The sequence below is a fragment of the Castanea sativa genome, chromosome 6, assembly GCF_040712315.1.
Source record: "Castanea sativa cultivar Marrone di Chiusa Pesio chromosome 6, ASM4071231v1".
NCBI classification, from domain to species: Eukaryota; Viridiplantae; Streptophyta; class Magnoliopsida; order Fagales; family Fagaceae; genus Castanea; species Castanea sativa.
This window is the reverse complement of record NC_134018.1, coordinates 747,231-819,057: the sequence shown is the minus strand read 5'-3', so window position 1 is coordinate 819,057 and position 71,827 is coordinate 747,231. Positions and strand designations below refer to the sequence as shown.

Sequence of the window (71,827 nt, the reverse complement as noted above, 5' to 3'; positions counted from 1 at the left end):
CAACACTAAATTGATGTTTGCAAAAGTAGATCACTAATTTAAAGCTGCCACAAGACAGTATACATTTATTTAGAATTGTCAAAGACTAAGGTAGTATTAACTGTATAGATGCATAATATGGATTATGAAAACATGTAGCATGGTAAGAGGAGTCTTGGCAATAATTTAGATTGAATTTAGTAGCAGTAGCCAAAATTAGGCTACAGTTAATTACTAAAGCATTCATTGGTTTGTTGTAGTTCACCCTTCAATAGTGTACAAATAAACATTCTCTTTGTTTGTGTTTGTGACTAATCTAACATTAGAGACTTTTTAATTGAACTATTTTTCCTTTGTTATTTTCTGCTCTATATTTATTCTTCAAACATATTTATTCCTTTCTTATATTTTGCTCTATGGGTATTTATTGTAAAATATAGGTTAATGCACTTTTTTATTTAGTTAAAAAAATTTATTTTGTTATTGTGCTTTTGATGTTTTGATACTTTTGTTGTAAGTGAATGGACAAGTGCTTGCATTGCGAGTGTCCTAGCCAATGTATTCAAATAATTTTTATTTCTTTGGTTACATCTTTCATAGTTTATGAATGATGTTTGTTTTAATTATTCGAATTAAGCTCTTCTTAATTGGAGGCTTGGAGTGACTAAACTTATTGGGAATTTCTATTGAGACCTTGCATTGAAAATAAGAACATTGGCTTGATCCCTTCGTGACATTCAAGGTTTGGTCTTATCAAAATGAAAATTTTTCTAAGCAAGGAATGCTTTAGTTTCCCCACCTATCAACTAAAATCCAGCTGAATTTAATTAAGTTACTATCTTTGATGTTAGGGTGTGCTGTCAATTAGGGGTTTCATTGTACATTTTTTTCTTTTTTTGCAAACTGATTATTATTTATTTATTTATTTTTGAGAATCTGTAAACTGATTATTAATGTACCTTCAAGCAAATTAAATATATATAATTATTATTGAATTATTCCGTGCATCGCACGGGTTAGTGACTAGTTATTATTATTATTATTATTATTATTATTATAATACGTGGATAAGAAAAGTAAGAGCCATACTCAAATAAGTAAAAAAATATTAGGTTCAAGAGCAAATCAAAATAGACTAAGAGGACATTTGGATTGCGCGTTTGCGCGTCCACGTCCACGCCTGGTCTTTTTTTTTTTTTTTTTCAAGCGCTTCTGTCACTGTTCATTGGCCATGAACAGTGATTTTAGGCTAATGAACAATAATTTTTGGTATGAACAGTACTTTTTACACATTTAAAAATTGTTTTACTACACTATTTTCAGTTTTCAGCAATAAGTTCTATCCAAACAGACCCTAAAGCTCAAAAAAACTTCACGCGTTTGGTAAAGTTGTACTTGAATTTTCTTCTTTCTGATTTTTTTATAGTTGAAATACAGGAATGGATTTTCCATTTGTCTTCCTATAGGACAGAATTATATAAAAATAATAATTTCTTTGATTTGTATTAGTAGAACGCGAACATAATAATAATAGAAATTAGTTTCTTACCTTTCTAGTTCTGGACATTATATTGACACAACTAGTCCTATCATTAATACAAGTACAACTTTGAATAGGGGAATTGTTGTTGTATACCGACAGTGCACGCACCAAACACACAGCTAGCACTTGAAAATTGTACATGGCTTCAAAATAAGACTTTAGTTAAAAATCTAAAATTGTAAAATCATATCTTGAAAATACAATTTTGTAATTTAACTGAAATCGTGTTTTAAACTACCAATTTCAATTGACGTGGCACATACACCATACTGTACAGATGCGTATACTGGTGTGGAATTAACCGCCTTTCTTTGAACAATCTTCCAAACATGTTAACAGAAAGTTATACTCTTCTAAACGCCAAATTAGACTATGACTTTTTCTTTCTTTTCTCCCATAGGGCACTTGTCTCTCTGGCAAATAAATCATCTTTACAAATTTAAGCTGTAAATTCAATTTCTGTCAGATGGGTTCTTCACAAAAAGAGAGAACTTAATTCTTTTGGAGACCATGGGAGAAGGAGAAGCTGCAGATGATCAAACCCCATTTTTCCAAACTCAATCAGCAGAGCATCTTCTCAAGAGAACTGGTTTGGTTTCAGTTCACCCTTTCATTAACCCTTCTTTTGTTTATTTTCAATTAATTTTGACTATCACAAAGTCCGCGCTTCGAAAGAGCAAAGATTCAAGGGCCTCAACTTCTCATTTTTATTAATCTTTGCTTCTCAGGATTATCAAAATTATCTTGAGTTGCAAATCCATTAATTCTTTTCTTTTTTCATCAAAATAGTTTTCGTGATCCATGAAATAATGAGAGAATCATAGCATGTTATAGGAAATAAAGTCGCAAGTAGACGGCAATTTTTGTGCATCTACCCGCCAAATTTTCTTTCATTCTTTCATTTCTTCTAAACAATAATACTACTTTCAGGCTTCAGCATGAAAATGCATCATTTATCTAATACTCTAACATGTTGTATTATCTAAAGAATTTAACTACAGAATGACATGCTTAAATGCATGCCAGTATTTACAAAATGACGTACCATATTTATTGAGAAGAATAAAATATAACTTACATCATGAAGCCTCCGAAAGAAGAAATAGGACAACAATTTTTTAACTATAACACTTAATCTCCTATGGTTATGTTTTAAGCGGAAACTATTTGATCTCCCTCAATATTTTGACAGTTATATATCACATGTGCGTATCTTAAACACTATTTTCAAGGGCTATAATAATAGCATTTCTCTGTGCCATTTTCTTCAGATTATATGGATATACTGCACCAGCACCACCAGCCCTCAACCATGTCTTCTTCAACTTCATCACGTGCACTTGGCAGTCCTTGGATGCGGTTTTGTCATTGTGGAAAAATTGCACCAGTGAAAACATCATGGACTGGTGAAAACATAGGGAGGAGGTTTTGGGCGTGTGAAAAACATGGGGTATTGTGCTAATCTAAAAGCATAGAATTTCTCATCATCTTTTGCATAACCATTTCTCATCATATTACTGACGCTATTTTTATTAGCGCTAATTACAATATGCTACCTTCACAATTTTTGGAATTTTGTGTGTCCAAACTTATTGATTGAATCTGAAAAAAATCTCTCTCTTTGTTATTTAAGTATTAATTATGTTTAATCTATTTCTTGCTGCAAGGTTGATGATACTTGTGGATACTTTGTTTGGCTTGACCCTCCTACATGTGCACGTGGTAGAGAATTGGTGCCGTGGCTTAGAGAGAAGATAGATAGCTTAGAGAAGGAGGTGGCAGCAGCCCATGCAAAGGTGAAAAATTATCGTATTAATACGAAAGACGGGATGATATTGTGTTTTTGTACTTTTGCTCTTATTGGGTTGGTGTTTATGATCACATTACGAATGATAGGATGATATTTATGTACTCTTAACAACTAGATTTACTTTCTTTTTCTTTTCTTTTTTAAATAAGTATAGTGAAATAATAAAAAAAATGTCACTTTCACAACTAGACAATGTCTCGCGCCATGGGCAAATACTTTGTAATTTCATTCGAAAATTATTTTTATATGTTTTTATAAAGATTCATATAAGATACTCATTTTGTTGTATAATATTTATGACATTTTTTTCACATTGTTGCTAAATTCTTTGAAACCCAATTTCCTTAATTCATATCTTCTAAATTTTTCCGAGTCCTAGAAGTAGTTTCTGACTATTTAGCAGATTTTCTTTACTAATCTTGATATATGAGGTTGGAACTGAATGGTGCTTAGACAAGAAACTATATTTTATTATGAATTTAATATTTAAAATGAAAAAAATAAAATCTAGATAAAAAGTAGACTTTATTTTTATAATTGAACACAGAACAATGATTAAATACTTCCTCAACCACTTCAATCTTACCACTAAATCCCAAGACCCCAATCGCAAATATTGTGTTCATTATTTAAATGAGACCAAATCATTTGTGTACCAACATAAAGAGAAAATGATCAAACAAAGAAAAAATGACTAAAAACACTTCCATTTATTAAAATTAAATTGCCTCTAACTAGGCCTCCATATCCTAAAAAACACACGAAAAAAACATTGAAATCATCATAATATTTTACTTTTATAGCCATGGCTCCTACTGATTCCACATTAAATAGCTGTCAAAAACAACAAAGAAACCAATAAATTTTATGGTCTAAAACAATATATATATATATATATATATATATATATATATATATATAAAAGAGTGGCTAACCTCATCAATAATATCAATTAGAAGCAGTATTTATCTTTCTCTTCTCTTTTAGAGTTCTAACATATAATACATTTGTGAATTTTCCATTATAAAAATCTCAAACACTCAAAGACCTAAAAGGTTAAAACCAGTCATATATAGCTCTCACAAAACCCACAACGACCTCCAAGCTCCATATCAAGCCACTGTCACTCAAAATAAAAAAAGACGCAAGCTTCATTCCCGGATCATAACCAACTAATACCGGTTAAGATAAGATGGGACAACAATGTTTACTTGAAGAGGTACAATAGTACTTATGTTCCATAAATTTATGTCAATAAATTATTGCATAATTAAACACCAAACAAAAATGTTTCTAATAAATTCTGGCATTCTGTTTGCGATTTGAAAAAATCAATTTTATAACATAACCAAACTTTAGCAAATACTGCGTGCCTAAATAATCAAACTGTACCCAGAAGTCTGAAACAACTTTCTCACAAAAAACTTAGCAAAGTTTGTCAATTATATATCTTCGTCAAATCAAAATATCATAATAACTATACTCCAACCAAGTCAATCACGTTACATATTTCAGCTCACAAAAAATGTGAACTAGTGTGTTGAGAACTACAAAAGAATTAATGAAGGCATAGATTCCATCTACAAGGCAATGCAAGAAGTTGAGAACTACAAGAGAATTAATGAAGATCCATATTTGGTAACCTAGTGTGTTGGTAAAATTTTATATTAAATGAATAAATGAAAATTTATCAATATAATATTATGATTTTCATTTTAATTAATGTGAATAATTAGATTAATTGAATGAGAGAAGGTGGAAGTTTCATGAGGTAATCATTTCATAGAGAAAATCTACATTATGTTATAATTGATGATGTTATTTGCTCATCATGCATAAAATGATACAATCCACACCAGGGGAGGTGAAACACTGGAGATTTCCAATCCAATTCCATTTTCCCTTGTAATTTCAAATTAATTTTTTGTATTTCTATCGACAAGATATTATAATTGTATTGTCTCAAATGCTTTCTTTTGTTTCGGTGGAAAACATTTTCCTTGAAAAAACATTGTTTGTGGAAAAAAATTTCCAAAAAGAGTGACCAGTATTCATATTTATTGTTGCGACTCTGAATATGACCTTGAAAACGTTAACATTTATATACATCATTCAATACACTTAAAAATCATTAATATTTCACATAGATTCAACATTGGTTTAGGTGAGAGTGCTAGTGGTAGCGGCCTCAAAGATAATGGGGCGGTGGCAGTGATAGAATTAGCAATGGTCATGGTGAATGTAGTGAAGGTGGTACTGGTGATGGTGATGGTGATGGTGATGGTTTTAGGAGCATGAAGAAATGAATGGGGGAGGCCATAAGGGAATTGTAGAAAACTACTCCCATTTCTCAAAAGTAGAAAATTTTTTCCACCATTTTGACTTATTTTCTATAAATAACCAAGGAAAACATTTTCTGGAAAATCTTATTTAGACCCCAAATTATATATGTACCGGATTAGATGGTATTAATTGAACAATTTATGTCTATTCCAATAAGTAATTTTTTTTTTTTTTTTTTTGGAGAGAGTTTCATCCTATGGTCACTCCTGATGATAGTTCTTTATCATCAGACTAGACATCAATCGGTTTTTGGTATAGACAGAAATTGAACCTTAAATCTCTTATTCAACCATCAAAAACTTTACCAATTGAGTTAACTAGAACCCATAGTTCAGTAAGTAATTCAACCATAGTAATCAATCGCCAATTCTAAAACAATAATAGTAAAAGCAATAAAAGGCACACCAATTTTGGTGACAAAGTGGAAAGTTATGATTTAAATTGAGTATGTAATGTGTTTTTGAAGTTCAAGTTATAATGTTCAAGATGCATGTAAAAGAAAATAGAATTTCAAGATTTTGACTGCCCTTCGATTGATGCTCAATTGATCAAAAAATATTCTTCAACAACCTTTTAATCATAGCTCAATCAATCAAAAGCAAATTCTTGATGGCTTGATCGATCAAGAAATGGAAAAGATAAATCTGACCTGTTTTGACTAGGTCAATGTTTTGTCTTGGTTTTCCGTTCCCTACAAGCAAGCATATAAAAGGTCATATTATAACACAACTCAGAAGATATTTAATTTAGAGAGCTATTTTTATATGCTACAAAGAGAGAAAATATAAACCTAGTTATCATCAACCTATAAGTACAGAAGACCTAATACACAACGTTCTGAAGCTAAAGAGCCAATCCTAGAATGTTGTTTCAGAGCTAAAATCTTCACGGTTGTCCTTGGAGTAGATCTCCTGACTATGATCACGAACATGATGTGAGAAGAATTTCATGAACAAGGAGTTTAGAGAGTCTGAAGTTGATCTTGGGGACATGTTAGTAAGTTATGTTCCAAGTAGATTCTTAAGTACTGATAATAGGAAAAGCACTTCTGGTGCATGCATTTAGGTAGGCGTGAACACAAAATCTCAAGTATATATGAAAATCAAACAGTTGAAAATGTTTCACAAATATAAAGTTGTATTTATTAAATAGTGCAATTATCAAGATTTAATTCTTTCACAAAAGAAAAATCATCTGATTAAATCTTCTAGAAAATTTCTTCATCAATTCACGGTTTGTTAAGACCAAGTCTTAATTCGAATACGAAATCTTCTATACTTTGGTGGGAAGATAGATCGAAAAATTTTCACAATGAATCACTGACTTTGAGCTTGTTGGAGATTTGTTGTTCTTTGAGTTTTTTTTAAGATTCTTTGAATGCGAAGGCTTTTAGGTGGAAGTTCTTCTGGGATTTAGACATTTGATCCATAGAGCTTCAATGATTTGGGGCTTTTTGAAGTTTTGATTCCAATGGAACTTTGAGTTTTGGAAGAAGGATTCGAATTAGTTTCTTAGAATAATCTTAGAATGTTCTTGAGACAAAGTTTCTCTAGATTTTTGACATCTAGAAAAATTGTTGTAGAATGATAGGGGGTGCCCTCTATTTATAATGGTTTCTTAGGATAAGTCCCATTTTAAATTGAACTCCTTAAGGATAAGTAGTGATTTTATATTGGCCCAAAATCAGAGAGTCCCACTAGGACCTATTGTTTGTGGATAAATATCTCTATTTTTATATATTTGTAATAAAGATAATTATCAACATATTTAATTAGAAATTTATATTTATTTCATGGGCCCAAGTGACATATAGAAAATTTTAATTGCCAATGTAATGTCATCTTAAATGACACTTGTCAACACTTTATTTATTTTATTTAATTAATTTAGTGACCCATAAATTTAACATGATGCTTTATAATTGGCTTAGTAAATTTTTGTCTCCTGCAGTAGGCAGTAATCTTGCCGCACGGATGAAATTTCATATCTTTGTCCACTATTGAAGCAAAATACATTGCCATTGGAAGTTGTCATACTCAGCTTCTTTGATTGAAAAAAATTTGCTACAAGACTATGGCATCAAGGCACCTTTTTTTTTTTTTAGGAACTGTAACTTATCATGGTAATGATATCAAAGACCAAATAGAAGCTATGGCCATTGGAGGGCTACACCGTTGGCCTAATGAATATCGGTATAAGACGTTATTGTGATGAAGCACATGACTCGTGAGCAAGTTGGCGTATTCTTTTAACCATAAATCAATATCCAGATATTATAACATCTTAATGATTACTTCAGATATAAACATTTTCAGATTTTACAATTAGAAATTAGAGAACAATTTTGAAGTATAACACTTAAATCTCCTATGGTTATGTTTTAAGCGTAAACCATTTTATTAACAGTAATATATCACAAGTGCGCATCTTAATTCTTAAGCACTTGAATGAAACAAGCTCGGTTTATTCCACCTCTTTCCAAGGCCTATAATAGCATTTCTTTGTGCCATTTTCTTCAGTTTATACAGATATACCGCACCAGCACCAGCCCTCAACCATGTCTTTCTTCAACTTCATGACATGCACTTGGAAGTTGGAAGTCCTTGGATGCATTTTTGTCATTGTGGAAAAGTGGCACCAGTGAAGACATCATGGAAAGGTGAAAGCACAGGGAGGAGGTTTTGGGCGTGCGAAAAATATGGGGTACTGTGCTAATCTAAAAGCATAGAATTTTTCATCCTCTTTTTCATAAGCGTCGATATGTCAAATTGTTATAAGAACAAAATCATATCACTGACACTATTTTAATTAGCACCAATCACAATATATTATCTTAACAATTTGTGGAATTTTTTGTGTACAAACTGATTGAATCTGAAAATAATCTGTCTCTCTCTCTCTCTTTTATTTAAATCTCTTTTTTGCTTGCAAGGTTGATGATAGTACTTGTGGATAATTTGTTTGGCTTGACCCTCCTACATGCGCACTTGGTAGAGAATTGGTGCCGTGGCGTAGAGAGAAGATAGATAGCTTAGAAGGAGGTGACAGCGGACCATGCAAAGGAGAAAAATTATTCTCGAGCAATACGGCTTTTTACTTTTGCTTTTACTGGTTTGACGTGGAGTTCGTATTACGAATTATTGGATGATATTTGTATTCTATTAACAACTAGACAATTATGTCCCACACCATGTGCAAAAACTTTGTAATTTCATTTAAAAATGATTTTTATGTGTTTTAATAAAGACCCATACATATAATACTTATTTTGTTGTATAATATTTACGATATTTTCTCGCATTGTTGCTGAATTCTTTGAAACTAACTCAATTTTCTTAATTCATATCTTATAAATTTTTTTGGTCCTAGAAGTAGTTTCTTTACTAATCTAGATATATTAGGTTGGCATTGAATAGTGCTAAGACAATGAAATATATTTTATTATAAGTTTAATATTTCAAATGATAAAAATAAAATCTAGATAAAAATTAGACTTTATTTTTATAACTGAACACTTATTAAACACTTCCTCAACCACTCCAATCTCACCACCAAATCCTAAGAACCCAATTGCAAACATTGTGTTCATTATCTAAATGAGACGAAATCATCATGTGTACCAACATATAGAGAAAATGATCAAACAAAGATAAAATGACTAAAAATGCTTCCATTTATTAAAATTTAATGGCCTCTAACTAGGCCTCCATATCCTAAAAAACACACCCAAAAAAAAAACTTTGAAATCATCATAATATTTTACTTTTATGGTAGTGGCTCATATATACTACTTCCACATTAAATAGCAATCAAAAACTACAAAGAAACTGCTAGGTTCTAAATATTTAAAAATAAATGTTTAGGTTCTAAATGATTTGTGTATTGGCAAACCGAGTACATCAACTTGTCTAGAAATAGATCTTAGTGTCTATGAAGTGTTTTAGACATTGCTTAAAGTGATACAAGTCAAAATTCAAAGATGCATAAGCTGCGTTTTAGAAATTGAAAACCAAGTTGGCTCGACCAATTGAGAGAAGCCTTCAATCGATTGAGATGAGATTCTACAGAATTTTAATTAAGCCCACCAGGCCATTAAACGTTTAGGGTTTCAGTCTAAAATTGATCCAAACTTTTGTATTTTTTACAATGGGGAACCTTATGTGCACTTGTGTTGTATTGCATTGTAGTGTATAGCAGCTAGTGTTTTGAAGCAAGTGGCACGTGTGTGTTGTATTAATTGGCATGTGTGTGTTGTAACTTGTATGAGTTAGTTAAGGGGTTAGTTAGTGAGGAAATGTCTAGCATTCTGTTAGGGAAGGAAGTTACACAGATATAAAGGGAGGATTGATTTTGTATGATGGTTAAGCAATAATACTTCAAGCATTCTCTTACTCTGATCTCTCTATCTTTCTATGGAGGTGTGGTCCCCTTGAAGTGACCATATTTCTCTTTCTTTTCCATTCTCTATAAGCAAAATCATAACATTTGATATCAGAGCAGTGATCCAAGATTGGGCAACATGACTAAGACAAGATCAAATTCCCAAAATTCTGGAAAAAAAAAAATTCCTACTTTATCCAAGATTACTGACAACCATGAACAGACCCTCCAAGAAGTCAAGAAGCAATTACAAACCCTCACCACATTTATGTAGAATTGGGTTGATTCTAAGGAGCAACGTCAACAATCATCACAATCTAGAGGGTATTTGGTTAATACTACTATAGACGACTAAATTTCTTAGTTCGAAATAAATCAAACAAGTAAAATAGTTTCACAAATACGAATTTGTATTGATAAATGTGTGGTACAATTCTCTGTAATTACAAAAGAGTGATCCTCTGATTCGATCTCCTTGAAAGATTTATTGATTGGAATTGTGGTAATGTGATTTTGATTTGAACATAAGATATTCTTCAATTTGGCTGAGGAATGGATCGAAGATCTTTTGAAACGGAATTACAATGAATCTCTGGCTATGAGCTTGTTAGAAATTCTTTGTTCTTCGTGTTCTTCGTGTTCTTCGTGTTCTTCGTGTGTTCTTCGTGTTTGAAGGTTTGTGGTGGAAGTTCTTCGGTGCTTTAGAGGCTTGATTCCGTAGAGCTCCGTTGATTTATGGTTTGTTGAGATTTCTGGAAGCTTTTGAGCTTGATTCCAGTGAACTTTGAGATCTGGACGAGTAGTTTGGATGATTTTGCTTCGAATGTTGTTTGTATTCGAGGTTGAAGTTCTTGAAGTTCTTGGAGGCTTCGGGGTTTGATTCCGGCAGAGCTTCTGGATTTCTGAACTCAAGATATCTTCTTCCTTCTGTCTCCGTCCTCTCTGTTCTGTCTGTGTCCTCCTAAATGTTTTAGGAAGGCTTCTATTTATAGGAGTTTAGGGGTAGGTGAGCGACACGTGGCGGAGTTTGATTGGTCCGCTTATGTCATCGCTTACACGTGCTGAGTGCTTGTGTCACTGCTTACACGTGCGAGGCTGCCTGTGTCATCGCTTACATGTGCTGAGTGCTTGTGTCACTGCTTACACGTGCGAGGCTACCTGTGTCATCGCTTACATGTGCGGAGCTGCTTGTGTCATTGCTTACACCTGCTGATGCAGTTTCATGCCTTTATTTCAATGACACTTGGCAAATTTCTATTGGTTTCTGAATAGCGATGGCAAAACCTAGCAGCAGTACGTGGCGCTTTGTAATTGGTTGTATTTTGTGGACTTTGGTAGTATGATGTGTCAGCTTGTGATAGGTCGGGAATTTTCCCTCTCTACAACTACGCTTCCAATGAAGGCCATGAACATTTACCACTTGGACCAATCAAGAATTTGAAGCTTGAGTTTCCACGATTTCAAGGAGAATATCCAACTTGTTGGATATACAAAACCAATCAATTTTTTTCATATCACAACACTCCTGAGCTTCATAAGGTGTTAGTGGTTTCATATCATCTTGATGGTGAAGCTCTGATTTAGTTTCAAGAGGCTGAACAGGCAAGAGGGTTTGCAAGCTGAGAAGTGTTTGTTCGAGCTTTGCAGACTCGATTTGGAACCACTGCCTATGATGACCCTATGGAAGCATTGACAAGACTCAAGCAGATGACTTCGGTGGTGGCTTACAAAGGTAATTTCGAAATTCTGTCTAATAAAATCATGGGGTTATTTGAGTCTCACAAATTAAGTTGTTTTTTAAGTGGGTTAAAGGATGAGATAAGATTGCCTGTTAGAATGTTAGTTCCTAAAACACCCTTAATGAAGCTTTTGGGTTAACAAGGATTCAAGAAGAATATGTTAACATTAGTAGGAAAGGATTTAGAAGTGTAACTGATAATGGGAAGGCTTCAATTTTGGGTGCCCCTGAATTGGAAGCCAAGGTAGAGCCAAGAACTAAGGTCCCATTACAAAGGTTGACTGGTGCACAAATAGAGGAAAGGAAGAAACAAGGGTTGTGTTATAATTGTGATGAGAAGTGGTTGATGGGGCACAAATGCAAGGGAGCTAAATTGTTTTTGTTGGAGGAAATATCCATGGAAGTAGAACCTAGAGCTTCAGGTGTGCAGTTGGTTGAGATTTCTGATGATAAGGTGTTGTTAGAGCCTCAAAGTGCATTTCAAAGGAGTGGGGTAGACAAGGATGGCATCGACCCTGCTAAAACTATTCTATATACATTAGTAGGGTGTCCTACTTCTAATACCATGGGGGTAAGGAGAAGAATTAAGAAACAAGAAGTGGCGTCTCTTATTGATTCTGGGAGTACCCACAATTTCTTGGATGCTTCTGTGCTACCAAGATTGCAGCTGCAACTTAATACCTCTCGGGTATTACAGGTTAAAGTAGTTGATGGCACAATCCTCAAGACTTTAGGTAGCTATCAAGGAGTCACTATCACTATACAAGGGTATCAGTGCCACCTCAGAAATTGTGAATTTTTTTGTAATTCTAAACTTATTGAAAGGAATAGGTGAAAAATAAAGAATAATGCTAGTCACAAATTATTTTTACAAACTGCCGGTCTAGCACAATTCACATCAGCTATTAAATTACTAAAATATCATCAAGTAATTTAAATAACTCTAATGAATTTTTTTTAGAACAATTTATTATATTGTAATAAGGAATTATTGTGAAAGTGCTGTGAACATAACATTTCCATGTATTTGTTGCATAATAGCACTTTATTAAAACATAAAGTCACAAAAGAGAACGGAACTAGATAAATATTAAATGTTGTGAAATTTTAAAATACTCGCAAGTGTATGAATCGCATCAAAGTATAGTTTGACAAGAACGAGGTCGAACCCACAGGGACTTGAATGAATGTAGGAAAATTAATTAAACCTTAACCAAATTAATCCTAATCTAGTTTAATAAAATTTGGTTTTTCTGAGATTAAATAAACTAAGCATATAATAAAATTAAGCAAATAGTTAAACTAAGCAAAAAATATAAAGCAATAAAAAGATGTAAACAATCAAGGGAAATGAATTAAGGTTTCGGAATCTACCTTGTAAGTCATATCAGCATATATTTATGATCATTAATTTTTTCCAACCACTACATGATTATCTAGAAATCAATCTTGCTATCATGGAAAATATTATCATTAAAACTTATGTTTAAAAATCTAAAACATGTTCTTCTTCGCTTCTTAAGTATAAAATCAAATCATCTATTGTATTCGTAACTAAACAAATCACAAGAGATATCCAATTTTAAATTCGAGAAATAATAAACCAAGCATTCAATTAATTAAGACAAATCTTAAATCATGAGAAAAACAAAATTGAACTCATATCTAGAATCTCATATTAGTCAATTGATATGAAGCAAGAATAATTTAAATCATTAAAGAACAACTATTGTGGGAAAAATTAAATCACATAAATGTTACTAATAATTCTTAACAAGGTTTCATCCTCAAACCTAATTATAAATTTAGCTACTCATGTTAATTGAAAGAAAACACAAATAAACTAGATAAATAAAATAAAATTAATTGTCATGGAAGAAAAACCAAAGAAGTAGCCACACTCTCTATGTTCAGTCCCCAGCCCTAGCACTAGCCTCTCTGAATTTTGCCCTAAAAAGCCTTTAAATAAGTCAAGGAATCCTATTACAAGTTGAATTTTCGTTTGGAGAAAATCCCAGATTTTTAGGCTTCACTTTACCGACAATTTTGGCCCATTTAAATTCAGAATTTGGACTTTCGGTAAACTACAAAGTTGTAGACCTTTAAGTTAAATTTCTAGCTCAACTTGAATCATCTCGATTGGACATTTGAGCCAAACGTTATGCCAAAAATACTAACTGATGTGCAGGCTGGAATCCTAATCCGAATTGGACTTGGATTTGGTGCAAATTTCCTTTGATTCCCTACTCCAATTGGACTTAAATTTAATTGGGTTAGCCTTCTATAACTTCACCACGGCTCTTGTAAAAGTAAAGTCCATTAGCTTTCTTTTTTGCACAAATCCACTTATTTAATTCTATTTTCCTACAAAAGACAAATTCACGCAATAAGATTTAATTAAGCACAAAATTGATTATTTAACATTATTCCAAAACTAAGTATAAAATGCATGAATTAACTCAAAATAAGTATGATAATGCTTTCTAACAATGATATAAATATGCAAAATTAAGCTATTATCAATGCACATCGTTAAATTTTACGGAAAATCTTTATAAAATTGAATTCACGTGTTATCGTTCCTTTGATGATTTTGTATTTGTTTTTATTTGCCAAAATGTGGATATTTTCATTTGCAAGGTTGCCAAAACTGAATAGATTTCTAAACATAAAAAAAGAGGACAATGTTACATCAAATAAAACATACTGATCTTTACCTTCATAAATCATGTACTCCATTTGAAACAATGACACGAATATACATTAGATTTTTAATTACAAAGTCTCAAAAAAAATGTTTTTAGTCAATACTTTATGATACGGCCCAAAAGTTTAGGAGGGTTTTGTCAAATGTGTGCAACATATTCTTAACACAAATGCAGATAAAATTTGGATGCAAGTGATGTTGTAGCCTGTATATGAAAGGAACGGCTTATACGTGATAAGCCACGTACACACACACATATAGGGTTCTTGGAAATTTGTTTAGAGTGGTCACTAAAAAAAATATTTAAATTATACAAAATTTAATAAAGCGATAACTTAAATATTTGTTACAACTACGAGTCGAGTCTCTAAGAAAAGTAAAATTGTTGCGATTACAAACCAAAAAGAGTATAATCGTTGTCACTATCAAGAAGAACTCACAACCACAATATTTTTCTTGGTATTATTTTAAAAAATAAAATAAAATTAGAGATTATTTTTATTGAATAGGTTCATCAAGCTAAAAAAATTATCTATTGGTTTCTTAATAGGCTTTTTGTTGAATATTTTGTTCACTTGTTGTGTTTGGTCTTGTCTTATATTTGTTTGGTTTATGTTTGTTATTATTTGGGCTAATATTGATTGTTGTTATTTAAGCTTTTTTTAAATAAAAAAATGGATTAAGGATTATGTTTTGGGGCAGAATTAATTTTGGAGTAATGCTACGTTCATATAATTTTTACAATAAATCTTATGCAAAAAGTTATTATTGGGGGGTAAAAAATAATATCAGTATTAGGTCCAAATTAGAATTAGTAAAAACTTACTACATTGGATTTATTGTGAAATTATTATGAAAATGTTGTGAATGTAGTAGCATTACTGATGTCGCGGAAGCTACAAGAAAACAAACACGTTGCTTTCTAGATGGAAAAAGAAACTAAACACGTTAGCTTCTGAATGAAAACCTCGAATCCACGAAGGGACTCTTGAATACAAAAGGTGATAAGGTCCTGGAATCCACCAGAGAGATATAAACAAAGTCTACATTTTTATAAGTCTCAAAAACTAAATTGCCCTGAAGGCTACAATATGTTTAAATAGTAAAGGAAACTCTATGGCGGTTAGGGCAATGCCCATAACCCTTAATCACGTAATTAGGTGGCAAAATAGTGATTTTTGGCAAAAATAGCAAAATTGAGATAATTGTGGAAATTGAAAACACTATCTCTAAGAGACGTTCCAAAACAGATGGGACCTTATTCTAACTTTTAAACTAAAATTTATTAAGGAAAAACTAATATTTAAATAAATAGGAAAAACAAGGTTTTCGGGGCCTTAACAAAGGAATTTGCATAAATTTAAGCGATGCTCATGTCAATCAGAAGTCTGGATTAGAATGTCGCTTCCCTTCAACCTGCCAATAAGGATGGCAATCCAAGCCTGACTCGCGGATACCCAGCCCGACCCAACCCTAATGGGTCGGGTTTTACCCGGCCCGATTACAAATAGGGTCAAGCATGGGTCTAAAATAAAAAACCTGAAACAGGTCTCAGTCGAGTCCGGGTATTATGCATACCCAGCCTGAACCCAACCCGTATATATAATATTATTAGAAAAAAATAAAAACCTAGGTATAAATACTACTTTACACTTCTAAAAACATATTCCTAACCCTAATTTCTCACCCTCAGCCGCCTCTCTCTCCATCACTCTCAGCCACCCCTCCCTCTCCCTCACTCTCCCTCTCACTTGCTGCCGTCGGTCTCTCCTCCACCTCACTAGTCTCGTTGGTCCTTGCCTCCCTCACCGAGCCGCTCACTCATCCCTCACCTTGCCGTAGAGATCGCTAGCTCCTCCCTTACCATGCCGCTTAATCATCTATCTCTGGAACGCCACTCACTCTTCCACCTCGCCGCAGACGCCACTCCCTCCTCTCTCACCTCGCCTTGATTGGAAAAATGAGGGATTTTTATTGGTTTTTCGTGGTTCTATTTTTAAAGTTTTGGAGGAGTTGAAATAGTGGTAGGCTTAGACTGATCTGATCTGTATTTTTATTTTTATTTTTATGAAAGATCTAATCTGTATTTAAGGTCTTGCACTTTGATATGTTGGGGGGTTTTTCATGGTTTTGTTTTTGGAGTTTTGGAGGGGTTGAAATAGAGGTAGGCTTAGTCTCTGATTTGATCTGTATTTTTTTTTTTTTTATGAAAGATCTAATCTGTATTTATGGTCTTAGACTCTGATCTGTAGTATTGAGCAAAATTTGTGTGCTTTTTACTTTGTTTTGCATTGTTCTTGTGATGGTTTCTGTTCTACATGGCTTAAAGATTCAGACAAAATTTTATTTTTTTTATTGGGCCACGAATTGGGCCTGAGGTGGCAGGGCCCGCAGGACCCGTGGAGCCGGACGGGGTGGGTTTGGAGTTAGAAAAAAAAAACCCATTTAATAAACGGGGCGGGTTCGGGTTCGGGCATAAAGAAACCCGCCCCAAACCCAACCCATTGCCATTCCTATCTGCCAAATTTCATGCAATTCCAATACTGTCACCCTGATGGCCTCTACTGCCCCCCCCCCTTGATCTTAAGTTGTGACTTCCAGCGCCCCTGCTACTCTAGGAAGGCATGTGCTATCTGTTCTACATTAATTACTCAATTTTTTGTTGAATTCAAATTTTTGTAAATCTTAAGTCAGAGTATTCAACATTTTTATTAAGGTGGTCATAACTCCAACCCAACCCACATGAGTCAAGTTGGGACGGGTTAAACTCATGGGTTGGATAATTTTTTTATTACTATTATTATTAAATTGAGCAGAAAAAAATATAAATATAAATATATGAAAAAAAACTCAAAGATTAGTATCTATGTAACTCCTTAAAGGTAAACAATACTAATGACTAAACAACAATAGTAATTTACTAAGGTTTGTGTGAACTAATTGGCTTTTATATAGGATAGGAAAAGCTGGTTATTTAAAAAAATTATTAATTATATAATATATTTTAAATATATATTAAATATATGGGTGGGTCAGGTCGCGTTTGGTTTATAATTTTATGACTGGAACCCAACTCGACCCACTATCAAAAATAATTTTGTATCCAACTCAACCCATCAAGCTCTAAAAACCAACGGGTTGAGTCGGGTCAGTTTTGACGGGTTGACAGGTTGGCTACGTATAGGGGCGGCCCAAAGAACTTCAAGGCCTAAGGTGATATGTTTTAATGAGACCTTTTGTTATTAATTAAATAATATTTAACTAGTTTTCAATAGCATAATTTTTATATAACAAAAATGCATTCTTTTTAGGACAAAATTTAGTTACAAAATTGGTTGTAACTTAAAGCAATAATTCACTCAATAAAATAATTATTATAACATATTTTGAAAATCTAACCATTGAATTGCATGTTTTTACGCTCTTAATACACATCTCAAATTTTGTGTCAATTGGATATTATTTACTATATGATCTATAAGCTTATATTTTGTGCATAATTTTAAATTACAAAAACTTGTAATTTAAAAAATTTATTGATGACATAGTTATTGGTCTTTAATTTCCTTGAAATTTTGCAAGCATGGAAGAAATAAGAAGAAAATATAATCCAAATGTGGATTTGTCAAAATTCAAATCCAATAAAAAAAATATTAAGTAAGTTTGTAGCCTAAGGTTACAATTAATTTTATAGCTAAATTTTGTCATTCTTTTTATCTTGTAATATATATTGAAGAAATGCTAAAACTATAACAAATTTTACTAAAAAAACTTACAAAAATTGTTGCAATGAATGTAATTAATGACACTTCAATAAGATAATAAATAAATATTTGAATGAATAATGTTAGGAATATTATAAATTTTATAACATGATACTTATAAAAATGTATCAATAAGTAATTTAAAAATGCATTTAATAAGTTGTTAACGTCTACAAATTATATTAATTATCACATCAATTTGTATAAAGGTTTTAAAGTAAAATTTATAGTATTTATAGAATTTTCCTATCTAAATTATTTCTTGTAATTAATAACACATACTTGTAAGCCCTATATATTTAAAATTATATTATCTCTAACATTACTCAATTTTCTATACTCCTTAAAAGCAAAAGAAAAATGTAAAACAAAATTTTTTTTCCATATCTCATAAAATAATATCTAAAAAATTTATATATTTCAATTTTTACTCTAAAATTTGAAAGCCTTTCTCTAATAGGGCCCTAGGCGATTGCCAAGTGGCCTAAGACTAGGGCAGGCCCCTACACTACACCCCTGCCAACCATGTTATGAGCATGTGCTTGTTAGTACGATATTTCATAAGTAGTTGGTTTCCTTTTCTGTCTTTATATATACAACGTTGAGGACCACCAACATGGTGGTCCTTACCCTAAAATTCTCTGCCCGGTAAGAAATTAACGTTTGAGGGCCTGAACAATTAACGTCAAAAGTACCTTTGCCAAAACTTAGATCTCAACCTCACTGACCAATCACATCGGGCTCTACCCTATTTAATTTGAGATTTGACTTCAAGCCTCTGGACACATGGAAAGATCTCTGGGGTGGCATACGGAACAATTTACGCAAAATCAAAGACTTTAAGCCTCAGGACACGTGGAAAGATCTCCCATGTGGCACGCCAAACTATTACCGTTTATTGCTGAAAATTAAAAAAGATGTTATTTTTTAGTCTTGGCGTGACATTTTAGCTTTTGTAGCCATGGGTCCCAAGGAACATAAATGCCAGACACAAAACATTGAGAGATTCAGCAGTATCCAAACGTACACTCAATTATTATTTTTTTAACCATATTGCTAGTTTGATTAACTTGATGCTGATACTCTTAAGGATCCAATTCTTACATTGATGCTAATTTATAAATTTTGACAACTTTTATAGGGAAGAAGTGGCTTCTATACAATGGGACACAGCTTATGTTACAACATGTAACACACTCTAAATATTTCTCAAATCAAAATATCAAAATTACTACTCCTCTAACCAAGTCATTCAAGTTACATATTTTAGCTCACAAAAAATGTGACCAAATTACATATACGGTAAGTCAGAACTACTATTTCCCAACCCATATCCCTCAAAGTTGATGCATTTTCCTAAGACTCATTTGAAATGGAAACGAGATTAAATTCTATAAAGATGTGGTGTAAAGTTTTACTATCAAATCTCAACATGCCACATCATTATATTACATATTAAAGAATAGGCATAACCATACTTAATCAATTCAAATACCCATTTGAAAATTCAACTTCATGTAAATTTATGAAATGTTATTATATGTAAAATGATGTATTGAGTTTTAAATAAAAAAACTAATGTGGTAATTTCTTATTAAATGGTGTAAAACTTATGTTTTACACCATATCCTCACCCAAAAAAAGAAAGAAAAACTTGTTTTTAGTCAATATTTCATGATGCGGCATAAAAGGTTAGTAGGGTTTTGTCAAATGTGAGCAACATATTGTTGACACAAATGCAGATAAAAATGTATGGCTGACCATTTTTCAAGTTATCTAGGGTTGCGAAATTCTTTTATGGTTCTGCTCAATTCAAAAGTGAATTGACTAATAACTAATTCTCTCATCAATTCTAGCTTGCAGGAGAGAATAATTTGGATTTTGTAGTGCCTGAAATTCGTCTCATATTCTGATATTCATCATCACATCTGACCATGTCATGAATTCAATACAATATTTTTTACTTTTCTCACCGGACCTGTATGTATGTTCCCCTGAGTAGCTACTACATATAGAATAGTGATCCTTCTTTCCTTTTATTTTTTCTTTTTCAAAAGTGATTCTTGCATTGTTGTCAATTGAAAATCTTCAAATGTGTGGCTTAAACTATGTTTCCTACGTCAGGGCTAGAATGAATAGGAGCTTATTTTAACTTTCATTTTAACTTGTGTGTAGCCTTTTGTGTATGTGTACAGATACAATTAAAAATATTTAATTATAATTATATAATTCAAATTATAAATTTTCTTTTAGAAAAAATTTAAATAATACATGATATTAGCTAACAGTTTTTTTAACTATGCATTTCTAAAATATGTAATAAACACTAACATTTCTTTTTTGCACCTAATAATTCATTTGTCAAAAAATTAAAAACTTGGATGGATATGTGACGAAAATTGAATTCCAATTGAAATCCAATTTAGAATCTAATTAGATTTTCTCTTAACTTTGGCTATATATATATATATATATATATATATATATATATATATATAATATATATATATATAGATTATGGGTTTGTTTTGGGGGATTTAATTCTCTGATAATGAGATGTGAGGGGGAGGTGTTAATGTAATGATTGGAATCTCAATAGTATTCATTAATCATGCTTGGGCTCGTCCATCCAAAGGGACCATAAAGGGCTGTCTTGGGCTTTCTTGAGGTGGGTGGTCAAAGTATGGAGATGGGTCACCACTTGGCTTTGTCGTTGAAAGGGTAACTATCTCAAGAGTCCCTTCAAAAAATGAGGAATCGTCTTAAAAATATCACATGAATGAGATCTTTCAAGTAGTCGTCTAGAAGAGGTGACACTGACATCTCATTGTTCATAAATGGAGAGGATCATCTTAATCGATAGCATGCTTTTTGAAACATTTCTCACATAGCATGCGTGTTTTGAAAATTAGAATCATTCACAAACTAAAAAAAAACAATGATCAATTATTGAGTTCTAAAATAATGAATTTTTTCAGTTTACAAAACTTTTTTTTTTTCCTTTTTTTTCACAGAACATAGTCAAATATTGTTCTAACAAAATCATCACATGATCTAAATGACCAACCTTAATCATTGGCTCTGCGTGATTCTCCTTCAGATGGGGGCTATTATATATTCATATTATGTGTTTCAATTTTCAAAAGAAGAAAGACACATGGAAAAATGAGAAGAAATAAAATTAAGAGTGTATTCAACTCCATGAATTTTTACTATAGCGAAACATTTGGAAAAATTCAAAAAAGGAGCAAATGAAAGTCATGGTCTAGCTGACTATCGTTGAGTACGGGCCAACAATATGTATAATTGAAAATGGATGGTCTCCTGTCTCAAAAAAAAATGGATAGTCTCTTAGGCTTTTGAACCAATAACTCATTGGCACAAAAATTTATAAAGTTAAAATTGGACACATGACCCAAATTGGATCTCAATTCTAAAATCTAATTGCATTTTCTCAAAATTGGACACGACCCAAATTGGATCTCAATTCTAAAATTTAATTGAATTTTCTCTGAATTTTGCTAATTAATATATATATGACTAATAATTCAAGAAGATAATTATTATAAGGTGAAGATATTATTTTGGTCCCTATATTTTGTGGTTACAGTAAATTCGGTCCCTACATTTTAATAACAGGCAATTTGATCATTATTATTTTCAACTTGCAAACAATTTGGTCTCTACCATTAACTCACTAACGAAAAACACCAATGTGGCAAACAATGTGAACTAAGAAGCTTATGTGGCCTATAATATGATAGGTTTGGTCCAATAAAAATCAGCCACATGGCCCACATCAATTAAAAATTCAAGTCACATCCACGTTAGAAAAATTAACAGATCTAGTTGTATCTCCGTTACTCATCCAATCCAACCCAAAACCATCCATTCTTTTTCATCCGTTATTCAATTTTGGGGTGATGAAGAACATATGAAAAAGAATGGATGGTTATGTTAAATTTGATAACGTGGATCTGACATAGATTTTTAATTGTTATGGCTAATTTTGGTTGGGCCAAGTGTGTCATAGTACACATCATTTGCCATATTGGCATTTTTTGTTAGTAAGTTAACGTTAAGGATCAAATAGATTGCAAGTCAAAAATTATAGAGACCAAATTGATTGCTACTAAAATGTAGGGACCAAATAAATAGTATTTTTGCCTATTTATAATGCAACAGGGCATATGTCAAAGCAGCAGTAGCTCTAAGAAATTTTTAAAGAACTTAAATATATCAACATCACAACAACAAGAAGCAAATATATGAAATTTTACAATTTTTTTCTACTAATTAAATGAAAAGTCAAAAAGAGACTGATGAGAGAAAAATTGAGAACTGAGAATGCTGAGATAAGAGAAATAAAATGAGAGATAATCTGAAATGATTATAGAAAAAGGAGAGAGGGAGAGCGAGCAACGGATGATACTTACTATGACTATGAGCCAAATAGAGGTTTTATTTTTTTAAATTGAGCTTTCTGTTGAATTATTTGATAATTATTTGTTGTTTGACTTATGGTCTGTTTGGGATCTATTTATTTTGCTGAAATTATTGTATATAAAGGTAAAAGTTAGCTAAAATAGTTCAGTAGGACTCATGAATAGTACCAAAAAGTGCAGTGGGACCCATGAATTGTTGCAATTGACCTTGGTGCCTGTTGTTTTTTGGAGTATTTAGCTCTCTCTTTTTACCATATTCAGCTCATGCAAAAATTCACGTCTATTTTAATACAAGAATTTATTCTTTCTAATTTACATATTCACTTTTAAAACACCTTATCAGATTATTTATTTTACACTACATTTCATTAAAAAGTCAATTTTCTTGATTTAAAAAAAAATTATTTATCTTTCTTCACACACAACAACCAACATCAACCCTCTTTTTTTTATCCTCAAAATACATAAAGAAATAATTAAAAAGCTAAATGCAAAATAAATAGTATCAGAATAAATTTACGCATTTACTTTAGCAACTAAGTATTTTTACACAACTCTCCATGGCATGATGTATATGAATTTTAGACTTGATTGATTAAAATGTAGTACTTTTTTCTATTATACAAGCACTGATACGAGTGCTCTTAAGATCCAATGCTTATATTGATGCTAATTGATAATCTTCAAATATAATTTACGGCTACATAAAAGAAGTGGCCTCTATACAATCGAACACAGCTTATGCTGCAGCATGTAGCACATTCTAAAGAGTGTTTCACTCACAGAATCATTGCTTAAAGTAGGCGCCCAAAATGAAGTTGCAAGGAAAAGGGCTTTTGATAAAGCTTTATCAAAAGTCCTTTTCTTTTGATAAAGCTTAATCAAAAGAAAAGGGCTTTTTTTTTTATATTATTATCTTGACCAAACATATGATAGGTCCACTTCAAGGCTGTAATTATTGAACATTTTTCAACTCAAATTTTTTGTATAAATATGCTACTTAGAGCTAGGGAATCACTTGACCTAAATTTTTAATTAGAGAGAGATGGTGAGAGCTCCCTTCTATGATAAAAATGGACTAAAGAAAGGTGCATGGAGTGTAGAAGAAGATAATAAACTAAGGTCTTATATTCAGAGATTTGGCCCCGGGAACTGGCGGGAACTTCCAAAATTTGCAGGTAATTAAGAAACTCTTTGAAGCTGATAGAAATCAATCCAAGAAGGACATTTGCATTTTATTTTTATATATAGGAAAAAGAGAAATGTATCATTAGTGGTTAACCATGTTAACTGCCTCATGAAATGTCTAGATAATAAAGGCTGTCTAACTCCTCGGCTTCTCTCAAATTACACTAAAAAATGAAAACATTGTTTAAGCACTTTTAGTTCTAATTTTTATGACAACCTTTGCTTTACTTTTATTGTTCATTTTTATGCATGATTTGCCTTTATTGACTATCATGATTGTCTTCCATTTTCGGTCATACTTTTCTTTCCTGGGAAAATCCAAATATAAAATAAAAAATTGGAATCCTGTGGCATTTCATTACTTCTTGTTAATCAACCTTTTTTGTTATACATTGATTACAGGTTTATCAAGGTGTGGGAAGAGTTGCAGACTGCGATGGATGAACTACCTCCAGCCAAATTTAAAACGAGGAAACTACACAGAAGAAGAAGAGATTTTGATCATCAAATTGCATGAAGAACTAGGCAATAAGTACGGACTTAAAACTTCGAAATTCTTCAACAAGAATTTGGATGAACATAACTTTATTTACAAAATCTCCCCTTCTTTCCATGCGCTTTTTCTTGTTTGCATGTTTTCATACTTGATAACAAATATTTATGAGCATAACCTACTTCACACATGCCAGTCATTTTGAAGAATTCAGCGTAAACATGTTGGCATGGTGAATACTCATAAGCATCTTATGTCTGCATTAAATGCGTCTGTAAGTAACCAAGATATCACCATAATTAGTCAGTTTTTATTTTAAATGATTCAAAATGAATTTTTCAATGAGCTAAAATATGTGAATATAAATATATAGTAATGTAACTGCATATAAACTTTTGAAATTGAGTTAGATTTGGTGTATATACTGGTGTTCCAGTTCTGCTAATAGGTGCTGTTACTTGAACTTTGTACTCTAGACATTTGTTGCAATACAATCTTCTCGTTCATCGAAAAGAAGACACACAAAAAAACCTCTATATAAACCCTATGTATTTTTCTTTGTAGATGGTCTATGATTGCGACAAGCTTGCCAGGGAGAACAGATAATGATATAAAAAACTATTGGCATGCCCACCTGAAGAAGTGCACCAAGAAAAATCCTACTACATCGAAGATGAAAACATTGTCCAATGAAGCTTACCAACAAGACACTGATAGAGCGAGGAAAACAAAAACTGACAGTTCTGTAAGCAGTTCTCCCTCTTACCAAGTTCAGGAGAGCTCCAAATTACCCCTAGAAACATCTTCTAGTGAATTCTCATACTTGAGCTTTGATAATGCACCTTTATCTGGCATAAATTGGACTGCAGAAGATAGTCTCACTACATTGGAAACGCTTGAGCAATCATTTAGTGACTTTTGGACTGAACCCTTTGTAATGGACAATACCTACATCCAGAGTAACTATCCAGTATCCTTCGCAGATGGAGGATTTAGTGCATCTCAATCATGCTACAATGAAGGCATAGATTTCATCTACAAGGCAATGCAAGAAGTCGAGAACTACAAGAGAATTAATGAAGATCCATATTTGGTGAATTAGTGTGTTGGAGCAATTTCATATTAAATGAATAAATGAAATATTTTTATCAATATAATAATTATGATTTTCTTTTTAATTAATGTGAAATAGATTAATTGAATGAGAGAAGGTGGGAGTTTCATGGAGGGGAGTTCAGTGTTAAGAAAATAGATTCCTAAATTAATAAAGAGAAAATCTACATTATGTTATAATTGATGAAGTTATTTGCTTAAGAACACGATGCATACAAATGATACAATCCACACTAGGGGAGGTGAAACGCTGGAGGTCTCCAATCCAATTCCATTTTCCCTTGTAATTTCAAATTAATTTTTGTATTTCTATTGACAAGATATGATAATTATATATTCTCAAATGCTTTCTTTTGTTTCTTTGTTTCGGTGAAAAACATTTTCCTTGAAAAAAAAATTCCAAAAAGAGTGACTAGTTTTGATGTTTATTGTAGCGAATCTGAATACGACCTTGAAAACGTTTTATATACATCATTTAATACGCTTAAAAATCATTAATATTTCATATAGACGCAATGCTAGTTTAGGTGAGAGTACTAATAATAGCACCCTCAAAGATAGTAGTGGTGGCGGTGATAGAATTAGCGATGGTCGTGGTGAAGGTAGTGAAGGTGGTAGTGGTGATGGTGATGGTTTTAGGAGCAAGAAGAAATGAATGGGGGAGGCCATAAGGAAATTGTAGAAAACTACTCCCACTTCTCATAGAAAATTATTTTCACCATTTTGACTTATTTTATATAAACCATGGAAAACATTTTACGAAAATCTTAGACCCCAAATTATTTATGCAGTGCAATAGTTGGTATTAATTGAATAATTTATGTGTATTCCAATAAGTAATTCGACCCAATACTCAATCACCAATTCTAAAAAAATAATAGTAAAAGCAATAAAAGGCACACTAATTTTGGTGATAAAGTGGAAGGTCAAGATTTCAATTGAGTGTGTAATGTGTTATCGAAGTTCAAGTTGTATTGTTCAAGATATATGTCAAAGAAGGCGATTTTAAAATTTTTGACTGCCCTAATGCTCAATTGATCAAACAAGAGTCTTCAACGACCTTTTAAATTTTAATCACAGCTCATTCGATCAAAAGCAAATTCTTGATTGATAAAAAACAGGAAAGCTAAATATAACGTGTTTTGACTAAGTCAATGTTGTCTTGGTTTTTCGTTCCCTAAATGCAAGCATGTAAAAGGTGATCTACTCAGAAGATATTTTAGAGAGTTATTTTTGTGTGCTACAAAGAGAGAAAATCTTAACCTAATTATCACCAATCCTTTTTTTTTAGAGACAATTATAATATGCCGCTAACCACACTATTTGAACCATTTTTCCCTAAGCCCTTAAGCAGTTTAATCAGAACGGTTTGAAACTAAAGAGCCAATCCTAGAACTGTAGTCAATTTGGTCATTACCATTAATTCATGTCCCTAGTTCATTTATAGTAAGAATTAAATTGACTGCAAGTTTAAAATAATAGAGACCAAATTGACTATTACCAAAATGTATGGAACAAATTGGTATTTTTGCTAAAAATAAATAACAAAAGTCTAATTTACTGGTTGTTGGTGTCCACTTTGACAAAAGGCCCAATGGCAAAAAATGCCCAACAATATGAAGAAAAAAAAATGGGAAGAGAAAATAGTAAAGCAAAGCCCAGCAAGCCAGAATGGCAAGAATATTGGTCAACAAGCTCACAAAAATAATAAGTAGTAAAGAGGAAGCAAATGGGCCGAGAAAGCCCAAGGAATGAAATAGTAAACCCATGGGAATAATAAGAGGTAAAGAAGAAGTAAATGGGCCAAAGAAGCCCAAGAAATGAGTTAGTAAATTCATAAGGCTGGCTTAAAGGCCAATAAGCCCGAAAGGTAATAAGAGGTAAGGATGTGTAGTTGGGCCTAAGAAGCCCAAAGGATTTAGCAAAAACTCATAGGAGTAAAAGAGGTAAAAAAGAAATAAATGAGCCGAGGAAGCCCGAGGAATGAAATGGGCTGGCACAGCAGGAATGTGGTCCAATAGAGCCCAAAAGAGTTGAGAATGTAGAAAGTGAGCTGGCATAGCAAGAATGTTGGCTAGTGAAGCCCAAAAGAGGAAAGGATATAGAAAGTGGACTAGCAAGAGCCTCAGCCTATAAGCCCATGAGAAACAAGGAAATAAAAGAAAGGTAATGATATAGCAGGAGCAGTGCAGTATCTTTCATGCCGCAAGAGTTAGACACCTACCAAAATGTACAACAGAATCATATAAACGGGGAGACAATGGCAAAGGCGTGAAGGCTAGAATAGTAATGGATTCAGACGGAAATGGACCATACACACAAGAACCAGGCAGGCACCACCTACTTGTACCCAGCTAATACATGGGAGATGGGCCACGGGTCAAGGGTGTGGTCTAGCGGTGGGGAAAAGGAAGAGCCTATTTTGAGGTTCCCGCTCAAACTTCTTTGGAGAGAAATGTCCTATTGGGATGACATCTCACCCGAAAGAAGTAAATATGAACTGGAACCACTAGATGCATGCCATAGAGGTAGGTGGGGGAGAGGTTTAACCCTTATTCAAATGAGAGTAATGAAAACAAAGAAAGGTAAGAGACAAGACAAACCACTTTTGTCTGGGAATGACGCGTGGTGCAGCCAACACAGTGTAATTAATGGTAGTGGCAAGGTAGCCGACAGGCCAGTGGGCAATCTTGAAAGGACACCCACAACAAACCAAAAGCGGTTAAGGGGTAAAAATGGTAAATCTTGTCATGGCAGGCAGTATAAAAGGCCATAGTTGTGAACAGTGAAAAAAAATGGGGAACCACGGCAATAAATAGAGGTAGACAAGGAAGGAAGAAAGAAAGCAAAAAAAAATGAAAGACACAGAAATCCAAGAAAAACATGAGTGATAGAAATAGAGGCAAGCATCAATAGTCTACCCATTTCTCTCCCTCTTGACAGACCCATTCTCTAAGAATTCAAGTATTAGAGTTTAAGCCATCGAGGTCCTTTTTTCAAAGTGTGTAATCTCTATGGCAAGAACCTTCTTTGAGGTTACCCACATTGGAGATCGGCTCCCTTTTTGGACTTGTATTTGATGAAAAGCTAAGCTCTTTTTTTTGGCAAACGAGTTTTGCTTTTTGGTTGATGAATGATTAACTTGTTATCTTATTATTGAATTGTTTACTGTAATCTTGTTATTCGTGATTGTATTACTCTGCCACGATCTTGTTATGCTCTGTTGTGTTATTCATGTCGTGAGCACATTGTACATTTAAGACTCCTGCCAAGGTGCATCTATACCAGAATGGCCCAACTTGTATACAAGGTAGCCTAAGGTATGTTTCACTTAGACCAGTTTTAACTCTCCTACCTCAGAATCACGGGCCGTGATACAACAAGAGAAATCAAGCCCAAAAACACAAAAGGCCCCACCACACTGGTCCTCTCAAACTTTGGTCGGATATTCTCTACCAAATAGAACGCCTGAGCATTTCAATCAGAGGGTAAAAAAAATTAACTAAACAAGTAATGCTAAAAAATATTATAAAAAAAAAAATGTGCTTCAGCGTAATGGCCTAACTTGGGCCTATGTCAAACCTTAACGAATGCAAGGAAGTAGTAACTTATCATGGCCATTGGAGGGCTACACCAATGGCCTACTGATGAGCAAGTTGGCGTATTCTTTTAACCATAAATCAATATCTAGAATTATAACATCTCAATGATTACAGCAGATAAATAAATAAAATAGAATCAGATTTTAAAATTAGAAATTAAGTAGACAGTAACATTTTGATTATATTTTTGCGTTTCCAAAAGAGTAAGAAACCTCTTTCTATGAGATTCATACTGGAGGGAGGGGAGACTGACATTTTGATTTCCACTGCACCAAATCAACCATCTAAGATCAAATCATCCAGTAACAATGTATAGTTCTTTACTCAATCATGCATTAGCAAACATTAATCTTGACTACAAAATAAAACAGGACCTATTATTATTATAAACCCACATATGTGGACTAGAAAAGTAAGAGCAATACTCAAATAAGAAAGAAATGTCAAATTCAATAGCATATTCAAAATTGACTAATAAAGCGCATAATAACTTCACGCGTTTTGTTAAGATATATGTGAATGGATTTTTCCATTTTAAGTTTTCATTTCTAATTTGTGTTTTTTTTTTATAGGCTAATTTTTTTTCTTATTGAAAATTTGAAGGTTATTCAAAAAGTAAAATCTTCATTTTTTTTGTATTATTTTTATTTTTTATGTCATCTTTGTTTTGCTTGTATTAGGAGCATGAAATAAAAGAATAGAAAATTAATTAGTTGCTTCAAATGCGCATCCTCAATGTCAAAGTTCCTGTCCCCGTTCATGCGCGCTCCACTACCCAACGGATAACACTCATCTATTTATTCTTTTCTATTCTTAATACGTTAACGTCTTTTTAAGTTTTAAGTCCTACATCACCGTACACCCTTAGCACGATGGTCAGAATTCAAATTTCTAAAAAGGAGTTTCATATATATATATATATATATATATATATATATACACACTTAGATTAGATTAAATTAAAGTAAAATTTCTATTTTGTATTTTTTTTTTTTTAAATTATATCTTACAAATATCCAGATTCATGGTAGAAACAAGCCGCTGGAGCTGAAAGAAAAGTGAAAGAGGTGTGAAATGTCTTTGCAGGTGACCAGACATTCACAATCACACCTAAGGGCTAAAGAAAACAAAAATAAAACTAAAGAAAAAAGAGCCATGTGATGTCTTTTGAATTCTAATAATATGTATATATTTTTTTATCACTTTTAAGTTTCCGATGATTGAATAAGAGATCTGCAATTCAATCCTCACCTATACTAAAAATCAATTAGTGTCTTGATTTGGTGATAAAGAGCTATCATTAAGAGCAAACGCCAAAAGTTAAGGTTATGTTTGGTAACAGATTTTATTTTTTATTTTCAAAAACTTGTTTTTGGGAATATAAAGAAAAAATAATTTTCTTGTATTTTCGAAATAAAAAATATGTTTGGTTCGTTGAAATTAAAAAATATATATATAGTTTTTTGAAGAAAAAAATAAAAATACTAAAATATGTTGTTACTAAAGTTTGAATTCTAATACTAACTAATTAAATGAGACAAATTCATTAAACTAAACGTGTATCTTCATTAACTTTTAAAAAGTAGAAACTAAAAACAGTATGCTGAGTGGTGGAGCATGGACTGAGAGGGACTTTTTTTTTGAGACAGAAGAGGTGCATTCCTTACTTACCATCACACACAACTTTGTATAATCTTCCAAACGTTATAACAGAAAATTATATAGACTCTTCTAAACACCAAACTGGACTTTGACTTTTTCTTCTACTTTTTCCCCCATAGACTTGTATCTCTGGAAAATCTATTATCTTTAATTTACAAATTTCAGCTATAAATTTAATTTCTGCAAGATTGGTTCTTCAGGAAAAAGTGAGAACTTAAAACTTTTTTGGAGACCATGGGAGAAGAAGCTGCAGATGATCAAACCCCATTTTTTCAAACTCAACCAGCTGAGCATCCTCTCCACAGAACTGGTTTGGTTTCAGTTCACCCTTTAATTAACCCTTCTTTAGTTCTTTTGTTTTATTTTCAATTAATATGGTGATTATCATAAAATGCTTTGAAAGAACAAAGATTCAAGGGTCTCAACTTCTCATTTTTCTATATGTTTCCTTTCACAGTATTGTCAAAATTCCAATGAGTTTCAAATTCAATATTCCTTCTTTCTTTTTTCATAGTTTTCATGATCCATGCGCTAATGAGAGAATCATAGCATGATATAGGAACTAAAGTCACAAGCAATCGGCAATCTTGGTGCATCTACCTGCCAAATTTTCTCTCATTCTTTTATATTCTTCTAAAATCATTTAATCACTATTCTAATATCGTGTGTTCTCTGAAGAATTTAATTATAAAATGAGGTACGTAATTGCATGCTAGTACAGAATGACTTACCACAATTATTGGCAAAAGAATAAAAAATAACTTACATCATAAAGCCTCCGAAAAAAGAAATTAGAGAACAATTTTGAAGCGTAAACCATTTTATTAACAGTAATATATCACAAGTGCGTATCTTAAGCAGTGGAATGAAACAAACTCGGTTTATTCCACCTCTTTCCAAGGCCTAAAATAGCATTTCTTTGTGCCATTTTCTTCAGATTATATGGATATACTGCACCAGCACCACCAGCCCTCAACCATGTCTTCTTCAACCTCATCACATGCACCTGGAAGTCCTTGGATGCAGTTTTGTCACTGTGGAAAAATTGCACCAGTGAAAACATCATGGACTGGTGAAAACATAGGGAGGAGGTTTTGGGCGTGTGAAAAATATGGGGTATTGTGCTAATCTAAAAGCTTTTTCTATCATCTTTGTTCATTATGGTCTATGTGTCAAGTTGTTATTAGAATAACATGACACTATTTTTATTAGCACTAATCATAATATACAAATTTAACAATTTGTGGAATTTATTGTGTCCAAACTTATTGAATCTGAAAATAATATCTCTCTGCCTCTCTGTTATTTAAGTATTAATTATGTTTAATCTCTTTTTGGCTGCAGGTTGATGATACTTGTGGATACTTTGTTTGGCTTGACCCTCCTCCATGTGCACGTGGTAGAGAATTGCTGCCTTTGCTTAGAGAGAAGATAGATAGTTTAGAGAAGGAGGTGGCAGCATCCCATGCAAAGGAGAAAAATGAACGTATTAATACGAAAGTCGGGATGATATTGTGTTTTGGTACTTTTGCTGCTATTGGGTTGGTGTTTATGATCACATTACGAATGATAGGATGATATTTATGTACTCTTAACAATTAGATTTACTTTCTTTTTCTTTTTCTTTTCTTTTTTAAATAGGTATAGTTAAATAAAAAAATGTCACTCTTTCAGAACTAGACAATGTTCCACACCATGGGCAAATACTTTGCAATTTCATTTGAAAATTATTTATATGTGTTTTTGTAAAGATCCATATATAATACTCATTTTGTTGTATAATATTTATGATATTTTTTTTCACACTGTTGCTGAATTCTTTGAAATCCGATTTCCTTAATTCATATCTTATAAATTTTTCTTGTCCTAGAAGTAGTTTCTAACTATTGAGGGGATTTTCTTTACTAATCTAGATATATGAGGTTGGAACTGAATGGTGCTCGGACAAGAAACTATATTTTATTATAAATTTAATATTAAAATGATTAAAATAAAATCTAGATAAAAAGTAGTCTTTATTTTTATAAATGAACACTTATTAAACACTTCCTCAACCTCTCCAATCTCACCTCCAAGATCCTAAGACCCCAATCACAAACATGGTGTTCATTATCTAAATGAGATGAAATCATTTGTGTAGCAACATAAAGAGAACATGATCAAACAACGAAAAAATAACTAAAAGCACTTCCATTTATTAAAATTTAATTGCCTCTAACCAGGCCTCCATATCCTTAAAAAACTTTGAAATTATCATAATATTTTACTTTTATGGATGTGGCTTATATTGATTCCATGTTAAATAGCAGTCAAATAATACAAAGAAACCAATAGATTCTATGGTCTAAAAAAAAATATAAAAATAAAATAAAATAAGAGTGGCTAACCGCATCAGTAATATCAATTAGCTAGAAGCAGTATTTATATATCTCTTCTCTTTTAGGGTTTTTTAAAAAAATACATTTATAACTTTCCCATTTTGAAAATCCCAAACAAACATAGACCTAAAACCAATCATAACCCTCACAAAACTCATGATGACCTCCAAGATCCACATCAAGACCGTAAGAGACCATCACTCAATACAAAAAAGACAAAAGCTCCCTTCCCTGATTGTCACCAGCTAATACAAGTTAGGTAATAGGGGCTTCAGAAATTTTTTCCAAGATAGACATTAAGAAACTTAAATTATACAAAATCTAACAAATAGAAAACTTCATATATTGATAAAAAAGACACGCAAACACATAAAGTCTTATAATTCTCTTCTACAAACTTTCTTATTTTGAAATCGTTGTATAATAATCTCATTATCAAAACTGCAAATTATATCTCTTTCAAAATTTTAGTTAAATAAAAATTTTCTTGGCCATTTTTTTTTTAATTTGTAAGGACCTAATATATTTGTTCAAGGGACCAAAGTTTAAGGAAAAATTTTTGCTACAAACTTAGTTGTAGCTACAATTCTCACTAAAGAAAATTAACATAGATAAATATTTTAAGAATCTAATCGTTAAATTGTATATTCTTTATTTTCTTAAAACACATGTCAAATTTCATGTCAATCGAATACTATTTATCAATTTTAAGTATAATTTTAGACTACAAAAACTCGAAATATAAACCTTTAATTAATGACATAGTTATTGATCTTTGATCTTCTTGAAATTTTACAAGTGTGCAGAATATAAGAAGAAAATGTAATCCAAATATGGATTTGTTAAAAATCATTGTCCAAAAAAAAAAATATTGAGTTTGAATGGAGTTATAACATTAGTCTACAACTAAGTTTTGTTATCAAATTTTGTCTAAAATTTAATAATGTTGGTACTAAAAAAATTTATGGTGGTCACAAATATTTTTAAGGATAAAAAAAATATATAAAATTTTTAAAATTTATATATAATAATATTAATTTTTTCCAATTAGGGTAGTCCTGTGACCATCTTAGACCCAATGTGAAGCCACCCCTGATTAGAATAAGATGGAACGACATTGTTAGGCTAGATATATGTGTACTTGAAGGTATCATAGAACTGATGTACCATAAAATATCAAAAAATTCCTCAAATCAAAATAACTGTACTCCGACCAAGTCAATCAGGTTGCAAATTTCAGGTCACAAAAAGTGTGACCAAATTACATACATACAGACAGTTAGTCATGAGTACTACTAAAGGCTATAGGCCCAACCCATGTCACTCAAAGTTGATGCCTTTTCTTAAGTCTCTTCCTAATTGGCTCGCTGTTAAATCTCCCGTTAGAATAATTAAGCTACAATAATGATGGGAACTCGCGTCATGAGTCCACTGCCACTTCCAAAAGCAGCAACTCTTTTGGTATTTAGGGAATTTCTTAGGCTGCATTAAATCATATTTTTAAGTTATAATTTTTTTTCTTTTTGAAACCAAGTTATAAATCAACTTATTCTAAAAAATGAAAAAATTATAAATCAACTACTATTAGTTACTCATTATCAAAAGCTGTTAGCTACAATAAATGAGGCATAGTGAATTAGTAAGTAAACATAATTCTTTGCATTAACAATGGCTAATTAAGAAAACTTGATGCCCATGATGAACCCTGAGTAGTGCATCCTCGCAACAGTTTGAAATTATATAGGTGGCTAATTGTAAAGTTGTGATTTACAACTATATTTTATATTGGTTTTAATTTCGTGTCAAATTTTATTGTAATTTTGTTCAATCATTTTTCTATATTTTTATGGGATTTAATGCAAAATTTGTGTGTGAGAGTTTGGTAAAGAATTTGTGAAGATGGGGATTTTGCAACTAACTCACGACTGGCTCACAACAGCCAACCTGCGAAACATGCCACGTGAAAAGTACATGCTAGAATTTGAAGGGTTTTTTCACAATTTATTCTCAAGCAATATGGCTTTTTACTTTAGCTTATTAGAGAGAAGATAGATAACTTAGAGAAGGAGGTGGCAGCAGCCCATGCAAAGGAGAAAAATTATTCTCGAGCAATATGGCTTTTTACTTTTGCTTTTACTGGTTTGACGTGGATGAACGTATTACGAATTATGGGATGATATTTGCCTACTATTAACAACTAGATTTACTTTTTTTAATAAATCTAGTGAAATAAAAAATGTCACTCTTTCACAACTAGACAATGTCCTACACCATGCGCAAATACTTTGTAATTTCATGTAAAAATAATTTTTTATGTGTTTTAATAAAGACCAATATATAATACTTATTTTGTTGTATAATATTTATGATATTTTCTCACACTGTTGTTGAATTCTTTGAAACCCAATTTCCTTAATTCATATCTTATAAATTTTTTTGGTCCTAGAAGTAGTTTCTGACTATTGAGGGATTTTCTTTACTAATCTAGATATATGAGGTTGGAACTAAAAAGTGATTAGACAAGAAACTATATTTTATTATAAATTTAATATTAAAATGATTAAAATAAAATTTAGAAAAAAAGTAGTCTTCATTTTTATAACTGAATACTTATTAAATACTTCCTCAACCACTCCAATCTCATCACCAAATCCCAAGACCCCAATCACAAACAGTGTGTTCATTATCTAAATGAGATGTAATCATTTGTGTACTAACATAAAGAGAACATGATCAATCAAAGAAGAATAGCTAAAAACACTTCCATTTATTAAAATTTAATTGCCTCTAACTAGGCCTCCATATCCTAAAAAAACACGGGAAAAAACTTTGAAATTATCATAATATTTTACTGTTATGGATGTGGCTCATATTGATTCCATATTAAATAGCAGTCAAATAATACAAATTCCATATTAAATAGCAGTCAAATAATACAAAAAACCAATAAATTCTATGGTCTAAAACAAAATATAAAAATAAAATAAAATAAGAGTGGCTAACCGCATCAATAATATCAATTAGCTAGAAGCAGTATTTATATTTCTCTTCTCTTTTAGAGTTCTAAAATAAAATACATTTGTAAATTTCCCATTTTGAAAATCCCAAACAAACAAAGACCTAAAACCAATCATAGCTCTCACAATGACCTCCAAGCTCCACATCAAAACCCTAAGACACCATCACTCAATATAAAAAAGACAAAAGCTCCCTTCCCTGATCATCGACAACTAATACAAGTTTGGTAATGGGGACTCCAGAAATTTTTTTCCAAGATGGTCCTAATGAAACTTAAATTATACAAAATCTAAGAAATAAAAAACTTCATATATTGACCCAAAAAAAAAATCAAACAAACACATAAAGTCTTTTAATTCCCTTCTACAAACTTTCTTATTTTAAAATCATTACATGATAGTCTCATTATCAAAACTGCAAGTTACATCTCTTTCAAAATATTAGTTAAAAAAAAATTCTCTTGGCCATTTTTTTTTTTTTTAATTTATAAGGACCTAATATATTGTTTAAGGGTCCAAAGTTTAAGGAAAAAGTCTAGCTACAAACTTAGTTGTAGCTACAATTCTCACTAAATAAAATTAACATGGCTATATATTATGAAAATATAACCGTTAAATTGTACATTCTTTATGTTTTTAAAACATATGTCAAATTTCATGTCAATCAAATACTATTTACCAATTTTATGTATAATTTAAAACTCGAAATATAAACATTTGATTGATAACATAGTTATTGATCTTTGATCTTCTTGAAATTTCGCAAGTGTGCAGAATATAAGAAAAAAAATGTGATCTAAATGTGGATTTGTCAAAATTTAAGTCCAATAAAAAAAATATTGAGCTTGGATAGAGTTATAGTCTTAGTCTACAATCAAGTTTGTTGTTAAATTTTGTCCAAAATTTAATTATGTTGAGCCTAAAAAAATTTATGGTGGGTCACAAATTTTTTTTATGGATAAAAAAATTTTATGAAATTTTTAAATTTTATATATAATAATATCAAATTTTTTTTTTTCCAGCCAGGATAGTCCTATAGCCACCTTGGACTTGGACTCAACGCGGAACCACCCCTGCTTAGGATAAGATGGGACTCAATGTTATGCTATATGTGTACTTGAAGGTGTTTATCAAAAAAACATGTGTACTTGAAGGTTAATAGAACTCATGTTCCCTAAAATATTTTTAAAAATTCCTCAAATTAAATATCAAAATAACTGTACTCCGACCAAGTCAATCAAGTTGCAAATTTCAGGTCACAAAAAATGTGACCAAATTATATACATACAGACAGTAAGTCATGAGTACTACTACAGGCTATAGGCCCAACCCATGTCACTCAAAGTTGATGCCTTTTCCTAAGTCTACTCCTAATTGTCTCGTTGTTAAATCTCCTGTTAGAATAATTAAGCTACAATAATGATGGGAACTTGCGTCATGATTCCACTCCCACTTCCAAAAGCAGCAACTCTTTTGGTATTTAGGGAATTTCCTAGGCTGCATTTAGTATTAAGTTATAATTTTTTTTCTATTTTCTTTTTTTTTTAAACCAATTTATAAATCAACTTATTCTATAAAAAAAAAAAAAAGTTATAAATCAACTACTATTACTTACTCATTATTAAAATCTGTTAGCTACAATAAATGAGGAATAGTGAATAATTAGTAAGTAAACATAATTCTTTGCATTAACAATGGCTAATTAAGAACACCTGATGCCTATGATGAACCCGGAGTAGTGCATCCCCGCAACAGTGTGAAATTATATATGTTGCCAATCATTAAATCAAAGCAATTGATTGTGAATTTAATTTAAAAAAAAAAAAACCCTTTTATATCTTTTCGAACTATAATATGACAATTGGGGATTCTAGTTAGGTTAACTGTCTAATGGTTATATAAGAAATCTGAGGTTCAATTCCTGCTTACACCAAAATTAAAATCAAAATTCAACCTCCTCCATTTCACAAGGTATAAGAGTAATTTCACACTAAAATTAATATTATTTTATAGTTTGAACCTATGGCTCCTGCTGATAACTCTTTAGTAAAGAAAAGAATTGAACCTTAGGTCTCTTATTCAACTATTAGAGACTTTACCAGTTGAGATAACTGAAACTCACAATAATTGAGTGGTCAAGTTTTTACTAGTTCTCATCTAAGTTCACTATTAACATTATTTTTTTTCTACCTACCAATAACAACTTGTCATATCAACAATTGTACAAAATTTATTTTTTATTTTTGGTAACTTTAGACTTATTGAAAGCAAGTGCAAAAAGATTAATCGGACTAAAACTAACCACCTTGCCACACAAGGACAGAACCAGGATTCATACTCGAGATAGCCAAAGCTTAAAACCAAAAAATAAAAAAATTTATAAAAATAAAAACTAACATCTATTTCATATTCAACAAAATACTACATACAAAATAAGTATTTCTTAAACATTTCATATTATAAAATACATCAACAAAGTATAACATACAAAATCAGTGTTTCTTATTTTGTGCACGATTTTTATTTAGTCCATATTTATTTTTTTCTTTTGTTTTTGTAGTTAAAGGGACATGAATTTTATTTATTTATTTCTTTTCTTGTAGGTCAATATTTAAATATTTTAGAGGAGGAGAGACAAATATATATATATATATATATATATATATATATATATATATATATGTGTGTGTGTGTGTGTGTGTGTGTGTGTGTGTGTGTAAGGGCAAACTTAATTTTTTGTATACCAATTTTTTTTTAATGGGGGTGGGGGGGCCATGGCCCCCTCTGTTCTACTGTAGGTCTGTCCCTGTTGCCACACACACAAAATTCATAACACTACATTAATGGGGAAAAGAAAACTATGATTACGGCAATATTATATTCATATGGACCACAGTTAACATTTCATTTTACACCATCACAACTTTTCATCTCAACAAATATAAAATTTATTTTGTTATTACTCCATCTTTTCATTCCCTTTTCTCTTTCATTCTACCAAAAGGTCCAAAACAATGGACATTACGTAACATCATTTGCTTTCCTTCTATCCTCACAACCACAAACATATGGAGCATTATTAATATTTTTTTTTTTTTTTTTTTTTTGAGAAAGAGCATTATTAATAATTGACTCTCGCATTATTTGGGCATGTCACATTGCAATTACCTTTTTCTATTGAATCTTCATTAATACATATACTGTTCTCCTGTATGGTCAATTGTCATTGTACTATAAATTGACATTTACTTGTTTGTATTTGCACATCAATAATATAACCTCCCTAACCATCCAGTAACAAACATAAAGTCCTTACGCAAGTTGCCATCCAGTTGTCCACAACCAGACCTTTCATTATAGACAAAGTCCAAAATAGAACAAAACCATTCTTATTATATGATTATTATTATTTAATTAGCCCCTTGTTTTCAAATTTGAAAAATAAGAGCCGTAGTAGAGTAATCAAACAAGAAAGAAATATCAGGAGCATATCCAAATTGTTTAAATCCCACGATAATTTAGGCATTTTGTTTAAAGGGTAAAATTTAAAATTACATTATCTTAGGTGTTGTATTAATATAGGTAACTCCATGACCATGTAGTACAATTTGTCCACCAATATAGTTAAATTTATTTGAAAGACTTAATGTATAATACTTAACAGAAACGGTATTAAAAAATATATGAAGTAATTATAGGTTTATATTGTACTAGAAATGTAAATCTTACATTGTAAATTAAACAAATGTGCACAATAATGTATACTTTTTACAAATATGTACAAAATTATACGCATTTGTATAGTTTATAATGTAAAACTTGCAGTATTAGTATAATGTAAACTAAAAATTTTCCTTACATAAATAGTTTCTTCATTTTAAGTTAGTCATTTCAAATTTGTTCTCCTATTTAACAGAATAAAAAAAAAAACATATACTTTGATTTTTTTTTTTTTTTTTATCTTTTTTCTGTTACGACCAAGGATTAAATAATAATAAAAATTAGATGCATACCTCCTTTATGGGTACATGGAAGAATGGTAGTTAGGCTTAGTCATGTCTGGTTTTTTCGTTTTTTATCTTTTAGGAAACTATTCAGTCTGTTCTGATTGAAATCAGTTAATGCCAGGTTTCGGGTAGCCAAGTTAACATTATACAATTCAATCATTGACCGTTTGACAGTGCCTTAGAATAATCTCGCAGAAAGTACATTAGAAAGTTGTAAACTCTTTAGAACACGAAACTGTAATTTGACTTCTTCTTTTTTTTCTTTGCTTCCCACAGAATCTATCACTCTGGCAATTTTATCATCTTTCCAAATTTCAGCTATAAATGAAATTACTTTTCTGGTGGGTTCTTCACAAAAGTGAGCATTTGTTGTTTAAAGGCCATGGGACAAGAAGATACAGATAATCAGATTCAGACCCCTTTGTTGCAAACTCATGCAGCTGAGCGTCCTCTCAAGAGAACTGGTTTGATTTCACTTTTCAGTTCATCCTTCTCTTATTTGTTTTATTTTCTATGTTGGTGATTAGAAATAGTTTTGAAAGAATAAAGGTTCAAGGGCCTTAACTTCTCTGTTTTCTGCTTTTTAGGATTATCAGAATTCCCAGAAGTTGCAAGTTCAATTTTTTTTTTTTTCCTGTCTATTTTCTTATGTGCCAACGTAGTTTTCATGTTCCATTGAATAATTAGAGAAATAGAGAATGAGATGGGCACAAATGTCACAAAAATTAGGCCCCTCTGGTGCATCTTAACTAGATGTGGCCAACTTTGACTAGTTTATCGAGGATCTATAGCCAATTCCAAAACCCAAAATTTTGGGAGTAAGGCTTCATCGATGTTGTTTTATCTTACCATATTCTCTAAACAATAAGAATAAAGGATGGGTGCATAGTTGCATTATTTTCCATTATTCTAATAGATTTGAGTTGCTTTTCTTTATTATTAGGAGTATGATATTTTTTTCAATATTGAAGTTCATTTTTTTCTTGAAGGGTGATTTTTTTTTTTTAATATTGAATATTTGGATTGTGAAGGGAATCTATGGACTGCAATAGCACATATAATAACTGGGGTGATAGGATCAGGAGTGCTATCACTAGCATGGAGTATGGCACAGCTTGGGTGGATTGCAGGTCCTTTGGCCATGTTATTCTTTGCTGGAGTCACTGTTGTTGCTACATTCCTTCTCTGCAACTGCTATCGATCTCCTGATCCTGAATATGGACCCGGTAGAAATAGGTCCTATCTTGAAGCTGTTGACATGAATTTAGGTAACATAAGCAGCTAGCTACTTTACTTTTGATTTCCCATGATTGAATTGATAATAGTAATACCCATCAAATGACTTTTTTTTTTCTGATAAAGTAAAAGATTCATTAGTTAATTAGCTTTAACCAAATATCTTATATAAGTAAATAACATCGTTTAAGATAGTTTGAGTCGGAAATTTCATATGGAAGCTACAACTTTTATTTTTTTATATGACAAGGTATTCATTGGATCATTAAGAGCACAACAGAAAATAAGTGATTCATGTTTCTTTGTGCCAATAGTTGAAGAGAAGTTGGACCAATAGAGAGGGTACTACTAACCAACAGAAAAATTGAAAGCAAGAATTCAAGATTGTTGTTAGAGAATGGAGGGAGTCCATCTACCCTTCTAATAGGATTTGAATTATGCTGTCTATTCTATTGTACAAGATATAAGTCATTTTAGATATCTCACCTACCGAATTCAATGTTAGTTGTGCATAAAAAAGATATATATATATATATATATATATATATATATATATATATATATATATATATAAGTTGGAAAAAGAAAGAGGGGCTTGATTAAAATATAATGCAAATTAAAACGTGTGGATCTCTTCAACAAAGAAAAATCTAGGAGCCATTAACTTTGAAAATCATTATGTTCAAGTCGCATGTAGTGGGTCCTATGGGGTGGTGTGTGTGTGTGTGTGTTTATATCAGGCTGACACTAGTTTGATTGTGTCATGCAAGTCACCTCCTAATAACTAGTAAGTGTGATATTGACCTTTTCATAAATGGTAAAGGTTGTGGGGCTGTCTTAATAAAGAACCAAACGCTAAGTAGCAATTTATTATAACTTTTGTAAACTTATGTGGTAGAAGATCAGCTTGTTTTGAAGAAAATGCCTAATCATCTTTTCAGAAAAAAAAAAAAAGGTTTTCTTTCCTCATTTGATGTAAAATAACTAAGTTGGATTATAGCTAATGCTTATAATGGATTGCAGGAAAAAGGAATGCATGGGTGTGCGGCTTCTTTGTGCACATAAGCTTATTTGGGACAGGCATTGCCTATACAATTACATCTGCTATCAGCATGAGGTTTGTTATATGCTCATCCTCTCACCACCAACACGATTCTAGAGTGGAGTGATTTTGGTTCCAACTTCAGCTTTTCAAGAATGGTTGCCATTTATTATTTTAGAGATGCATTATAAGAGTTTTTGTTGCTAAATTTTGTAATTTGGGTCAATTAAATTCTAGAGGGGACTATATAAGGAAAACAAAAAATATTGGTTTTGTAGTAGTATTGTTGTTAGTGTCACCAAAAGAATAACAGAATTCGCACTTCTATGATTTTACATGGTCAAACATTTTCCATTCAGCACTATTTTTTCTCCCTATGGATGCAGAGCAATCCAGAAATCAAACTGTTACCACAAAGAAGGGCACGAGGCCGCGTGTAGTTTTGGAGATACCTCTTACATGTTACTTTTTGGAGTTGCCCAAATTGTACTATCTCAGACACCAGACTTTCACAATATAGAATGGCTATCTATTTTTGCTGCAATCATGTCCTTCACTTATTCTTTCATTGGATTGGGACTTGGCTTCGCAAAAGTTGTAGGTATGCTAGCTCAAGCCATAGGCTTATACATTGAAAAAGAAAATGGGAAAGGTACACAAAACCCCATGTGGTTTCTTTGTAAAACACATAACCCTCCCGAAGTTTTGAGTGCGACACTTAAGTCTCCATGGTATTGTTTCATTTGTGAACCCATTAAATATCTGTAAAAATAAATGAACTGCTCATGTGATAATACATGTCCATTTTTAAAACTACATTTTCACATAAAACAATATCACAGGAGGGTTTAGTGTTAAAATCAAAAACCCCAAGGGAGTTAAAAGTGTTATACAATTAATAGTTTACACAAAATAATACCACTCAAACCTCAAGGGGTTTCCATGTTTTACAAGTAAACTACAAGGGGGTTTTCTTTATTTTTCCCGAAGAAAAATGAAAATTTCAAGAGATTATAAACTTATTACGTTAGTGGTGATTTTTTTTTTCTTTCTTTCTTTCTGTATTTTAACTTTTCTTCCCAAAGCTAATAATTTTCTTGTCATAAATATTGCAGGAGATGGATATGTTAAGGGCAACATTGGAGGAATTTCAACTTCTAGTGCAGCGGATAAAATATGGTTGGTAGCTCAAGCTATTGGAGACATTGCATTTGCCTATCCATACTCTCTCATTGTGATTGAGATACAGGTTTGATACCCTTTAGGTCTACATATTTAACAATTCAGGTACTGAAAAGAGTTAAAGAGGTTGATATAAATGATGCATTTTGTAAAACATGAAGGATACTTTGAAGTCACCTCCACCGGAAAACCAGACCATGAAGAAGGCCTCAACAATAGCAATCGTAGTTACAACCCTCTTCTACCTCAGCTGTGGAGGCTTTGGATATGCAGCCTTCGGGGATGATACACCAGGGAACCTCTTGACAGGGTTTGGATTCTATGAACCATACTGGCTCATTGATTTTGCTAATGCTTGCATCGTGCTTCATCTACTTGGAGGATATCAGGTAACCCTATTATATGCTAAATTTATCATACTTGAATCTTCCAGTTCTTGTTGGCATCTTAAATCTCTGCTATTACAAGCAATAGACCTTTGTTATGTTTCTCTCAGTGGCCAAGATTATGATAGCTATTTCTTTACCATTAGAAGTAGTGCAAAGTGCAGTACAGTACTATATATCTAAAATAGCCAACACAGAATATTGCATTGTTATAACATAGTTTTAGTACTAGAATGTTAGATCTATTTATTATGCTTTTACATGTGTTTATGTTGGCAGGTTTACAGTCAGCCATTGTTTGCAAATGTTGAAAGATGGTTTGCTGACAAGTTCCCAAGCAGTGGATTTGTAAATGATAACTACACTTTAAAATTGCCATTGCTCCCAGAGATAAGAATAAACCTTCTCAGGTTGTGTTTCCGAAGCATGTATGTTGTGTCGACAACTGCAATTGCAATGTTGTTTCCCTACTTCAACCAGGTTTTGGGAGTGCTAGGAGCCTTGAACTTCTGGCCCTTATCGATATATTTTCCAGTGGAGATGTACTTTAGGCAGATGAATATTGAAGCTTGGTCAACCAAGTGGATCCTGCTTCGAACTTTCAGCATGTTTTGCTTGCTTGTGACATTATTTTCCATGATTGGTTCAATTGAAGGACTTATAACTGCAAAATTGAGCTGAGAAACTGCACTTGAATCCTTTCGTCATGGAAAAGGAGGATATAAATATATCTAATGATTTTATGCAGAATGATGATGATGGCCCAAATTGTGCAGAAAAATTGTTATTGATTCACAATAGTACAAAAAATATCAGACTTGATTATTGTTTACGATGTAGGCATCTCTAAGTTTAAATGAGAAGCCTAATACATTGTCAGGATTATAGGGAACTTGACATTGTAAATTGTTGTTTTTCAATATATATGAATTAGAAGAACTTATTCTTTATTCAATTTGTTGAAGTAACTCTTTGCAGGTAATGCCCCGATTTGATGCAAGCAATTTTAGAAACAACGAAATTTTTTATAAGCTGACCAACAATTGAACCTACACATTGGGTTGGTTCAACAATCAACAGGGTTGATAATTGGGTCATAATTTCAACCCCCCCCCCCCCCCCCCCTACTTGGGTCAAACCATTCACACAATTTCAAGTTTGCCCAAAATTATGCACTGGCAATTTATGAGACAGTGTGATCCCGATCCAAAACTGAAAACACTCTCAACATCTTTGGTAGTTGATATGCATTGATAATAGCTTAATTTTGCATATTTATATCATTGTTAGAAAGCATTATCATACTTATTTTGAGTTAATTCATGCATTATATTTGGCTTTGGAATAATGCTGAATAATCAATTTTGTGCTTAATTAAATCTTATTGCGTTAATATGTCTTTTGTGGGAGAATGAAATTAAATAAGTAGATTTGTGCAAAGAAGGAAGCTAATGGACTTTACCTTTACAAGGACCATGATGAAGTTAAAGAAGACTAACCCAATTAAGTTTTAAGTCTAATTGGAGTAAGGAATCAAAGGAAATTTACACCCAATCCAAGTTCAATTAAGATTAGGATTCTAGCTTGTACGTCAGTTAGTAATTTTAGCATAACTTTCGGCTCAGATGTCGAATTGAGATGATTCAAGTTGGGCCAGAAAGTTAACTTAAAGGGATACAACTTTGTAGTTTACCAAAAGTCTTCTAACATTAAATGAGCCAAAATTGTCGGTTAAGAGAAACCTAAAAATCTAAAAAAAATTTCAAATGGGAATTCAACTTGTAATAGAATTCATTGACCTATTTAAAGGATCTTTAGGACAAAATTCAAGAAGGCTAGTGCTAGGGCTAGAATGCAAAACAGAAAATTGGAGCAAGAGGCAGTGCTGCATGTGGCTTCTCTGTAGCTTTTCTCCATGATAGCATTGTGACTATTTCTTTCTCTATTTTATTTGTCTAATTTAATGTTTAGTATTTTTATTTTTGTGTTTTATTTCAATAACCATAAGTAGCTAAATTTATAATTAGGATTGAGGATGAAACCTTGTTAAGGATTATCAGTAATATTTATGTAATTTGATTTTTCTCACAATAATTGTTCTTTAATGATTTAAATTGTTCATCAATTGACTAAGATGAGATTCTACATACGAGTTCAATCATATTTTCTCATGATTTAGGATTTGTTTTAATTAATTGAATGTTTGGTTTATTATTTCTTGATTTTAAAATTGGATATTTCTTGTGATTTGTTTTGCTACGGATATAATTGATAATTTGATTTTATACCTAGGAATCGAAGAAGAGCATGCTTTAGATATTTAACTAGAAGTTTTAATAATAATATTCTCCATGGTAGTAAGATTAATTTCTAGATTATCATGTAGTAGTTGGAAAAATTAATGATCGTAAATATATACTGATATGAATTAACAAGTCGGATTTCAAAACCTTAATTCCTTTCTCTAGATTGTTACATCCCTAACTGTTTTATATTATATCTTTGCTTAGTTTAATTATTTGTTTAGTTTATTTGATTTCAAAACAGCCAATTTCTATTAAACTAAATTATGATTAATTTGATTAAGGTTTAATTAATTTTCCTACTTTCAATCAAGTTTTAGTGGGTTCGACCTCGTTTTTTCAAACTATATTTCGGTACGGTTCGTACACTTGTGAGTACTTTAAAATTCACAAAGTAGTCATACACTTTTTGAGTGAGAACCACTTTGTTGTAAGATAGTGAGCTGCATTAAAATTGATGTACAAGAATACAAACTCCTCAACATCAGTACAATGATGTGTTATATCATATGATAGGGCCAATCCTATTCAGCAAGGCCACACGTGTATATGTTTTGTACGGACACTATAACGGTAAATAACTGTTAAGCCACCAGCCATTCTTGAGGGAATGTGTTAGTTACATGAAATATGGTTCACATAATGAGAAGATTTGTGTGTGTGTGACCCATTGAACCCCACGTGCAACAACCTTCGCTCTTGCAACCTTCGAAGGGTGACTCGGTTCAACCTTTTAAGGTGGATTTGTGTGTGAGTCAAGCAGAAAGCCACCCAATAATATATTTTTCATCTTTTTATTTTTTGCATAAACCCAAGACAAAGTTAAGAGAGTCAACAAGAGAGAGAGAGAGAGAGAGAAAGGGTTGACCGGGTGTCTTATGGGTGAGCTACCGGCCCATCTCTCACACGCACAATAGCGTTGAATTCTTTAATAAAATCATGCACCTTTGATGTCTCTTTGTTGCCTTCACAAATTAACACCACCATGCAATTGCAACCCCATTTCCTTTATATAAGAAAACCTACTTTGGTCTCACTACTCTCACATATTAGATATCTAACCAACCAAAAATATTGTTTCAGCTCCTTTCTTTTTCTTGAAAACATATAAAAAAAAGATTATAAAAGAGCTTAAGTAGAGAGAGGCAGTAGAGAATTCTCTTTTACTTGTGTCTCTTACTCTAGCCTTCCTTTTTCCATTAATTGCATTAAAAACATTTCTTGCACCCCACATTTGCTTTTATTAGGGAGGAGAGGAAAAAAAAAAAACCAAAGATGGGTAGGATTCCATGTTGTGAGAAGGACAATGTGAAAAGAGGACAGTGGACTCCTGAAGAAGACAACAAGCTCTCTTCCTATATTGCCCAGCACGGCACCCGTAACTGGCGCCTCATCCCCAAGAATGCTGGTTTGTGCTCTCTCTCTCTCTCTCTCTCTCTCACACACATAAATGTAATTACAAAATAACTTAGGCTACTTCTATATTTCATATACAAGGTCTTCAAAGATGCGGCAAGAGTTGCAGGCTAAGGTGGACTAATTACCTGCGTCCTGATCTTAAGCATGGCCAGTTCTCTGATGCAGAAGAGCAAACTATAGTGAAGCTTCATTCTGTTGTTGGTAACAGGTACAACACTACATGTTGCTCTTTGCTCAAACTGGAATATCAATATTCTTTTGCGAACTGACAAACATTTTAAGAGATTAAACAGAACACCAAGTGTGTCATGAATGATTAATCATCTCATTCTAATTGACCTCAATTTTTAACTTTATATTTATCCTCAAAGTCCAATGTTTTGTTAATTTGAACAAGCAGTTCTTTTCCTATTTTTTTGTCTCAATATTTTGGGTACTAAGTAATTATTTCCTACATGGGCATCCAGATGGTCACTAATTGCAGCTCAGCTGCCTGGCCGCACAGACAATGACGTTAAAAATCACTGGAACACAAAACTGAAAAAGAAGCTGTCAGGCATGGGAATTGATCCTGTGACCCACAAGCCCTTCTCCCACCTAATGGCTGAAATTGCAACCACACTGGCACCCCCACAGGTGGCTCACCTTGCAGAAGCAGCCCTTGGCTGCTTCAAAGATGAAATGCTCCATCTCCTTACTAAGAAGCGCATTGACTTTCAGATCCAACAACCCAATGCAGCACTAGGGAAAACCACTTCCACTTATACTAACAGTAAACAAGACGAAAAGGATGATACCATTGAGAAGATCAAGCTTGGCCTATCAAGGGCTATCCAAGAACCTGAGATGCTACCATCAAACAAGCCATGGGACAGTACTGGAGCGACATCTGCAAATTTTGCAGGGGCCTGCAGTGCTTTCCCTGCATCTATGACTGGATATCAGTATGGCCCGTCATCTTTTGGCAATGAAGGGGACAGATCACCATGGAGCCAGAGTATGTGTACAGGAAGCACATGCACAGCAGGGGACCAGCAAGTTCGGTTGCACGAAAAACTTGAGGAAGAAAATGGGGAGGATTCTGAGGGTGGGAAAGGAATCAGAAATGGGTCCAGCATTTTCAGTTCAGACTGTGTCTTATGGGATTTGCCATCTGATGATCTAATGAACCCAATAGTTTAAGAAAAGTTACAGAACAGGAGTGCAAAGAAGGCAGGAATCCTACTTCAAGGATTAAAAATAAACATCTTACAGCAATTATAATGATTGACATGTAAATAAAGCTCATTTCATAAATCATGATAAAATACAAGAAAAGGCATTATTTCTTGCTAATAATTTCAACTATTTGTGTTCAAACTATATCTTTGCTCTTACTAGAAATACAATGTAGGTCAAGCAAAATATGAAGATGAAGAGGATGTATCAGCCAGAACCTGCAAGTAATCAAGAAGAAAAATAATTTTAGGAAACAGATATAAAGTTTTTTTTTAACACAAGGCTAGAGTTCTTGGAGAAGTAATATTTCTGCAATGCTACCTCAAGTTGCTCTTCAGTAAATGAGTTTTTCTGAACATTCCATGTATCTGCATGGGTCCGCCGGAACTCTGCAACTGCTTTTGTAACAGTAGATTTTACAGGTGTTGGCTCCCCAGCAAAACGAGCCAGTAATGTAACATGCTCAGGTAACCAACTGGAGGAAAAAAACACCCTAATGTCGTTAAGGAACTAATATATCAAAAGGAAAAACAAAAAAAAAAATATATATATATATATATATATATATATGAATTGGCAATAAAAATCCATTTAGACCGTTCAATCTGATGTCCCATCCCTGAATGAGAGCTAAAAGGCAAATAGTTTGAATGTTATTGATATATTAAACAAAAAGGTTTCAATGTTTAAAAAGATCCAGCCTAGTTACACCAGAACTCTAGAAGAATGTAGGACTAGGCAAACCAAGAGGGTTTTAGCTCCTCCTCAATCCGCTTCCCTCAAACAAATCCAGTTGATGAATCCTTTTTTTTTTTAATAAATAACGGAATTGTATAAATCCAGTCAATGAATCTAAGCAAAACATGTGGTACAACTTATTTTTCAGCTTTTTGAAAATGGGATTGTTTGAAAAAACTGTACCTAGAAAAAGAGATTATAAGAAGCTGTACTTTCAAAAAGTGCAGGTTGAAAACACCACCAAATGGGCACGCAGTCAGTTTGGAGGGTCCTAACTTGCCATAAGGAACTGAGCTTATCCTTTCTGGTGGGGTGGAGGTTCATGTGAAGGTAAACTTTTTCACCAGAGATTTTGCACCTCATTTCCGCACATAATTTGTAGACCTTTTCACTATCTTCCATAAGAATGACATGTTTGTACATACACCACTCATTTTAGTCAAATAACCAAAAATCTTTTGGGATCTTTCATTAACTAATATTAGCTAACTAGTCACATTTGGTCAATTTGCACCCATTTAGACCAAAAACCAAGATTTGCTCTTTGGGTTGGTACAAGTACACCTATTGTTGACTGAAGACTCAAAGAAATTGGAATTTTTAGAAATGTTATTAAAGGAACAATCATAATTCAAAGTTTTCTAATCTATAAGTGAATAAAATTTGGCATGTAAATCCAGTGATACAACTTGGTTCCAATTTCAAATTTTATATATATATACAAGTAAAACAATAGTGACAATGGGGAGAGGGGAAGAGGGGATTTAAATCCTAGATGTCTCCATTAGAAACCCCAAAAGGTGTGCCAATTCAGCTACAAGCTTCTTGACAGTTCCAATTTCACATGTAAATTTTAAAAATAGTTTTATTTCAGAAATTTGCTGTAACAATTTACTATTGCTATGTCATCAATTACCATTTTAAGAAAACAGACTGGTGGGTTTAGTAACATTTGAACTCGCTAACTTCATCCCACCAAACCCACCCATTGGAAGCTTTAAGTAAGATACATTATGATTGTGTTGGCCATATATTTTCATAGTTACATAAACATCAGATTCATGCATCCTGTGTATTTAAGCTTTCCTTGTTTCAACAAAATTATTACTTAAATTTTTTTACGCATCATCGAAGTTGTTACAGCATATCTCTAAAAACTAACTATAAGATCAACTTCTTTAACTTAATGTAACACACCTGGGCATGTCATACGGCGCTGATAACACAGAAGCAGTCAAAGCAAGGACGGCACCATGTATAGAGGCAATGGAGTGACCAGAACTTAGATTTCTGCATTTATAGACATTAGATCAGAATAATGAAACTTTACACGAAGTACCTAGTAACAGTGACTCAATACAAAGGGTTCCAAATGATTCACATATGTAAATACATGAAAACATGCATGAACAACTTACCCGTTAGCATATGACTGCATTATTATTAGTGTTCATCAATACCATGAGGCATAAAATTCAGTACTTAAAATCTCAGGCAGATGAGTACAGATTTCTTTATATTTGACAATGCACTCAAGCACATATTGCATACAAAAATTACTACAATAACAACAAGAAACAAAGCCTTAGTCCCAACTTTTGAGGTCGGCTATGGATCCTCAACAAAGTAGTCAGGGTCAGTCATATGTATTATTTTCCTCCATTCTACTCAATCTAAAGTCATACTCACTGTTATTCCCTTAATTGACGTGTCCTTTTTTCTTACTTCTACTGTGATTTTTGCATATAAAAGATTATATACATTAAAAAGCTTGAATCATGCATCCTGATCCAAAATGCCTTCAACAGCTCAACGAATCAGCAGAAGAAAAGATTTAATTGATTTCTTTGTTAATAATTGTTCTTCACAACGATTCATTAAATTATTCTTCAACTGTACAAAGATATATTCATGAATCATGAACCAGCAGTCCGTCTGTTTCAACCCACTATTCATAATACTATCAGCATTTCCCCAAATCACTCTGGTTTCAACTTCCATGAAACAACAGAACCTTACTAGCAGAAATAGAACTTATTTATGAAATGCAAGCAGACGCGTTATACATGCAGGACATGAGACTCTAAGAAAGAACACAGCAGAAAGTGTTGTGCACATGAAAATGCAGATGAATGAGGGTTGTCTCCTCATCGAAAAGGCATATCAAGTAATTAATAACTAAGGGCTTCAATAACATGATTCTAACCTCTGCTTTCTCTTTCTTTGAAGATTATTTGCCTTCAAGTAAGCTCTATCACGAAAATCTCTTGCTAGATCTTCATCCCCGCCCTTCATTAGGCCTGCCAAAACTGCTGCAGCATGCTCTCTTACCTGAGCCAGAAGTTAGCTAAATAAGTTGAAAGGAGCTGAATTCTACCCCTAGACCCAAAAACCTTAGCTTCTTTTTTTTTTTTTTTTGATAGATAGGCCCAAAAACCTTAGCCTGTAAAGAAGAGCTATAGACTCCTAAAAGGTCCCAAAAATTAGGGCATAATTGGTTAAAGAGAAAATCTCAAGAACCACATAACTTGTTCTTACTGTTACTTGATTTCAGGGGTCTATGACTTCTTAATAAAAATGAGTTAGCAATATCATTGCTCTTATCAATAGCATCACAATCTTATGTGTCCAAATCTGAACTACCCAAAACATGGATCATATTACACCCAATATTCCACATTACTTTTCAAATAAGCATCCAAAAGTTAATACTTTTTACTTGCCACAGACAATCCCATATTCCAATTTTTGGAGGGGTTATCCCATCAGTGAACACCCTTAAAAATTGAAATTTTTCATAAAAAGAAAACTACTACTGTAGGTTAGAAACTTGCCTCCACTTGGTTATCTATAAGTAGCTTCTCCACAGTGCTCCAGATTTGTTGCTTCTCCACACTTGAGAGAATGAAAGTGTGCCTGTTATAAAGACATAACATGACTTTAAATGCCTCTGCCTATAGCAAACATTTCTCTAAAAACTATGACAGACTCCAGTCCACACAAGATATCAAGTCAATATAAGATATCATGAAAGGCTGGAGATATAGAGGTAATTAGAAGAAAAAAAAAACATCGAATCTTCCTTTATAAATGACATTTTTTGAAGTATAGTTAATCGTGCAAAAATATGGACACTGTTAAATTTAACTTCCCCAAGAAGAAATTTATTCAAGATTTGATATGCTAAACATATCACAAACCAAAAAACCCCTACCCCCATTCCCCCCCCCCCCCCCCCCCGGTCTCTCCCAGGGCCCAAAAGACTAAACTGTAACCAGCTATATGACTTGTAATCATTCAAGGATGCAATGCAAAGGGGAACATCTTCAGTTACCATACCTATACATAAAGGTTCGCAGATACGTCAGTGTAGCAGATCTAGTCCGCCAGTTAGAATCATTGGCTGAAGAAAGAATCACAGATACGGCCTCCTGGAGATGAGGTTCCCAGAAAATCCTCCATTTTAGCAGTTCAAAAGCAGCCTTGGCCAACGTTGACAAATCTTTATTTGATGTTTCCTTCAAAAGGCAGTAATAATTCTCAGATAAGAAGTTGTGATGCACAACCTACTAGGCATCATGATGCAAATAAAACAAAAACTCCTATAGTATATTGTCTCTGCGATAAATATCTCGAAAGAATTGAAATGTAATACAACAGAAACATCTTAGACTTTGTACAAGGAATCATAAATGTTAAAGATCAGAAAGGGCCATCAGTTTGCATCCTAAAATCTATATCACAAATCAGTATATGGTCTCTTGTCTGTCTCAGTCACCGCTGTCGAATTGCGCTTTAAGCAGAAAGAACAACCATGCTCTCTGATTACGGTAGTAGGGGCCCCACTGATGACTACCCCAAACCGAAGCACCCAAAATGAAAAGACAACTACTTCAGGTAGAAGGGACTCCACTAGTGACTACTCCCAAATAGAAGCATCCAAAATGGAACGCTAGCTACTTACATGGCAGAAGTCTGTCACAAGATATGAATGGCGTTGAACAGATTGTATGAGACTGCAAATCATCAATCTCTCTTAAAAAATAACTATAAAAGAGAGGAATGAGGGAGCCAAATAATTTAGCAGTTAGAGGGAGTGCAAAGGAATTAAGAGTCCATATGCCAAAGAGCACATTGGAATTGAAGTCAAAACAGAATTATGATTTTCAGTATACAATGATTAATCTCACTCAACAGAACAGAATTTCAAAATTACAAAAAGAAATCCATTTTCAGAGGGACTCCTATCTTTGATTTGTAAATTTACTTCAATACCATGCTGTAGATAATTTTGTAGGTTTGTACAAGGGGACACTAACTTTTTTAAAAAAATAAATTAAGGAGATACTACTAAAATTAGAGCATTCAAAGAAAACTGGAATAGCAAACAAAGTGAGATGTGCTATTCTGAAAGTTACTTGTTGGAAAATCAAAATTTTATAATTTAGAAAAACTAATTCTATCAATATTACTTCAGTGAAGGAATGAACAATTCCAAGTTCTCCCTGACATAGTGGTCAACAAACCCCAATTAAAACCTCAATACTAAACTGACAGGAACATATTTTTGCAATAAGTTAAACAGACAGGAAAATATTTATAAAAAAAAAAAATTAAACACTGGTAAATTTCAGAACCAAATATTAATACAATGCAAATCAGTAGAGTAATATTAACACAAGCAAACAGGTGCTCAACATACCTGCAAGGAAATTACAGGATAAAGAAGCCCCACAATTACATCCAGCAAATATGAAGATCTTCCAGACTTCAAAGACGAGATGATAAAATGGAATAGCTACACATAATAGGAAAAATAGATCCGTGAATAACAGATTTTATGAGTTAAAAGGATATTCAACAGAAAAGTTTTCTGAAAATTAGTACCGTTTCCATCCATTTGACATCATCTTGTGAATCTCCATTCAAATGTACATCTTGAAGTTTTGAATCTATTGGGGTCTCCAAATTGTCAGATTGGCTGGTACTCTGAATATTTATTACCACTTCAGATGCTCGTTTTATTAGGATCTGAACCCAACTTCCATCTTTAAGTCTGTTATCAATATCACTATTTCTCCCTTCATGTGAAAAATCATGATCCGAAGACGCATAAAGCCGAATGTTAGAGCACAATACAGAAAGGTTAACACCTATAGCTTCTCTTACCTGTCCATGTGAAAGATGCACAAAACAAAAATAAGAAAATAACTCCCAAGGTTACAAGGAAAATAATATTGTAATGGTTAGTTCTTTCCCTCAATAACATTGTAATTGTTATTTCTTCTCATGTTTAACATTGTTAGAATTATGTATGAACATTTAAATTCACTATTTCCTAATAGCTTAAAATTTTGGGACATTCGGTAATTTATTATGATATCAGAGCAAGAAGTTCTAAGTCGATCCTTATTTCCACTCTACCATTAAAAGTCCCACGTGTTAGGCCCCACTTATTAAGGGGGACTATGGGTCCATATGTGAGTAGTGTTAGAATTAATCTCGTAGGGAGGAAAAAAGGATGGAACATTTTTGGTAGAAAAGAGGGTGGAAAATTGATGTTTTCCATTGTTTGGTTAACAAGCAAAAACAGAGGAAAAATAGTGGGGCCCAAGTGTTTTCCACCTCGGCCCACTAAATTGTTATCTCCCCAAATTGGGAAAAAAAACTTAGGTGAAAAGTAGTCAAGTCAATATGATTTTAACTACCCTTCCACACCACTTTTTTATTTTTATTTCCCTACCCACCAACTATCATTTTTGTCCTATTCCAACCCCTTTTTAGTAAATTCACATAAACTACATTTTCCATTCTCTCATTTTCCTACTCAAACAAACAAAGAAAATTTATTTTATTTCTCATCCTTCCACTTTTCCATGCCCCCATCCTGCCATTTTTCCATGCCCCCAACCAAACGGAGCCTTATGGTTGTACGATTAAATTCATCATTTCCTAATAACTCAAACTTTTTGGACAATTAGTAATTTATCAAACATAATCTACACTTGCCAAAAAAACAAAAGAATTATCTGCATACATACACATGCACATACAACAAAAGTTAGACCAGAAATCAGTGAGACCTTCAAAGAGGAATTCTTACTTGGGCGGATGAATGGCACATATTACCAAGCAGCTCCTCCAAAAGTTCATTATGCAGCCGTATCTCAGCTGCCGGCATTTTCTGTGGGGATATTTCTATAAGTACAGCTGATAGAAAAGCATAGCGCTTGGCTACTATAGTGGTAGTTGCAGTCGAAGGTAAAGGATTTGCCAAACAATCTAAGATTTTTTGCCTCAGAAGAGGAACTTTTGTTCCATACTTTCCCTTTCCAGTAACTGCATAACGTATACAAGCTGCCCACTCAGGTATTGATTCCACTGATTGCGCTAAAATAATATTCTGCAACTGGGCCATCAACCAACTGTCCCATGCTTCTAAAAGACCATCGACATCAGAATGCAATACCCCAGCCAATGCTTCAGCGGCAACACATTGCTTAGACCTCTCCTTGGCATTTGCAAACTCCTCCAAGGTGCCTCTAAGAGCCAACAAAACTGGCATGCCACATTCTTGTATTAACCGTTTAAAAATCCGGGCAAAATTTGAGTAGAAGGTATCACTTCCTAATAAAGAAATCCAGCTAGGGGTACGTGGCCATGAAGCAGAAAAGTCAAAATAAAAACGGGTGATTGATTTGTCTGCAAAGCTCTGAAAAGATGAATTTCCATGTCCTCTGGAAGATGTGCTCTCTGTATCAGTGATTATGTGAACATGGGAAAGACTATTCAAAGTCTCATCAAAAAAGCCCTCTTCCTGAAAAACTTTAGTTAAAACTCCTTCCAGTGATGATTTTGTACTTTCTTGTAAGTCACCAGAACCAGAAGAGCCAGACTGTTCCCCAGCTGAAAGTTTATAAGGTGATTCCTTTAACAGTGTATTTAGAGCCGATATTGCAAGTATTCTAGTCTGAGGAAGTTGACTTTTCAAATTCTTCAAGAAGTGACCTGTAAAGTTTTTGAAATGAGAGTATTTGGAAAAGGTTAAAACTGAGACATATGCACTCAGTTAATTGCATGAGCACTATTGAAAAGCAAAGACACAATTCATCACTCAACAAGAAATATGTACTGACCAGCAGTTTCACTCAAGATCATTGAAGAGGCATTTGGGTCATTCCGAGATGCCATAGCCAACAGGAGCAGAACTCTATTAGCCATAAGATTATACCTGACAAAAAAAATTAAAAATTAAGACTATATCTAAAATGTTTACTATAATCGTAGGTTAAGAGAGTATCAATACTATGAACATAAATTTGCACTGAGTGTTTACTATACTTGCTCAAATGAAGATCTCAACCAATCAAATATTCATTCTATTTTCATTAATGGATAAGAGTCCACACAACAGTCCAAAACAATTCATAACATATAGGGGATAGCCTCAAACAACTTCAAATTAGATAAATAATGAGACTAAGAAAATATAAAAATAATAGTTTTCAAATAGTTAGATATTTACCGCCAATGCAAGCCAATGGAATCAAAACTCATAGAAATAATTTGAGAAACCAAATCTCCAAAAACTTGTCCATCCATGTCATTGTTTGATGTCCTGAAAATGCTTCTAGACACTCCAGCAAAGTAGATGTTGTATTTGACAAATAACTGTTGGCACTCAGATAATGTAAGCAACAGAATTCACAACTACACACTCTAAATCATCTAATGGGGGAATTTACCTCATTGATTGCTTTCTGGGCTTTCAGTGACTCATGATGGGAGCTTCACGAAGAAACAAAGGAAGGTTAAACAGAGTTTCTATTATATTTTTCAGAATCTAACAATTTTAAACATAAATCAATGCAGATTTACCTGGAAAGAATCCCAATGATAAAGGAAGAAAATGCTTTTGGATCCTGGAATAACAAAAGATATATCAGGAAGATGTTGGGTTACACACGTGAGTAAAGTCCCACATAGAATAATGATAAGAAAAATGAGTAGTTAATATAACATAATTGAGCACATACCCATAGGGCTTAGGCCTTTTGGGTTAAAATGTCTTTATATGTTATATTAATTATTCAAGGAAACTATCCAAGGTGTTTATCTATTCATCTTTTTAAGTTTGTTTTAAGTGAGTTGTCCTGAATGATTACCGTCGTCAAATGCTTGAGCACCGATTGTGAGGCAAGGACTGCACAAGAACCTAGAACCACATTTTCTGGTGCATTTGGGTCCTTTAAATTCTCAGCAAGAGAGAGAACACACTTTGAAATCATAGACGGCCATCTCTTGATCAGCTTCAGTAGAGATTTGCCAGCAAGTCTGGGAACCATGTCAAAATATTAAATCAGATATCATAAATAAAAATTACTTTAAAAATAAATAAAAATAAGAATAATAATCGAACACCATTCCAGCCAAAACCAAAAAAATAAATACTAAGAGAGATTAATATCTCTGAACCACTTGCCAGGAAAATATCAAAGGTTCTAACCATTAGTTTTAGGAATATGTTCCCACCCAGATTGAAAAACTCAAGGCATACCACATTCTAAGATCTGCCGGAAAACACAACTTAATATGTTTTTTTTCCATCATTATTCAATAAAATTCAAATTTTTACCAAAATAGCCAGTCAGACCACATTATATCTGCTAGGGACCCAACATGGAGGCTGCCATTGAGAAATTCACAGAACTCCTCCAAACTTGAGAATAAGAGCTAAAGTTTGATCATCATTTTTTTTATAACTTTGAAACTTTATAACTACCAAAGACATCACCTTATCTGCATGAGAGCAGTGTCTTCTAATTGATTTCATTCCCTTTATTGGATCATTGCTTCTAGAATGATCTTGTGCCCTTTTTTAATTATCATTTATAATTATTAATAAAAATTCAGTATAGCAGTCTATATATTAATTTTTAAATTACTAAATCTAAAATGCGCATTACATGTTCTGTGCTACATAAGTCACATTACATTCAAAATAGACAATAGGATTTAGTGCCCATTTGGCATAGCAGTCTGAAACCACACTTTCTTAAAACACAGATTTTTAAATCTCACTTTTTTCTAGGTACAGCTTTTTCAAACAGCACTTATTCAAAAAGCTCAGAATAGGCTGTACCAAACAGGCACTTAGAATATCTGTACTATAATTTGATCATATAGTAGGTCAAAAAAGATCGGTGGACTCACAAGCGAACAGTTTCATAACTATGCAAACATAGATTTAGAAGATCATCCATCAAGAGATTCAGATGATCTGATGGAATGAACTTTGCACTTGTACGTAATAGATGATAGGATGACTGTGAGGATCTCCATGTATTGTGCATGTATGCCTTATCAATGAGTGCCCACCTTGGCCTGAAATGAAAGAAAAGAATCAGTTTTTAAATGCTACAGCATTGATACATAATTTCATGTCAAAATAGAGATCCAACAAGAATATTCTTCACCTTCTCTTTCCCTTAGAATGAGATGACACAATAAAATTAATCGGAGGTTCAACTATGGCAGCAGATTCCAACTTCCAAGCCTGCCTGTGATTTGACCACTCATCATATTCCAAACTTCCTGTATGACAAAAATCAAGAATAATTTATGAGAGGCAGAACATAAAAGCAAAAGGATTGATATCCAGCTCATCTAAACACAGTGTGCATTACCATAGTTTGCTAATGCATCCATAATACGAATAATGAGTATCAATAAAATGCTGTCATCAGATTTTTCCTCTAACAAGTATCTGCTCAAAGCACAAAGATCAATAAGGTTTAGCAAATCAGACCCAGCCAAATAGGAGTAATGTCCAGAGGAATACTGAAGTTTAAACATTACTTGCATGAGGCATGAATAACCTCAGCAGCTTTTTCCCGCAGTTGAGTGCTGCCAACACTTGAACCTGTTGCTCCAGCTATTAAGAAAGAAGTATGATCTGGATCTTCAACCACTGCATTGCTGGAGGACGGCCTGAAATCAGGCAAGCAAGACAAAACACCTTGCAATGATGAATCAATCCGCAAAAGAGTCACTTTCAAGTGCTCTTTCTCATCTCCTGTGTGACAGATTGCATGTAAATTGTCAGATAACGGACAAACCTGTATAAATTTCATGTTCATCTGTATACTGAAAACGTAAATTAAAATAATGCGCCATTAATAAAATGATATATCCTGAAGAATACATCCTTTCTTTTGAGATGATATTTTTTATTTTTTACCACATCAGTTAGGTTATGGGAAAAGTTCCTTGAGGAATAACTATGATAATTACCTGAATCTGAATGGATTTTAGTTTGGCACATTGTAAAAAGATCATCCAAAGCCGCTTTAAAATGAAGATTCAAGAGTTCGTTTGCAAAATTAACTTCTTCATCACTAGGAATATGCCACTTAGGGCCTATTGGCAGTTCATTATTGGCATAATCTTTTGTGCTGATCCATTCCTCCAGTTCAGAAGCCACAGGGTGACGGAAGATGCACCTAAGAAACCAGAATTTTGAGGATTTCAGTTTCAAATAGAGAAATTAAATTAATAAGCATTTAAATACAACAACTAATGGAAAGAGGAAAACATACTTGTACTGATCAATAGGATAATAAAGAATCAGGCTACCAAGGAGGGAACGGAGAAGATGATCACCAGCACCATTGACCTGTCAAATGACCGAAAAATTGAGATTTTATAAAAAAAATAAACAAAAAAATAAAAACCAAAGAATCACAGATGCAAGCCTCAAGAGCAGGTACTTTAATCAACAACAGGACAAATACAAGACCTTCCAAGATGGAGAATCAAAAGCAGAAACAATAGCTTCCTTAAACTGATCCTTGTAACGGAGAAGAGCAGGACCCCCATAACTGATGGCAACTGATAGTGTTTTCAATTGATAATCAATTGATGTTTCAAGAGCAGGAGAAAGTGTGGGTTTTGCCTGGAAAGAAACCAATTCAAATTTCAAAAGAAGAACTTAGGTTCAACGTGAAAACATATAACACACACCATACATGGGAGAAGCACCTTTTTTGAAATAGAGGACTTAGAAGTTCCTCTTCCTCCAAATCCTGTAACTGGCACTCCTTCTAAAGAGGAGATAACAGAGGACAAAATGGGCTCAATAAGGTGAGTAACTGCCTCTTCTGGGTTTGAATGCACACATGCACAACAAAGCAGTCCAACCTCAGCAATTGCCCCCGGAAGGATATTTGTCTTCACAAACTTACAAACTTTTTTTAAAGCCTGTTAGGAGCATGAGGAAAAGTAATAAGAACATCTTTGATTGAGATTCTAAAATTCAAAAAGAACTAAACTGAATATCATTAACCAGAACTAAACCTGAGTATACAGGGATTTTGAAAGTCTCCCAAGCAAGATTTCAAGCATGCAATAGTAGTAAGGACCATCCTCAACGAGAAAAGTTCCTGATGTTGCAGATGAATGTAGACCTTCATTCCTGCAGCAGCAGTAACCAATTATTCCAATACATAATAGAAGTGTAGAACAGAAGATATGGAAGAACTGAATGTTAATACTAACGTAACACTGCTGGGTTCCAAGTGCAGGAGCAAGGAAAATAGGCGACATAAGAATTCATCAAGCCATTCAGAAAAACGAATCATAGGCAGGACTGACGACTCGTCTATGTTATCACCCAAATAAGCCAACTGCAAGTATAAATGGATTAGTAAAAGCATTTATTCATGGTTATAAGGGCAATAATAATCAACTTTTCTAAGAATATTACGGGCTTGTGTGCTTACATTGGAAAAAATGGAGCCAATTAGTTGCATGGTTGCCAAGGTTTTAGGAGGATCATTGGCATCCATTCCAAGTAATACATTGGACAATGAAACCATCAAAAGATCAGTGAACTCATCACCACTTTCAACTGATTCTACTGAAGTTGATTGGGAAGTGAGAAATAGTGAACGCCCAACAAATGCCACTGACATTACAGCAATTTTCAGCTGGTGGGTGGCAGTCATCTGACTAGACATAACGTTGGTGAAAGAGAAGTTAATGTGATGAAACAAGCAAAAATTAAAGGGGTGAACAATACTATTAATAGGACATTGTTTCACAAATGCAAAGGTGTTTTCCATCAGGAAAACTGCAGACAATCATTATAAGTTTCAACAATTCTGTGATGTAATGAAATAAAAGATACAAACTTACTTACCGTCTCTAAGGCCATATGGAATCGAGATGCCACAAAAGGAAGAACCAAAGAGGGCTCCACATAAGACAAAACAGAAGTTGCAGCAGCAACTGTCTCGGATAAATGCTCATTCTTGCTATATTGACCACGATCAATTAACTTCAGCACCACATTGACGAAATACATCCTTTCTGATCTTCCAAGAAGCAGTTCGGGCTGTCTACTGTTTTCTGTGTTCCTGCAGTAACAGTACTTTAGTAGAAAGAATAAAAATGTGCTAAAGCATGAAGAACAGATTTATATCATCATGCAGGATATTCTTACTGTTGCTCATGCTGTAGGCGTTTCTCGAATTGTATTACCAAATGGAACAAAAATCGCTCCAACGAATAAGTCCAACGACCACCATTGGAGGGATGGTAATATCTACAACAGACACCAGTAAAGAACTGACAGTTTTTATTACCAATTCACACACTTGGAAAAATAAAATAAAATGTGTATGAGAATGTGAGTGAACAAACTGTTCCAAGAGGTTGACCAATTTCTCAAACTGATCTTGCATCGAACTACCAGGTCTTAATAGATACACCTGCCATCAAAATTATAAAATTTATACCAACATCTTAGGAACCATCCAAATGGGGACCACTTCATGCAAAGAGTAAAATGTAGGCCATAGCGCAAAAATCTTACAATTGCTTTTGCGATGGCCTTTGCTGGGGTGACTGTTTTATTGGAGAACAAGAACCTTGTGTTTCGGGGAACATCCACAGAAAAAGGATATGATCCACTTCCATTTGCCACAGGAACCTGTGGTTCACAGATTGGGTGAAGGCATATAAGTGTGCATAGTAACAATAATAATAATAACATAATATAGAAATAACAACAACAATAATAATAATAGTAATTCTTATTAACAGTAGCAGTAGCAGCAGCAGTAGTAAGTCTTAGGCTCCATTTCATAGTTAAATGTTCTCCAGAAAACATTTTAAGAATTTTTGGGTGTGTAAAAAACCTTTCTCACACAGACAACCACCCCCTCCCCCTCTCTCTATCACACACAGACCTCCACCCTCCTTGCTCTCCTTCTCATACCCGAAGGATGCCAGCTGAGGGGCATGGGATTGTTAGCATGGTGGCACAGGGTGAAGCGGCATGGTGGCGCAGTGATCGTTGGTGCAGAGGGTTCATTTTTTTCTGATCCACTTGGTGGTCAAATGTTGGGGTTTGTTGAGGCACAAAGGCTTGGCGGTCAATGCTGGCAGGCAAGCTGTGGCCATCAGCACTCTGCTGATCTGCCACTGCAGATGATCTGTTATGGGTGTTGTGATTTTGGGATTTTCCACCAATCTGTAATGGGTGTTTGGGATTTTCCTGCTGCCAATCTGTAATGGGTATTGTGGATATGTAGGGTTTTGATCTATTTGGGTGTTTTGTCCAGTAACGGGTTTTGGTTGTGGATATACAGATTTTGTGATGGAGGAAATTTTGCACATTTTATCTAGCAACAAACACCGAAAAATAATTTCTGAAGCATTTTCAAAAATGCAACCAAACACTAAAAGAGAAAATGCTTTCCCTAGTAGAAAAAATTTTACATCGAAAAACATTATTCAATAAAACAAACAAAGCCTTATAATTATTTTAGGCCATCTTGTAGGAGCAAAAAAAAACATGATTTAATTGTTATTATTGATGCATAATCAATCAAGGATCTACAATTTCTGTCAAAATGTACTTCCACTTTATTTATGATAAGCATTAGTTAGAAGAAAATCATGCTCAACTACAAGACTCACATCCACATGCTAGGGACCACTGTATGTAAACAGTATCAATACATATTCAACACTATTTAAACAATTCATACACTCACCTCAAACATATTCAAGTATCTGGCAAAAAGTGTGGGTAAGAAACACTCCCATTCTATGGAGTTGCAGTTCTTTACAACACGAGCTACTAGAGCAGCCCATTGACTATTCCAAAATTGGCAATTTGGCATCGAGTCCCACAGGTCTATACACGATTTAATCCAATCACTGCCATGCCAACAATAGAAGTTAATTTGCCCAAACAAGCCACATAAAGAAAACCACAAAGAATAGGAGTTCTCAAAAATATGTGCTGCTTACAACAACAACAAGCCTTAATCCCAAATTTTTGGGGTTGGCTATGGATTCTCAACAAAAATATGTGCTGCTTACTTTGTAAAAAAGTCCTGGTTGTCTAAATTTGTAGGAAGAAACAGTCTCACAAACCCAGATCCTTCAAATGATGAATTATGCCATGGATTTTCCAATAAAGATCTGCAGATTTGTTACATTAGATGGTAAGCAACAAAAAGTAAAGAATGAACACACAGAGCTTTCACTATTATGACCACGCCAAAATTCAATTCAATTGGGGCAAGTGACTCCACATGAATACTATAAATTCAGTACAGTACAAAGTTTGAAGAGATTTAAAGCCTACATTGACCGCATTGATTTCTATTCAGGCTGCCTGTTTTTTGTTGCTGAATCATCAAAGGCTAAACATCGGGGGAGTACAGATGTTTAACAAAAAGTCAATACTGAAGTGACCAAATTGAGTTTTTTTATTATTTCTAAAACCTAATATTTTGGTTGTTTTAAGATTATTAAAAAAATAATATTTCCACAAAAATAACATGAATTTTCATAGACAATGTCTGGTGTACTTGGTGTAGCTATTAATAAAACAAATTACTAAAACTCTAGTGCATTCTGCCTCCATGTAAAGCTAAAGGTCAAAAACATTAAATATATGCCATATGTAACTTAAGAGATATAATCATACGTAATTCACTTTGAAAAAATCCAAAATCAAATTGAACCTACTGATGGCCAAAGAAATCCAAAGTAACTTCAAGGCTTTTAGACAGATCAACAAAATCAAAGAGAGAGATCCTCAGAACACTGACCTAAATAAAACAAATTACTAAAACTATAGTGCATTCTGCCTCCATGAAAAAGCTAAAGATCAAAAACATTAAATATATGCCATATGTAACTTAAGAGATAGAATCATACGTAATTCACTTTGAAAAAATCCAAAATCAAATTGAACCTACTGATGGCCAAAGAAATCCAAAGTAACTTCAAGGCTTTTAGACAGATCAACAAAATCAAAGAGAGAGATCCTCAGAGCACTGACCTAAACTCAGACCATATCTCAAAGGCAGAACCAGGTGGGAAAAACCTCCGGCAGGATCGAACAAGGGAAGTAATAGCCTCAAAATGCCTCTGTCTCAATCTCCACCCTTCAGGACCAGTATCCCTGTAACAGATGAATAATCCTAAGTCATCAGCATATAAAGTTTCCAAAACTAGGAAGTACAAGAAAAAAAAGTGTAAATGCAATTCAGTGAAGCAAAAAAAAAGCAATTATTGACAGGTCAAGAAAAATTCAACTATATTAAGTTGAAGGGAATGCAAAGTATGACAGCAACAAAAAGAGAACGACTTTAAGCTAGAGACCTTAGATCATTAAGAATTTACTTTTTGATACAGATTTTTTTTATTGGAATGATTTCCCTTTGCTTGATGTGGGTAATTTTGAAAAAGAAAAACCACAAATTTAAAGATGGTGTGCTCTCTTTTATTGAGCTGAAAACATTTTTTGTACGGTTGCCTGAATGGGCCCGAACATTTGGCACTAGATGCATGTTCAGTTGTAGAGTTTATTGATTCTATTTCCTTTTGATTGTAATTTTTGTATATTTTAATTCTTCAGGTTCACTGTATGTATACATCCTGTGTACATTATGCATTCCTCTTTTCAATAAATTGCATATTACTTATCCAAAAAAAAAGCTTCAAAAGCACTAAACAGTTTTAGTGCATAAATAGGAGATTGGTTATTTATACACAATCCAACATAACCTCATCATTCGCCTCATTCTTATTTGGGGGCGGGGGGTGAGCTGCCATTGAGTGTTCATAATAATTTATCATAATTTAACCAATCAATTAAATAATGGCAATACTTAGTTGAACTAAGAATAAATAAATAAATGAACAATACATTTTGAAGGCTAATACTTAAAACTCACCTTGTGAAATGTGTATTAACCAAAGTATCATACAAAGGTCGCCATTGAACTTTCAAGGACAACTTCTTCCGATACTTATTAAGTACCCTTACTAAGATATTTCCCCATCTAACCTAATCAACACAAACGGTACATCATATCAGAAAAGAAAAATTGCAAAAGTAAATATGTACAAGGAGAAAAAATTTCACATGACACAATAGATCACCTGGGCATAAAGCTTGTTTTGTGAGCTCTTAAACAACTCCAACCCTATCTCCACGAGTGTGCTGACATCTTCCAAAGATACATCACTTTTTGCCTTTATGAAACTGCATAACAAATAAATTCAAGTCAGATTTCAATCCTGTCACCAATCAATATAGATGGGACAAGGCATGGATGAGCTAGCTCCATCCGCTTCACAAACAAGTTCTACAATTACTAGCTATAAGTGAAAAAAGACCAGTCTGATAGAAGGACCAGAGCAACTATGTGCCAAAAAAAAAAAACAAAACAAAACAAAACAAATTTTCAAAAATTTCTGAAAAGAACGTTTTCAATTGAAAAGCAATATAAACACATTATATCTACATCTTCCAAACCAACTTATAAATCTCTACACCAGATTGAGACCAACCATTATTTGTGTGACAATTATTTGTGTGCCTCCAACATGAAAAACTTTACTATGACATATATCTCACATGCACCATCCATAACACATAGTAATTTGCTCCATGCATCTTTTTGAGTGACTCTCAGCGATATCCTTAGTACAAGGCCTGTGTAATTGGGGTCCATTGTACTCTGGTTTTTTAATTTTAATAAAGTTTTACTTAAAAAAAAATGTCATTTATAAAATAAATAAAACATAGTTATTTGCCATTAAGAGACTAATACATCTAGCAGGTTGGAAAAAATTATATTTATCCAAGGGAGCTAGAGTCACTCTTATTAAAAGCACTCTCTCTAATCTCCCTACTTATTTTCTTTCTTTATTCCCTATTCCTGCTTCCGTGGCCAACCATATTGCTAGACTTCAGCGGGACTTTCTCTGGGGTGGCCTAGGGAATGAGCCCAAATTTCACCTAGTTGATTGGTCTACGGTGTGTACCCCGCTTTCCTCAGGTGGGTTGGGGATTAGGAACCTGAGAACTTTCAATGTAGCTTTATTAGGGAAGTGGTTATGGAGATTTGGGCAACAATGGGATGCTTTATGGCGTCAAGTGATAGAGGTGAAGTATGGTTGTGATTGGGGTGGTTGGTGTTCTAGCTCCTTCTCTGGTCCTTATGGAGTCAGTTTGTGGAAATATATTAGAAGGGGGTGGCCCTCTTTATCTCGGTTTATTCTGTATGAAATCGGAGATGGATCAAAAGTGCAGTTTTGGCTTGATCATTGGTGTGATTCTTCTTCTCTTGCAGACCGCTTTCCTAAATTATATAGGATTTGTCGTATCAAAGAGGCAAGTATGGCGGATCTTATGAGGTTCGCTAATGGAGTCCTCCATTGGGAGATTCATTTTTGTAGGGATGTGCATAATCGGGAATTGGAAGCTTTCAGGAGCTTCATAAACACCATTTATAGCACTCCTGTAAGGGGGATTGGGGAGGATAAGAGATGTTGGCTGCCTGGTAAGAGTAAGGGGTTTACGATCAGTGCATACTACCATCTTCTAGTTAGCCATAATGAGCAGTTTTTCCCTTGGAAAAACATTTGGAAGCAGAAGATTCCCTCTAGGGTGGCTTTCTTTGTTTGGACCGTTGCCTTGGGGAAATGTCTAACAGTTGACAATTTAAGGAAAGAAAGGTTTGCATTTTGGATTGATATTATATGTGCAAGCGTAATAGTGAAACTGTTGACCATCTATTCCTTCATTGTCCGGTTGCTTTGGAGTTGTGGGATATGGTTTTTGGTTTATTTGGAGTCTGTTGGGTTATGCCAATGTCTGTTGTGGGGCTATTTGCTTGCTGGCGAGGTCGATTTGGTCGTCATCGTAATGGAGATATTTGGATGGTTGTTCCTCATTGTTTGATGTGGTGTATTTGGAAAGAGAGGGATAGTAGGTGTTTTAAAGACATTGAGCATTCCATGCCTGATCTCAAACTTCTTTTTTTCAGAACCTTATTGGACTGGTTCTCCGCGTGGAGAAACCATCCTTTTTCTTCCATTTTGGATTTGCTTGATGTTTGTAATGTTCATCTTTGATTTGTTCACCCAACCCCCCCCCCCCCCCCCCGCGCGTATACTCCCTGTGTACTTGGGGGGCTATCTCTTTTTTATTTCAATAAAGCTTTATTACTTATCAAAAAAAAAAAAGACCCATACATCACCAAACACCAACACAATAAAAGATAATGTATCACTAGTATTAATTATTAAATAAGCAAAATTAGAAATATATGTGATAAAGAGCCATATAGGCACAAGGCAACCCCTAATGTGCTAGTGCATGAGATCTTATACTGATGAACAGACACCTCCAAGCAACTGAAATCCATGGTGACAGCTTAAAGCTTGCTTTGAAAATGTAAGGTTTAGTAGTTAGAACTGGATATCTTCAGAATTTGTCAAGGTATAGCATGAAGTGTCTTCCATGTGAAGTTGTTACGGTCATTATGAAGTTTGTTAAGTGGGACAATAGTTTAACAATGTAATCACAAGTTGAGGATTACATTCTGTTATGCACCTCACTTTATTGATTTTTAACCAGATCTCTAATCGATTTTCATTCTTTTATAAGTGATTCTCTAATTGATTCAATTCCTGGCTTGAATCAGTGATCAAATGATTTTACATTTCAAAGGTCATGACACTTCAGCGATGCTTGCATTTGTTTATTTTTTTTGATAAATAACGTAAGAATATTATTAAAAATAATAAAGAAAAAGCCAAGACGAGTACATTGGGGATGTACTATGGGTACAAAAATCAAGAAACAAAAGAACAACGGTCAAGAAAAATAGAAAAGGAAGAACAAGAAAAATGAGAAAAAACCACACTCCATTCAAAAAGTGTGTGTAAGAAAAATGACTTAATCTCCAGCAAAGATCGTTCACAGCCCTCAAAACTTCTAGCATTCCTTTCTCGCCAAATGCACCAAATCAAGCAGTGAGGTACTAATCTCCAAACATCAATGTGACGATGTCGCGCAAACTTTCCTTGCCAAGCCTCAAACACCTCAATAACAGTACGAGGCATAACCCACTGAATGCCAAACAAACAGAAAACCAAAGACCACAACTCCCAAGCTATGGTGCAATGAAGTAGAAGATGATCCACCGACTCCCCACACCTCTTACACATAGAGCACCAGTCAAGAACTATCACTCGTCTTTTACGAAGGTTGTCTGTTGTTAAGATCTTACCTAAGGAAGCAGACCAAGAAAAGAAGGCTACCCTTGGAGGCGCCTTCGATTGCCATATCATTTTCCATGGAAAGGAAACAAGATTATTAGGGTAGAAGGAACTGTAATAACTTCTAACCTCAAAACTTGTATTCCTTGCATTTGTTTATGTTTATGGAAGGCAGGAAATCATTCAAATATTGGTTGAATGATTAGATTTATCATCTCCTAACAACTTAAGCTGTTGAGGTCACTTGGAAAAATTGGTAATTTATCATGGTATTAGAACAAGTGTACCTGAGTTCAAACCTTGTCTCTGCTCTACCTCCCATTTAAAAAGTTAAAAAAAATCTCATGTGTTGGGCCCCACTTATTAAGGGAAAGGCTAGGCTCACACGCGAGGGGAGTGTTCAAATATTGGTTAGATTATTAATTCACAATTCCCTAACAACTTAAGTTTTTGGGAGAATTAGTAATTTATCAAATATGTTTCTAATTTCACATCAAAATTTAAAACGATACTGATTTGGTAATTCACTGTTTGAACATCCATATTGAAATTGGTCAACCCTGAACTAGTCAAATGCGCTCCCTCAAAATGTTATGTCAGCACTTATAACAGACACTAGGGTCTACCTCTAGTGCACACCATCTATGCCATCTTATGAACCAAAACACTCCCAATCTCCCAATGCCAACTTGCATAAGAGGCAAAAGCCAACTATCATTTCTTTTGGATGGCCTATAGCAAAAAGCAATCAGTTAAGCAAGGACTTAGGTTAGCCTGCCACTCAAACCAGCCTAAAAGGGAGGGAGGCTCCTTGTATTCAGTGATGCCAACCCCACAAATGCAGCAGGGCAGAAGATTCCAATGATAAACTCATATTCGTAAGTAGTGCTAATTGGCTCCATTCCTAGAGGCAGAGTATCTATCAATGCCACACCCCCTACCCTCTAAATGCAAACACCCTAAAAATATGAAATTCACCAGTGCAAGTCCCAGGGGCCTTATTCCAAGTCTTGTATCCCACTACTGCCATAGTCATTTCTCAACTCCCACACGAATTTCCCTGCTCCCCGACTCAAGCTAAGGCATACATACTCTTCAGCAAAAATTTCTGTAGAAATGCCTCTATTTCTCAATATCAGGACAGATAAACAAGTTCATTATCTATTGTTTCATGTAACTCAACCCCTAAAGCTCATCTATCGCTATTGCTTAATTACTTCGATAAATTTATAAATAAATAAAAAATCACACCATTTTCGAGTGAAATTAGAACAGTTATACGTAGATAAATGTCATCCAAGTACCACCAACAACCCACGTAGTGAGGTAGGTAGAAATATGAACTAAAACAGCTTCATATAAGAAAATTGAAACAAAAAAGTTAAAGGGCCAAGCCATAAACGAAGAACAAAAGGCACCCAATAATCCACCTTAAACCCCAATCTTCACTGTCAATGATTCATTTCCTAACTCACTCATTGATCAAATGGGCACCCAATAATCCACAATTCAGAACCATCAAAATTATTGTTATTTACTCGTGCAAACGGAAGGCATAACCAAATTCTAAGACAAATTTCCACATGAATTCAGATAAGGAAAAAACAAAGCACACCCAGAATCGAAATGGTACTGAAAAATCTCAAAAGACCCAAAATTTAGAGTCAAATTGAGAAAAAAAGAAAGACCCAAGATCGAAAACAAATTGATAAGACTGAAAAAAGGAAAAAAACATAATCAAGAAAGAGCAAAGAAAATTAAAAGAAAGCTCACAGGTCGATGACAGAGATCCACTTGAGAGTGGAGTAGACAGAATCTGGGTCATCAGGTTTGAAAGAGTTCTTGACAGAGCAGACGACCCGCGAGAATGAGTCTTTCTCTCTCTTGGTCTCTTGAGCCACTGGTGGTGGAAGCCAAGCATTGTAGAGATGCATTTTTTTAGTGTCTTGAATTGAAGCAAATGAAGAAGTAGAAGAAGAACACGAAGACTTGGATGAAATGTGCGAGGAGTGGTATTTAGTATATATAATGTTTTATGTGCGTGTGAATTGGTCTGGCTTTTCTTTCTCAACAAGAAAGTTGGGACTGTACAGAACAAAATACCAAGGCCCCAAAATGCAAACAACGAAAGTTGCAGTTGAATGAGTGTAGGATGGTCCTACATGACTTTTCATTAACCAATAGGAAACTTAAAGGTGGTATGGTAATCTTATAGATTTTTCTAGGGGAGGTGAAAGTAGCCGGTTTCACCTAGTACTCACAAAAACATCTCCACTCTCTCTCTCTCTCCTCACATTTCGTTAGTGCTCGAAATAATAGAGTTGGTATCTAATGAGACCGCTCGCTGGAGCGGATAGAGCTGGTCGCTCACATTATGTGAGACTGTTATATTCACATTATGTGAGACTGTTGTTCCTTTTTTGAGTGACCGGATGTTATGATTGATACATAATAAAAATGGTTGATGTATTACTAACAATGATCATGTGAATATATTATATTAGACTCTTGTGAACGTGCATTGAGTTTGTTGTAAAA

The 71,827-nt window shown here is 33.5% G+C and overlaps 6 protein-coding genes across 6 annotated transcripts; 5 read left to right on the top strand and 1 right to left on the bottom strand.

The window, feature by feature from the left end:
• The first annotated feature begins 1,960 nt into the window (after positions 1-1,960).
• LOC142641620 (uncharacterized) lies at positions 1,961-3,604 on the top strand. Its single transcript, XM_075816089.1, has 3 exons — positions 1,961-2,111; positions 2,794-2,972; positions 3,190-3,604. The coding sequence occupies exons 1-3, from the start codon at positions 2,033-2,035 to the stop codon at positions 3,421-3,423; spliced, it is 492 nt and encodes a 163-aa protein (XP_075672204.1). The 5' UTR covers positions 1,961-2,032; the 3' UTR covers positions 3,424-3,604.
• Positions 3,605-23,706: 20,102 nt separating this feature from the next.
• Positions 23,707-25,492, top strand: LOC142638596 (uncharacterized). Its single transcript, XM_075812633.1, has 3 exons — positions 23,707-23,887; positions 24,300-24,429; positions 24,955-25,492. The coding sequence occupies exons 1-3, from the start codon at positions 23,755-23,757 to the stop codon at positions 25,490-25,492; spliced, it is 801 nt and encodes a 266-aa protein (XP_075668748.1). The 5' UTR covers positions 23,707-23,754.
• Positions 25,493-30,985: 5,493 nt separating this feature from the next.
• LOC142638397 (uncharacterized) lies at positions 30,986-32,453 on the top strand. Its single transcript, XM_075812434.1, has 3 exons — positions 30,986-31,077; positions 31,705-31,883; positions 32,112-32,453. Exons 1-3 carry the CDS (start codon positions 31,002-31,004, stop codon positions 32,343-32,345), a joined length of 489 nt encoding a protein of 162 aa, XP_075668549.1. The 5' UTR covers positions 30,986-31,001; the 3' UTR covers positions 32,346-32,453.
• Positions 32,454-40,320: 7,867 nt separating this feature from the next.
• On the top strand, positions 40,321-44,970 carry LOC142641081 (putative amino acid permease 7). The gene is made up of 7 exons (XM_075815454.1): positions 40,321-40,633; positions 41,201-41,437; positions 42,429-42,522; positions 42,834-43,048; positions 43,563-43,696; positions 43,791-44,018; positions 44,295-44,970. Exons 1-7 carry the CDS (start codon positions 40,552-40,554, stop codon positions 44,694-44,696), a joined length of 1,392 nt encoding a protein of 463 aa, XP_075671569.1. The 5' UTR covers positions 40,321-40,551; the 3' UTR covers positions 44,697-44,970.
• Positions 44,971-47,493: 2,523 nt separating this feature from the next.
• On the top strand, positions 47,494-48,932 carry LOC142641082 (transcription factor MYB80). Its single transcript, XM_075815455.1, has 3 exons — positions 47,494-47,726; positions 47,816-47,945; positions 48,205-48,932. The coding sequence occupies exons 1-3, from the start codon at positions 47,594-47,596 to the stop codon at positions 48,917-48,919; spliced, it is 978 nt and encodes a 325-aa protein (XP_075671570.1). The 5' UTR covers positions 47,494-47,593; the 3' UTR covers positions 48,920-48,932.
• A 71-nt stretch (positions 48,933-49,003) lies between these two features.
• Positions 49,004-71,429, bottom strand: LOC142641080 (proteasome activator subunit 4-like). The gene is made up of 35 exons (XM_075815453.1): positions 71,063-71,429; positions 66,161-66,263; positions 65,953-66,065; positions 65,055-65,177; positions 64,085-64,186; positions 63,754-63,919; positions 62,568-62,684; positions 62,396-62,463; positions 62,196-62,297; positions 61,893-62,109; positions 61,474-61,698; positions 61,250-61,377; positions 61,049-61,166; positions 60,734-60,952; positions 60,492-60,647; positions 60,292-60,368; positions 59,987-60,195; positions 59,552-59,768; positions 59,380-59,459; positions 59,170-59,287; positions 58,907-59,077; positions 57,859-58,027; positions 57,572-57,615; positions 57,439-57,481; positions 57,219-57,364; positions 56,830-56,924; positions 55,797-56,701; positions 54,581-54,862; positions 54,396-54,491; positions 53,033-53,211; positions 52,528-52,609; positions 51,900-52,024; positions 50,891-50,983; positions 49,277-49,430; positions 49,004-49,173 (listed from the first exon to the last, which is right to left on the bottom strand). The coding sequence occupies exons 1-35, from the start codon at positions 71,221-71,223 to the stop codon at positions 49,132-49,134; spliced, it is 5,445 nt and encodes a 1,814-aa protein (XP_075671568.1). The 5' UTR covers positions 71,224-71,429; the 3' UTR covers positions 49,004-49,131.
• Positions 71,430-71,827: the final 398 nt, after the last annotated feature.

Bases quoted from the DNA above. Each gene is read 5' to 3' on its own strand.
- LOC142641620 (XM_075816089.1), top strand. From the start codon at position 2,033: ATGGGAGAAGGAGAAGCTGCAGATGATCAAACCCCATTTTTCCAAACT. The intron at 2,112-2,793 runs GTTTGGTTTCAG...CATTTTCTTCAG, and splicing joins GCATCTTCTCAAGAGAACTG to ATTATATGGATATACTGCAC. The intron at 2,973-3,189 runs GTATTGTGCTAA...TCTTGCTGCAAG, and splicing joins GGGCGTGTGAAAAACATGGG to GTTGATGATACTTGTGGATA.
- LOC142641080 (XM_075815453.1), bottom strand. From the start codon at position 71,223: ATGCATCTCTACAATGCTTGGCTTCCACCACCAGTGGCTCAAGAGACC. The intron at 66,264-71,062 runs GTGAGCTTTCTT...TTTGTTATGCAG, and splicing joins TGGATCTCTGTCATCGACCT to TTTCATAAAGGCAAAAAGTG. The intron at 60,953-61,048 runs GTTTAGTTCTGG...TGCTCCTAACAG, and splicing joins CAAAATCCCTGTATACTCAG to GCTTTAAAAAAAGTTTGTAA.
- LOC142641082 (XM_075815455.1), top strand. From the start codon at position 47,594: ATGGGTAGGATTCCATGTTGTGAGAAGGACAATGTGAAAAGAGGACAG. The intron at 47,727-47,815 runs GTTTGTGCTCTC...TTCATATACAAG, and splicing joins CCTCATCCCCAAGAATGCTG to GTCTTCAAAGATGCGGCAAG. The intron at 47,946-48,204 runs GTACAACACTAC...ATGGGCATCCAG, and splicing joins CATTCTGTTGTTGGTAACAG to ATGGTCACTAATTGCAGCTC.
- LOC142638596 (XM_075812633.1), top strand. From the start codon at position 23,755: ATGGTGAGAGCTCCCTTCTATGATAAAAATGGACTAAAGAAAGGTGCA. The intron at 23,888-24,299 runs GTAATTAAGAAA...CATTGATTACAG, and splicing joins GGAACTTCCAAAATTTGCAG to GTTTATCAAGGTGTGGGAAG. The intron at 24,430-24,954 runs GTACGGACTTAA...TTTTCTTTGTAG, and splicing joins CATGAAGAACTAGGCAATAA to ATGGTCTATGATTGCGACAA.
- LOC142638397 (XM_075812434.1), top strand. From the start codon at position 31,002: ATGGGAGAAGAAGCTGCAGATGATCAAACCCCATTTTTTCAAACTCAA. The intron at 31,078-31,704 runs GTTTGGTTTCAG...CATTTTCTTCAG, and splicing joins GCATCCTCTCCACAGAACTG to ATTATATGGATATACTGCAC. The intron at 31,884-32,111 runs GTATTGTGCTAA...TTTTGGCTGCAG, and splicing joins GGGCGTGTGAAAAATATGGG to GTTGATGATACTTGTGGATA.
- LOC142641081 (XM_075815454.1), top strand. From the start codon at position 40,552: ATGGGACAAGAAGATACAGATAATCAGATTCAGACCCCTTTGTTGCAA. The intron at 40,634-41,200 runs GTTTGATTTCAC...TGGATTGTGAAG, and splicing joins GCGTCCTCTCAAGAGAACTG to GGAATCTATGGACTGCAATA. The intron at 44,019-44,294 runs GTAACCCTATTA...TTATGTTGGCAG, and splicing joins ATCTACTTGGAGGATATCAG to GTTTACAGTCAGCCATTGTT.